We start from the raw sequence: 72089 nt of genomic DNA, 5'->3' as shown, positions 1-72089 counted from the left end.
GAATTGATTTGTGGACCTATTAGATGATTTAAAAAATAAATTTCCATGAATTAATTCAAGTATTTTTAAATTTTACTTGATTTATTTAGACTTTAAATGAATAAAATCAAAATAAATAAATAAATTTATAAAAACAAGTGAATTTCATTATGGGCCTTTATTTAAGTTACATTCATGTTTGAAGTCCAATACATGGGCCCATTAGTCCAAAAATGCCAAATTCTTCAATTAGGTTTTCATGCGTTTCTTGAAACTTGCTCAACTTCAGCCATGTATATCTCTCTCAATTTTAACCCTATAAAGGTGCTCTTGACCATTTTAGAAAGCTCAAGATGTCTTCTAAAACCTCCTTTTAGTCTCAACTCAATTGAGTTTACCATGTTCAAGTTATGAGCTTTGACCCAAAAGGTGTTTTTGTTGACTTTTTGGAGGACCTATAATCTCTTTGACCATATCTCTCAAATGAAGCATTTTTGGCCTTGGCTTGTGAGAGACAAAGTTGTATATAATTCAATTTCCTTCAAATTGAGCTTTGGATGGGAAATTTCTGATGTTCCATGTGAAAGTTATGGCTGGTCAAAGTTGGGTTGACTTTCTCCTTAAAAACCCTAATTTAGAAACTTAGGTTTTTGATGATTTTGGAGCTTTTCTTGATGAGTCGTGATCAACCCTTGATCAGATGATTAATGATACTTCAAAATAAGGATGTTGACCAAAATCAGAAGTTTTGACTGTGATGCTTTGAATCATATGAGATGCTTTGAATCTTTTGAATCAGGGCTTGAAACTTGGCATGAGGATGCTTTGAATCATATGAGAGACCATGGAATCCGCTTGAGGTATCAAAAGCTCGAATTCCTTGATTAAATCAGAAACCCTCATTTGGATCTTGTGCTTAGGAGAAGAGTGAGCTTGCACTGTCTTAAGCAATTTGCAAGTCAGGTGAGTAAAAACATCTTGGGCAAATTTTGGGGTATGACAGCTGCCTCTCTTCAATCTTCTTATATCTGAGGATGTAGATTGGCATGTGTGCCTGTTGGAATCTGAAGGTAGAAGAGGATTGAACACTAGAATACCTAGGAATTTGCCCTAGCTGAAGTAGGGACTTTTGTCGGAGATGGGCTTGAAGATGCCATCCAGGTGTTTGGAAAAGATGTATGATTGAGATGGGCTTAAAGATGCCATCCAGCTTGATAGACTTGAGATCCAAAATACGTCGTACGTTAGATCGTATCTGAAAGATATACTTAGGATGAGTCGTACGTTAGACTGAAAGATGGGTCGTGCGTTGTACCGGATCCAATTTTGCATTTGATAAATGTCTGGAAAGCCGTGCGTTAGGCTGGAGGATGGGTCGTGCGTTAGAATGGATCCCATTTGCATCGGTAGATGTCTAGAAAGTCGTGTGTTAGGCTGAAGGATGGGTCGTGCGTTAGACCGGATCCAATTTGCATTTGATAAATGTCTGGAAAGCCGTGCGTTAGGCTGAAGGATGGGTCATATGTTAGACCGTATCCGATTTTGCATTTGATAAATGTCTGGAAAGCCGTGCGTTAGGTTGAAGGATGGGTCGTGCGTTACACCGGATCTAATTTGCATTTGATAAATGTCTGGAAAGCCGTGCGCTAGGCCGAAGGATGGGTCGTGCGTTAGACCGGATCCAATTTGCATTTGATAAATGTTCGGAAAGCCGTGCGTTAGGCTGAAGGATGGGTCGTACGTTAGACCGGATCCTTTGTATTGAGAAGTTTTTGTTGGATATTGATCGTGTCAGCACCGTTCGTAGTAACTAAATTAGATCTTGGAAAGATGATCGTGTCTACACTGTTCGTAGTAATAGAATTAGATCTTGGAATATTGATCGTGTCAGCACCGTTCGTAGTAACTGAATTAGATCTTTGAAGGATGATCGTGTCTACACCGTTCGTGATGATAGAATTAGATCTTTGAATGTTGATCGTGTCAGCACTGTTCGTAGTAACCGAATTAGATCTTGGGAAGACGATCGTGTCTACACCATTCGTGATGATAGAATTAGATCCTTGTCGGTTGATCGTGTCAGCACCGTTCGTAGTAACTGAATTAGATCTTTGAAGATTGATCGTGTCTACACCATTCGTGATGATACAATTAGATCTTTGAGAGTTGACTTTGTCAGTACCGTTCGTAGTAACTGAATTAGATCTTTGAAGATTGGAGATTTGTTTATTTGTTTGTACCTGTATTCTGAAAAAGGTAAAGTTAATCTTTATGCATTGTCATGATGCATGTATTATGTGATAAGTTTCTCAAAATAATTGAGAGACTTGTATGTATGAGTTTATCATGAAGTAATGTATGCAATGTATGAATATGTTTATGATATATAATGTATGAATATGATTTATCCTGTCTTGATTGAGAAAATAAATCTCTGTGTCATTGTGATTTTGTTGTCTAATTTCGTTTTGAAGATGCTCAGCTGGGGATTTATAATTTCTGCTTGGGGATGAGAGCCATTTGAATGACTGATCTTGATGTACCCTGACTGAGGATAAGAGAGATGAATAACCCTGTTTGGAGAAGAGAATAATGTCGGGAAATCGGCAGTGTTAAAGATGCAAATACTGTTGAGGAACTAAGTCTTTCTTGGGACGAGAGCATTTGAAGATATCTTCTTAATGATTGCTCTGTGGGGATATGTTCCTGTGAAACCGGCTTTGTGGGAAGGCATGGATGTCTCAAACGTTGCCCCCAGTATTATATTAACTATCATTCCTGGATTTGTATTGATTGGGACACACCGACGAGTATTGGATGAAGTGTTCAACATGCCTAGCATAGCTTTGCCCCATCTATTAGGGAATTTGAAGAGATTCGCCTCGCGAGGAATTTATGAGGTGTTTACTATGGGTGACATGCCCCCAGTTATCATAGACTTAAGATGATGCCCCATGTTGATTGGGAAGTAGCTGCAGATCCACTTGGGTGTATGCCCCTGATTGTTTGGAATCTTGAGGGAATCTTAGAATCTTGACCTGATTGCCCTGATTGATTGGATAAAGCATGTCATGCCCCTTGTATTCATTGACTTCTAGTCAACTGAGTCAGTTATAAGGGATGTTTCTGTTGAAATAGTTTCGTCCTGTCGGGATGACTTTTAGTCATTAGTTGTACCCTGTGCAACTTCTTTCTGATGCTAACATTTGAAATTATGTAGCAAAATATGTTTAATAATGGATTCATGAGATGCAATGCATATGTCTGTCTTGAGTTTTTTTGAAAAAAATAAAATAGGAGATGTAAAAGCATGATATTTGTAAAAACGCGATGTTTGTAAAAATGAAATATCAACTCAGCATTTTTAGTAAACCTTAAGAAGTCAGGATACCTTTTTGGTGACAGTACGCTTTCGAAGAAAATGGTATTTCCCATGATTTCTCTTGCTCTAACTCCACAGCAAAATGGAGTTGTAGAGCGAAAGAATAGGACTCTACAAGAAATGGCCAGAACCATGATCAATGAAACCAATATGGCTAAGCATTTATGGGCAGAAGCAATAAATACTGCATGTCATATTCAGAATAGAATTTCTATCAGACCTATTCTTAATAAGACTCCTTATGAATTGTGGAAGAACAAAAAGCCCAACATTTCTTATTTCCATCCTTTTGGATGCATATGTTATATTCTGAACAATAAAGATCATTTGAATAAGTTTGATTCTAAGGCTCAGAAGTGTTTCCTTCTTGGATATTCTGAACGCTCAAAAGGCTACAGCGTATACAATACTGAAACATTGGTTGTTGAAGAATCAATCAATATCAGATTTGATGATAAGCTTGGTCTTGAAAAGCCAAAGCAGTTTGAGAATTTTGCAGATATTGAAATCTCTAACTCAGAAGCTGAAGAACCCATAAGCAAAGTGTCAGAAGATCAATTTGCTGCTTCATTAGAAAATCTCAGAATTTCTGAAGAGCCAACTATCAGAGGATCTTCTAGACTCAACTCTGCTCACTCAGAAGATGTTATCATTGGGAAGAAAGAAGATCCTATCAAAACAAGAGCATTCCTTAAGAACAATGCAGAATGTCAATTTGGTCTTGTATCTCTTATTGAGCCAACTTCTATTGATCAAGCTCTGAAGGATGCTGACTGGAAAATTGCAATGCAAGAAGAACCAAATCAGTTTACAAGGAATGATGTGTGGGATCTTGTTCCAAGACCAAAAGGATTTAACATCATTGGAACTAAGTGGGTCTTCAGAAACAAGCTAAGCGAAAAAGGAGAATTTGTAAGAAACAAAGCCAGACTGGTTGCTCAGGGCTATAGTCAGCAAGAAGCTATTGACTATACAGAAACCTTTGCACCAGTGGCCAGGTTAGAATCTATTCGCTTATTGATTTCTTTTGCCACTCAACATAACATCACTCTGTATCAGATGGATGTTAAGAGTGCCTTCTTAAATGGTTATATAGATGAGGAAGTTTATGTCCACCAACCTCCTGGGTTTGAAGACTCTAAGTCTCCAGAACATGTTTTTAAACTAAAGAAGTCATTATACGGATTGAAGCAAGCTCCTAGAGCTTGGTATGAAAGATTAAGTTCTTTCCTTCTGGATAATGGTTTCACTAGAGGAAAAGTGGATACTACTCTCTTTTGTAAAACCTTTAAAAAGGACATTTTAATTTTCCAAATTTATGTTGATGATATTATCTTTGGGACCTCTAATGCTACACTTGGAAAGGAGTTTGCTAAGTCTATGCAGGCTGAGTTTGAAATGAGCATGATGGGAGAACTCAAGTACTTCCTTGGGATCCAAATCAATCAAACTTCTGAAGGAACTTATGTTTATCAGACCAAGTATGTGAAAGAACTTCTGAAGAAGTTTAATCTTTCAGAAAGCAAAGAAGCAAAAACTCCTATGCATCCAACGTGTGTTCTAGGTAAGGATGAGGTAAGTAAGAAGGTAAATCAGAAGCTCTACAGAGGTATGATTGGATCTCTTCTATATCTTACTGCTTCTAGACCTGATATTTTATTCAGTGTTTGTCTGTGTGTAAGATTCCAATCAGATCCTAGAGAATCTCACTTAACAGTTGTTAAGAGAATTCTAAAGTATCTGAAAGATACTACTTATGTTGGTTTAGTCTACAGAAGATGTGAAGAATACAACTTAGTAGGATTTTGTGATGCTGATTACGCTGGAGATAGAGTTGAAAGGAAAAGTACTTCTGGAAGTTGTCAATTTCTTGGAAGTCACCTGATCTCCTGATACAGCAAGAAGCAAGCTACAATTGCCCTCTCTACAACAGAAGCAGAATATGTTGTTGTTGCTGGATGTAGTACACAGGTGCTCTAGATGAAGAGTCAGCTAGAAGATTATCAGATATATGAGAGTAACATTCCTATCTTCTATGATAGTACTTTTGCTATTTGTTTATCTAAGAATCCAATCTTACATTCCAAATCTAAACATATTAAGATTAAACATCATTTCATCAGGGACTATGTTCAGAAGGGTGTTCTTTCTTTTAACTTCATTGATATAGACCATCAATGGGCTGATATCTTTACAAAACCCCTTGCTGAAGATAGGTTTAAGTTCATTATGAAGAATATCAGTATGGATTTATGCCCAGAATGAAAGGATGAAAAGTTCTGACATATGGATTAGATTTGAAATGATCAGCTTTATTTTCTTATAAGTTTTGATGTTGATCAGTTAGATATTCTGATTCTGTTATTGCTAACGTTTCATATGTCTAAGTTGATTCAGAATCTCTTTTAAAGCAAAACAGCTGTCACCAGCTATTCCAAAAGTTGAACACGTGTTCACTCTATTTGGACAAGCATGCGTGTAGTTGATGAGACGCCGCCCTAGGTAACTTTGCAAATCATTTCAAATATCATGTTTTACCCTAACGTCACTTAACATTAAATGCATTTGATTCTCTGCATTTCTGTAACCATGTTCATTCGGAAACATATTGCATTTCATTTCAAATCCGTGCCTATTTAAACTCATTCCCATAATATTTCATCTCTTTACATTCTCTCTCATTGTTCGCTGTCTTTATTTTGGTCATCTCTCTCTCATTTTGCATAAACCCTAGTTCTTAACCTGAATCTCAGTGTGAATCCATGGCTTCATCTTCGAATGTTCAACGCAAGGTATCATCACAACATCAAGTTCAACCAAAGAGATCTGCATTTACTCCTTTGAAGTCCTGTTCGATTCCTTTTAATGAACTGGAAGTTCTCTGCGAAACAATGGTGGATTTTGAAAATCTTATGGCACATGATTTCAAAACCAAAACTGCAATGCTGGTACAAGAATGGTCAAACTAGGGATGTCAACTTGCCTCCGTTAACAGGGATATCCGTGGGGATTCTCCGTTTGGGGCCCCAAAGATGGGGAATTTTTCCCCCGCGGGGATGGGGATGGGGATCAAAGTCTCCCCGAAGGCACTTCGGAGACGGGGGTGGCGTAAATATCCCCCGCCCCGTGGAGTCCCCGCCCCGAATAAAATAACATAATGTCCTTAATTTATAAATATAATTTTAAATTATTATGTAAGTTTATTTGAAATTTTATATAATTAATCTTATACACAAATTTAAAATATATATGTATTGTTAGGAAAAGAGTGATATAAATAATTTTTTCATTTTTTTTAGTTTAAAAATTTTGTTCGATATTATAGATTAAATATTGTAAAAACAATATATTTATTGGTTTGTTTTTGAAGCTTTTACTATTAATTTGGTTTAAAATAATATATTAAAAAATCATGTTTATAGATCTCCGCATGAACCGTGGGGATCCGTGGGGACCCGCGGGGATCCGCGGGGACGAGGATGGGGGACAAAATCCCCCCGAAGCGGGGATCCGAAGCGGGGATGGGGAATAGATTCAATGGCGGGGATTGTGATGGGAATGTATCCCCCGTCCCCGGCCCGCCCCATTGACATCCCTAGGTCAAACTACTTTGAAAGGTTGATTGGACCAGTTTATCCTTTATTGGTTAATGATTTCTGGACACATGCAACGGTTACGTCAACTGCCATCATCTCCTTCGTGCTAGGGCATGAAGTTGTTGTGAATGAGAAATTGTAAGGGAACTGTATGGTCTTGATGGTTTGGATTGAATCACTGGTGCTCTTCATGGAAGAACTGATTGGGATAAAGTTGATCGAGAGTTGTTTTCTTCTAGTATTGCCTCTCTGTTCAACACTGCATTGAATCCTTCCTACAGAGTATGGGCTGAGATCATTCTGGGATCTCTCTATCATAGAAAACAATCAAGCGCTGCTACCTATGTCAATCAGGATCAAAAGTACATATTATTCTGCATTGAAAAAGGAATGAGAGTCAATTTACCACACATTCTTTTTCAACATCTGAAGACTAACATTGAAGAATTAAGAGATGAAGAACGTTAGAAGAATCCCAACCTCAAGAGGAATACTATCCCTCTTGGAAGGATGATTTCATATATTCTGATTGAGAGTGGGTTGATAGATGTTCTGAAAACAGCTGGCTCATCTAAGAATTTGACTGTTATCCAAGGAGTCATTTTGAATGCTCATTCTCTAAAAAGGATGCAGCTGATTGAAGAAGTGACTACTCCTTCAACAATGTTTCCAGATATTCTGATAAGAAGAACTCCTGTTGTGAGTTTCTCTCTCATGTTAAAAGAGGAGCTTGACAAATCTGTCAAACGCTATCTGAAGTCCTGCGTTCTAGCTCAAACTTCTGTTGATTCTGCTTGGATTCGAGGGAAAACTCTTTCATCTCTGGATGAGTTAAGAAAGAAGGAAAAGAAGAAGAAAGAAAAGAAACTGAAGAGAAAGGCCACAGAAGAAGGCCCTGATTCTAAGCAAGCAAAGAAGCAGAAGAAACCTAAAGAATCTCTCAAACCTAAAAGAACTGATGAACAGCTTGAGAAGCTCATTCATAAAATTTACCATTCTTCTGACCGTCCCCCTCAGAAAAAGCCTCCTCTTTCTGTCACTCCATCTTCTTCCATAACCTCAAACAGAAACCAACCACTTCTTTCTACACCTGTTCTAAACCCTCAACCACAAAATGCTACCTCTCCCCATCTTCCTTCTGAAAATACTCTCTCCAACACCCCCACCACAGACTCTTCATCTTCTACCACTCCTGCTTTGTTCTCAAGAGAATCAAAACCATATATTATTCTTTACCCTGACTATTGTTTCACTTTCAATCCTCTTGAACCCTCTATTAATGCTTGCTATGACTTATTGATGAGTAAGGTCAAAACTGGTTTGGAGACTCTGAAAGCAGCCCATGAGTCCAAGATGGATCATGTTGCTACTCGCAGAGTGTGGAAATTTTTCACGAAGGATATTCAGACTGATTTTCTGAACATCCAGAAGAGATGTTTGGCTGAAAGTACTGGATCTTCTGGCTACTTTTTGGATTTAGATGATGGTAAGTACTATCACCCCATCAGAAGCTGGATACCACTTGAAGAGAAGAAATTTGTTGATGAACTCGAGGAAGTGCATCCACTTGTTATGGTTGTGTGGAAGCCTCATTACAATGTTCTGACTAGAGACTTTCAGTCAATATTCAACTGGTTAAGGGTGAATCCCTCTGAGAAAGCGCCAAATATAGTATATCCAGCAGTTGAATACCCATCAGAACCTGCTGCTCCTACACCTCCAAAGAATTTGGCTGAAATTCTTCTGGCTTTGGAGAATTCAGAAGTTGACATTCCTTCGCCTGTGTTTGCTGAAGATGCTTCTGAATCAGAAGCTGATGCTGGGAACCAAGATTCTGAAACTCAAGATGCTGAGAATCATCCTGCTATGCAACCTCCTCTTAAGGAAAATGAAGCTGATGTTCTCATGGTCGATGATGCTGCTGAAACTCCTCTTCTGGACAATAACTTTGATGCTTCTTCTGCTGGACCTTCTGTTCTAATGAACACCATGAAGGCTCTTCAACAGAATCAAGCTAATCTTGCTTCTCGTCTGGACAAGCATGAGGAAACCCACAATGAGTTCAGATCGTTTATGAAGGCGCAGATAGAAAGCACTGCTGAGATTCAAAACCTTCTGGCCAAGATAGCTTCCAAGCTAGGCTAGTCGTAGTGTGTCTTTGTCTTAGATGTTTTATTGTTTCTTGCATCTGTTTCTTGCATCTGCTTCTATCCCTCTTGTACCTCTGATATATTTTGTTAAACAATGAAATATTATCTTCTTCACTTTATGTTGTTTTATCATCTGAATCTTTTTGATGTTATGACAAAAAGGGGGAGAAACATGATAATTGAGATTTTTGAAGCAAGTTCTATGTCTTTGAGATTTTTTTCAGGATTGAAGATATTCTGAAAAAGCTCAACATGAGAAGAAAATACATGGGAAAAGCAATTCTATAAAGAAGCATGTTCTTGGAAAATTGAAGCAAGCTTAGTGCTGTGAAGCTTCAAGATCAGAAGCAAGAAGAATGTTCTGATGTTCCCGTAGCAGAATATGCTCTGATACATTTTCGTCTCTCATATGCTCTGATACATACTACTTATTAAGAATCTATCAAGAATGCTCTTTTACATGCTATTCTTTTTAAGAATCTATCAAAGTTTGCTCTGATACATGTTCTTTCTTAAAAGAATGTTTTGATCCATTCATGCTCTGGCTATTTTCGTCGAGTTTGTTCTGAAACATTTCAGGATGTAAAGATGCTCCGATGATGCTCTGATACATTCAAGAATGTTCTGATACAATCAAGCATGTTATGATTCTAGAAGAAATTCAAAGCTCTGAAGCTGTCCTATGGAAGCAAGAAGCAGAAGCTCTGAATGTTCTTAAGTTCTAGGCAAAGTGAACGTCACTACCGAAATGGAAAATACTCAGGGAAGTCTTTTATTTATAAATTCTTCTAGTATTTATTTCAGGGGGGAGATTGTTAATCTCAGGGGGAGACATATTCACACACTCTGATTATATGCTTATGCTATATCTGTGTAATTGTCTTTTGTCATCTAATATTCTGATTGCAAATTCATATCAATTATATATGTTTTTGTCATCATCAAAAAGGGGGAGATTGTTAGAACAAGATTTGTTTTGATCAATATTCTTGTTTTGATGATAAGAATGTATATGAATTTTGTATAAGACAATGTGGTACTCTAATCCCTTACATTTTCCATTTCAGGAATTATATAAGGAGTACGCACAATTCAGCGCCAAAAGCACTGACTTAGAAGGTTCAAGATTACAACATCAGAACATGCTCTCGCAAGACATCAGAAGATGGTCAAGCAGAATCAGAACAAGGTCTATGAAGCATCAGAAGAACATGAGATCAGAAGCAGAAGCACTGAAGTTCTTATGGTATCACGCTCAAGAACTTCAAAGTCAGAAGACAAGAAGATGCTCTGCACCAAGCTGTTTGACTCTGATTATTCAAACGTTGTATCTACAAACATCAGATCAGAAGTAAGTACAAGATGACAGGCTACGCTGACTGACAAAAGGAACGTTAGAAGCTACAAAAGGAAAAGTCAGTAGAAGCAGCAAAAGCAAGGCTCGAGGTAGTTGACAAAAGAGTGAAACATTAAATGCAGAGCTGTACGAAACACGCAACGCATTAAATGCTCCCAACGGCCATCTTCTCATGACGCCTATAAATATGAAGTTCTGATCAGAAGCAAAAATGAACAACTCTTGCAATATACTGAAACGCTGCTGAATTCATTACTTACGAACTTCATCTTCAACCTCACTTCACTTGTAATATCTTAGTGAGAGTTAAGCTTAGAACTTAAGAGAAATATCACAGTTGTGATTATAGCTTTCTAAGAAGCATTTGAATACTCTTGTAAACTTTTATTTTACATTGATTTGTAAAAGGTTCCTAGAGTGATCAGTGAGATCAGTAGACTCTAGAAGACTTAGAAGTTTCTAAGTGGTGTATTCCTAGAGTGATCAAGTTTTGATCAGAATACTCTAGAAGACTTAGAGGGTATCTAAGTGGAAAACCATTGTAATCAAGGTTGATTGGTGGAATAAATCCTCAGTTGAGGTAAATCACTCTAAGGGGGTGGACTGGAGTAGTTTCGTTTACAACGAACCAGGATAAAAATAATTGTGTTAATTGTTTTTGTCTTAAGAGTTTTTAAAGTCACACTTATTCAAACCCCCCTTTCTAAGTGTTTTTCTATCCTTTAGTATCGATCCTAATACTCATGACCATTACGATGATGAGTCTAATAATGAGTCAGTGGATCTAGAGGAAACGAGTGATGAATGTTGAGTCATATGCATTGTCTTTTTCTTAGTTTTAGAACTTGTTCAAATATTGTGGATTTTCACAAGTTTGATATTTTGTGTTGGTATTTTAAGTTTGATGTAAGTTTGACATCTATATTAATGTAGCAATATTGTGGATTTACACAAGTTTGTTATCTTGTGGTGAAATTTTGATGCGATAATAATACATTAATGAATAGTTTGAAATTATAAACAGGTTTTGGAAAATTTCATGTACCAAATAAATTTGGGTTTAAACATGTTTCACTAAAAAAATAATAAAAAAAGAAACTAGTGTCGGCTATTAGTTAAGCTACAACACACAGTTATAGGTTATAGCATTTTTTAAAATTGACGCTAAAATGAAAAATAGAAAAATTATGAAATCATTAGCGTCGGTTATTAGCATCGCTACAATACACAGTTATAGATATGTAGTTTTTAACAACGCTGACACTACCTCAATAAAGCCAACATTAATGTCTCTCATAACCGACACTAACTGGCCATAGCTATACTGGACTGTCGCTCTTCACTGACGCTAACACATTGAAGAGAGTGTCTAAATGCTGCTTTTAACGCAAGTATATAAATGTTATCATTGATAATAGCCGACGCTACATTGAAATAGTACTATAACATCAGTTTTGTATTTTAGCGTTGCTCTTGCGTTTCCTAAACCGACACTAACTGTAGCAACGACTCGTCTTTATGCTTTGCATCCACCTTTAGGGTGTCTGCCACTAAACCGATGCTAAGTCGCCGCTAACACGGTGTAGTGTCGGCTTTTGGCCTTTTAGCGAAGGCTTTTGACCGACCCTAAAACACAGTTTTTTGTAGTGACTTCATTTATTCACGTTATGACATTTAGAGAACCTCATGGTTTGAAAGTTCATACTATTATTATTTTTTTTGTGTTTTTCCAATGACATTGCTGATCATTTAATGCATTACAACCTATATCCTTTGCTTTTGCATGTTCCAAACGACTACCACCATTTTATAGTATTATTTTATCATCTTTCCAACAGACATGTCTACTAAAGTCATATATTGTGAGTTGTTCAGGACCAAAATTGTTCATTTGGGTTAGATTCAACAAACGCAACTTCTTCCATAACACAACCTTCTTCCTTTTTTCCTCCCTTCAACTCAAACTTCCTCCGTCTTTTCGTCATGGTCGGACCATTTGAGAAGATTAGCGACATCAACGACATGAAAGAGCTATGGAAGGTTGTTGTTAAGGTAAACCACAAATGGTTGATTGTTTCCAGTAACAAGGAGCACTTTGGTTGTTGTTAAGGTAAACCACAAATGGTTGATTGTTTCCAGTAACAAGGAGCACTTTGAAATGATGATCATAAACAAATATGTAACTTTTTTTACTTAGTATGCTCCATTTATTGTTCTGAATAGATTTATTTTTATATCATTTTTTAGGTGTTTTGTCTATTTGATCTTTTTGCTAAAGAAAGATTCAACATTTATATACTAATTGGTTTCTTGTGTTTCACATATATGTAACCTTTGTGTTCATTAATGACTCACACCACTTATGAATGTAACAATGCTTGTGTTAGATCATTTTCAATTCCTTTTTGTTGTCCAACATTCGACCTGGTACATATATAAATCTTTTGCAACATATGATGTGCATTATTTTTGGTGTTCTTTTACTGCATCTGATGTGCGATTGTGTGTTTGCAAGCTGAATTTTGTTATCACACCATTGAATGCAACTGTATTATTTCAATGTTTGAACATTCATTTTGGTGTTAATAGTTTGATTTTTTTATAGGCTATTTAATTTCCTTTCTTTGTCAAGGGAGTAATATACATGTCATTGTGCCAACAACATATATGTCGGCATTCAATGACAAGTTAACGATAGCCCATACTTACACTATATCAAACTTCAAGGTTCAGGCTAATGATTTGGTCTTCAAACATTCGTCCCACAAGTATATAGTGAAGTTCAGCGGAGGGACATTCGTGAATGATGTTAACATACATTTTATTCTAGCCAAACAAACAACTTTACAAGTTTTACTGATATCATGACCGAACATTTTAAGAAGGATGTACTCATAGGTGAGAGATGTTATTTATGCCCTTATCCTTTAATCTTTTTTGACATTTCTGTTATGCCTTTTAATTCCTATAATTTTTTCGAGACATCATAGAAATGAGTGATGGTATAGGTTTCACACACACCCAATCGGGGGAAAATAACAAGTCAATTTTATACCGAGGGACCTTAGGTATTTTACTTGTCGCACAAGACCATACTGAACTGCCTCCAAGTTTACTTCCTCTTATGTCACAATGTAATATACATTCTTGCACTATTTGAAGCAAAAACATCATCAATTGTAATCTTCGGGAATCATATGCCTCCCAATTCATCAAATTCAACCAAGGGCGGATCAATACGTCTGGCCCAACTGTCATTTTGCTTCAGTACACAAAAGTCAAGGAAGAATGTTATTTTAATTATGTAGCTATTAACATATATCCTCAATTAGTGTGAAACTTTAAATATTCAAACTGGCCTATGTCTTATATAATGTAGGAAAATATCCACTTCTTGTTGATTTTCCTTAAATCAAGGAGTTTATTGACAGGTGCCATCGCCATAATATGTTTTGTTTCATTGGTGCAGAAAATTGCTTTATAATTTTTATTGACTTTTTTGTGTGACCTTTTGATGCATCACCCCTAAAGACTCTTTGGTTAACATTTAGGGCCAACTAAGCTCTCATTCTCAAATCTATTCACAAAACATCCAAAATTCTCACCAATCTCCTATTCAAAAGTTACTTTCAAAGGCTATTGTGCTAGCTTTCAATAAAATTATTAAAATTCGTGACATATACACCCTATGACTCTTTATATTTTCCAGTCTTGAGCCCATCCAAACTTAAAATAAAGATGGTCCATGTTAAATGGGAAACTAAAACGTTATAGAAAAGTTATCTTTCCACTAAAGGTTGACCTTCAATATTGCTTATTTTTATATGAGAATTTCTCATTGCACCTATATAAGGTGAAGAAAACCCATAAAAAGCCAAAAATACCCTTTGAATATGCATATCCGAAGGCACTCAAAATTTTTGGGAGTTGTCATACCCTAATTTTTGACCCCCCCTGAGATGTCACATCTCCAGACATTTCATCAACTCAAGACAAGTACCCAGAACAATCATTTGTTTGTCTAGTACTCAATCGAGGGTGTGCAAAACAAAGAAGCTCAGACAATGGATCAATCAATAAGAAAATGACCTCTAATACAATCATGGGACTCAAGTGATTCATTTATCCACCTATGTTGATTAGGCACCAGTCATCAGGGCTCAGGTTTACTCAGGACACCAGACTAGGGTTTTGAGCCTATCAAGGACTAAAATCAGGGACCATATTTGGGAAACCCTAAAAAGCTCTAGAACATCACACAAAGAGTTAAATTACTTTAAAATGATCCCTATGTAAATATCCACTAGGCATTGTACCTCAATTCAAGATCTACAATCATCAATTTCATCTGGTCTACAATTAGGGTTTTAGACCTAATTCACCTAGATAGTTGACTTTTAATCAGGACATGGATCCGTAACTCAAAACATGGCTCAAGAACTTCTATTACCTCAATATAATCCATTCATATCACTCATTTGAGAAGGAGAACTTGATTCATCACCAAAGTCCAAGATTTCACTTCATTTGGAAAAAGTCAACTGTACAAGATCCCCTTTGACTTTTAGGGTTTTGGATCAAACCATGACTTTTAAGGACCAATATCATCAATATTTGATTATTGAAGTCATTTTACCAAGAAAAATCAATAAAATTCATCAAGGATCAAAAAGTCAACAAAAAGTCAAACTAGTGGATTTTGACCTAGTTCATGGATCTCAAAATTTCACCTACACAACTCAAAAAACTTCCAACATGAAAGTTGTAGATCTCAAAAAATAAAACAACTTATCAAATTGGAACTTTTTTCAAGAGATCAATCATTTAAGAGATATGAGCTTTGGAAGTTATAGGTCATAAAAACTTTGAAAAATTCTAAGTGTTTTTAACCTAGTTTTCTTCAAACTTTTGGCCTATTTTACACAATTTTCCCAAGTGGTTTTGAAGAAACTCCAAACTAATGAATTGAAGTACATGTTAAGGGCTTTCCAAATTGTTCTCAACCTTCTCCAAATTCATTTTGAGCTAGGAGTTATGATGGTTCAAAGTTGGGCTCATGAAGTAAAATTATAGGTCATGTACAATTTTGAAACTTTGCAAATTTGTGCAAATGACTCTACTAATTAATGCTACATGACCCATAACATATCAGTAGAGATACCATACATTCATTTTTACCATGGCATAAGGATTAGAGAATATTCCCAAAACAAGAACATGTGATTATGTAATGATTACATTTGGGAAATTTATGGCCAAGTGGTGAATCATCAAAGGCATCTCTTCCCAACCAATTAGGACTCTTCTCTGCATCTTAATTGTCCCCTAAGATCATAAGAGATCAATGGATGGGAGCTAGCTCGAATCTGCAATCATTGCATTTTGAAGATTCCTTGAATTTCTTCATGGCCAAGAAACCAAGTGACTTCATTAAGCAAGCTCACTCCTCCAATTTGTACTGAGATCTTTGCCTATAAATAGAAGTGTCTTCCTCAGTATTCAACACACCAAAGCAACTCCAATTCTTGCTTTCTCATTCTCTCCCTCATGCTTATGGTTTTCAAAAGTTCTTTGGCAAGAAGAATCAAATTTTTAAACCAGGGCTTTTATTTTGAAAGTAAGCCTTATAACATCTCAAGGAGGTTTATTAGAAGTGATCCAAACACCTGGAACACTTCTGAAAGTGCAAGAACACCATCTTCACTTTTATTTTGGAGCAAAGTCAGTTGGAGGTTTGTAGATCAATTCAGAGGGTGTCAAACAAATCTAAGCATTCATACACATTCCTTAGGGTGTAGTGAAGCTATCCAGATGGTCGCAGCTTATCTGTAAGTGCAGAATCACCATCTTCCATTTCTACTTGAAGCTCAAGCAAGAGGGGTCGAGTAGATCAATTTAGAAGCTTTCAATACAATCTAAGTGCCCAGATAGCATCAACAAGGTCCCAGGAAGCTTTTGCAATCATCCATTCAAAGCCAGAAGCTCTCCACCATCACCAGGACCTTCAGTTTCAGAGGTAAGTTTCTCAACTTTACCTCTTTAATTTGTGTACTCTTTGTGTTAAAACTCAATACCATTTCATTCAACATCATCAGAGGATTAAAAACCCTCTATCATCATCCATTTATCTTTCAGCATAGTCATTTAATTTAATTTTCAAATTTTAGGGTTCTTCACGTATTTTAGATAATTCAGTAGCTATAGTCAATAATAATTTGTGATAGTTATATATTTGAAATCGTGAGAGAAATTAGAGCAAGTTTGATGTTTACATCATCTGATTTGGTTGAGAAATGAGAGAGTTGGAATTTCAAATCCATGGAAGCTAGAGGTTGAAGACGAAGATGGTGTTTGGCGCGCCATTTTCAAACATTCATGGTTAAGTTTAAAATATATTTATTACAAGGTATTCATATAACGAATACATCGTTATAGCCCAATTGGTAAAGTGAGTTTGTGTGCTGCGTGTGCCCAAGGTCTAGGGTTCGAATCCCCCTCGCCCCAGACCTTTTGATTTTATTTTTTTCTTTACTCTATACACTTGACAATATACATATTGCCTTGGGGTCACTTATTTGAAACCAAACGCGCGTTGGCTGGTTGGTGAGTGTTTTGAGGGATGGCTTCAAGGCCATGTGTTCAAACCTTGGTGAGACCAAAGCATTTTTTATCACTATTTTCTTTAATTTTCTTCACAACTTCAACAAATTAATTCACCCTTCAAATTAAATCATTTTTGCTTGATTTTTCACACACTTGTCATTTAATGTACCTATTTCATAAATAATCAAAAAAATTATAAAAATATTATTTATTTGATATATTTTTTATTAGGTTTAAAATGGTGTATTTTTAAGTATTTTAAAATACTTTTAATACATGTTTTCATTGAATTTTCAAAACCTAATCTCTTATAAATATTTTAGTGAGAAAACCCTAATCATTTAGGTCTTAATTAGGTATAGACTTTGTCTTTACCCTAATTAAGTTGACTTTTGTCAATTTTCAAAACTGTTTCCAAATTTCGATTAAACAGACGATCAGGGTTTTCAAACAACAAAACCTTGTATCATTTCAAATCTCTTCAACTGTTTTTCATACCCAGTAAATTATTTTTACTGGGCCTCTAATAGAGTGTAAGTCCCAACCCTTTTTCTTTCTTTTTTTAACATTCAATTTATTCTTTTCAAACAACTGTTTTCATAACAGTCAACCAGTAAATTATTTTTACTGGGCCTCTAATAGAGTGTAAGACCCAACACCTCTTTCTTTTCATAGTTTGATTTTCGAAACTGTATTTACAAAATATTCTCATCTGTTTTCAAAACATTCTTCTGGTATTGGAACAACATTATTCTCGGTGAAACTCTTCAGATACCTATGTGACCTAGTGTCCATCTTCACTTCTTCTGTTTTAAATAAAATATTCAACTGTTTACATGCTCCTCTTTTTTGTTGTCAGACTCATGTTTAAATAGTATTTAATTTTTTGTTTCTGATTAATTATTAATATATTATCAATTTAATAAATTTACTAATTATTATATATATATATATATATATATATATATATATATATATAATTATAATTTCTATATATAATACTAATTTTAATAGTGGTAGTTGGATAGTGTTATTATTATTGTTATATTTTTATTCGTTTTTATTATTATTTATAGCTGAATATGTATTTATTTTTTATATTATTTTTATAGTTTTATTATTATAAGAAGTGGTAGCAGAATATTATAGTATTATTATATTTTATTAATTATTATTATAATTATTATTATTATTATTAATTTTTTATTAGTGGTAATTGATTATATTATTATTATTATTTTAAATAGTGGTAGTTGATTATATTATTTTTTTAACAGTGTTAGTTGAATATTATATGATTATTATTAATTATTAATTAATAATGTAGAATTAATTTAAGCAAATATAGAATTAGGGTTGATGTTAGAATAACTTTTAAGATGACATGTGTCTGGGTTAATATTAGAGTAGCTATTAAGTTGACATGTGTCTAGGGTTGCCATCATGACAACTTTGGATTTATATATACTAGATTACCGACCCGTGCTTCGCACGGGTATGTTAGAAATAATTTTTTATAATAATTGATATTTATTTGTTATTTGCATATAAAATTATTGTGTAGGTCATATAGACTATATTTGCAATTATACTTTTAATTATTTAATGTGAAATTTAATAAATTAAAAAATAAAATTTATGATAGTTTAAAATGTATAAATTTGAAGAAATAAAAATTAAGTAACTAAAGAATATTATTAAATATTTCTTTGTAAACTACATTTAATGTTGTATCTATATCTTCACATTCATCATTAGTCCCCAATATCTTCAATTTTTTTTGAAGTAACCCTTGATAAGACAATATATAGTTGTCCATGAGCGAACATTGGTTGTGGTAGATATACTCCAACATGTTTGAGTGACTGCCCTTGACTTTTATTGATAGTCATTGCAAATGAAACAGCTAAAGGAAATTGGTGCCGTTAGAATTTGAAAGGGATTCTTTTATGAGAAGGTGTCAATGATAAACTTGCGATATAATTTTTTTTTACCAATATTGCTTCCCAAAATAACATTTGCTTCAACAACGTATTTTCCCATTTTTTGTATTTATTAACTTTGTTACATTACACAAACCTAAAGACATGTCAATATTTCTCTATAACATTACTGGTACTCTAACTTTTAACCTTAACTTGTGATTTGGAAGTCCAGAAGAAATAATTGTGTTAATAATTATGTTTAAAAATTCAGGAGTGTGTACATCATCTGGGATGTCAACGTTTGAGTTTTTATAATACGGAGATTCAAAACTCAAATATATTATTTTTTCCACTTATTGGAAAATTTCTAAAATTAATAAATAATGGTTAGTTATATAGCTTTTCCACTAAAGGAAACATATTTATCTATATAAGTAATTCATATAAAATAAAATATTTATATTAACAAAAATACTATAACTACAAAAGTTTTAGGGACAAACAAATTTTAAAAAAATTAAATAAGTATGCTTTATCATTTTAATATTATTATTAATAAAATATTAATTTAAATTTTCTTTGTCACAATTGTAATACTTAACATTATTGCAATCATAATTCTTAAAATTCAAGATAACAATATGCTTAAAGCTATTTTTGATATGATTGTAATAAATAAATTACTATTTAAAATTTAAGAAAAAAATAATTAAACAAATAAATATATTTAATATATTAAATAGTTATGAAAAATTAATTAGTTATTATTGTGGAGATTTGATGTATAAAATTTCATTTTTCACAAAATATTATCAATAAAATAGCTTGGAATGTGATATATAAGAATTCTCTCTATAAATATTTTTAATATCATTTGATCACAAATTTGAACCTAAGATATATTTAATGTCATTTCATCTTTTTATCATATAAGATATATTTAGGTTAAAATATGCTCTGAGAGGGAGGATGGGACGAGGGAGGCCGAAAAAACTGGTTCCACCGCCGCCGGAATCTGCGAAGTTTTCTACGCCGGAGAAGACAACTACGCCGAGTACAGTTAACAAGAGTAAAGAGACCTAATTGCTAGCTCCAGTTCGGGGAGCGCCACTGTGAATGAGAACAATCCAACTGCTATTCTGCTTCCTAAACCTAAACCTAAAGAGGTGGCTGAACCCAAATCCGCCGATGATGGGAGAAAGCTTTGGGTTGACGTACTGAATGACAACCGTAACCCAGCCAAAGGGAGATCCATGAAGTTCATTGCGCCGAAACTAGTCAATGGAACAGTAGAAGTTGATATCACTGTTGATGACATTGCCTCGGAGGTAGATTTCTGGTCCTCAGCTTTAATTCTTTATGTTATTGAAGGTGACCTAAGCATGAATGGATTGAAGAACTTCATGACTAAAACCTGGAATTTTGTCAAATTGCCTGACATGTATTACAATGATGAGGGGTATTTTGTGCTTCGATTCCATTCATTCAGTGACAGAGACGATGTGATGATGAAGGGACCTTATTCCATCCGGAATATGCCTGTCTTGCTTCGAGAATGGAGTCCTGAGTTTAGACTGAAGGATGACTTTCTACGCACTTTACCAATTTGGGTCAAGCTACCGCAGCTTCCTCTCTACCTCTGGGGAGATATCAGCCTCAACAAAATTGGAAGTGCCTTGGGGATACCGCTGGTAACTGATGAATGTACAGCTAACCGCCTGCGTATATCGTATGCAAGGATTCTTGTGGAAATGGATATCACTCAAGATCTACCTACTAAGATTACAATACGTGACAATGAGGGGAACAAAATGCAGCAAGCTGTGGAGTATGAATGGAAGCCTCAATATTGCAAAAGATGCCAAAAACCGGGTCACAATTGTGAACAAGCCAAGCCAAAAGTGAAGCAATGGTTGCCCAAAACAACCATACCTGCAGATGAAAGGAAAGAGAAGAATGAACCTATTCCTGAAAAGCCCATAAAATCTGTGGACACCAAAGAGGTAGCAGGCAGTGAATCTGAATCTATGCGATGCTCTAAGAAAATTGTTGATGAGCAGAATTGGCAAGAAGTAAGCATCAGTGGGAGAGATAGAGGAAAAAGACCTATCACTGCTAACCCTGTAGATAACTTTACATGTACCAATGGTTTTGATGCCCTGCAGATTTTGAATGAATTGCAGGTCTTGCAAGACACTGGACAATGCTAGTAGCATGGAACATCAGGGGGCTAAATAATCAAGGCAAGCTCAGGGAGATTAACTCCCGTCTCCTGGAGCTTAGAGCTGACATCTGCATTCTGACTGAGACTCGAGTAAAACAAGGCCAAGCTTCATTAATCAGAAATAAACTCAATCTTGGAGGTAATTTTGCTGATAATTACCAAGCTCATTATAATGGTAGAATATGGGTCTATTGGAACCCTAATAATGTAGTTCTTCGTATGATGGCCTGCACTAGCCAATTGATTCACTTTGGAGTTTATGACACTCATGATAGCTTCAAGTTTTGGCTCACTGCCATATATGCACTGAATAAGCTAGAGCAGAGAAGAATTCTATGGCATGACTTGGACAAGTTGAAACCTCAGGGTCCTTGGTGTCTGGCTGGGGACTTCAACAATGTTCTAACTCATCAAGATAGAATTGGTGGTCAACGGGTCACTGAAGCTGAGTTCAGGGATCTGCAAGAGATGATGGATAATAATGACCTTGCTGAAATGCCTAGTGTTGGTGATCACTTTACTTGGTCCAATAAGCATTTGATTGGTACTATCTATTCTAGGATAGATAGAATTCTCGGTAACACTACTTGGTTCCAAGATCATAGTACATATTCCCTCAGAATCCTCCCACCTAATGTCTCTGATCATTCTCTTTTATTTCTGTATGATCAGCAATTCACTCTTAAGAGACATAAGAGATTCAGGTTCCTTAATTGCATTACTGGTTGTGACAATTATCAGCAAACTGTTCAGACTAACTGGGACATCCCTATTTCTGGAAGACCTAGTTATATTCTCTGGCAGAAACTGAGGAGGTTACAATATGAGTTATATAAGATGAATAAGACTCTACTCTTGGCCAGGCAGCATGTGGTTCAAGCTAGGGAGAATCTTTCTAAGGCTCAATATGACTTATCTGAGGATAGAATGAATCAAGAGAAAATAGCTAAGGTTAAGATTTGTACTGAGACCTTACTCAAGTGGAATGAGATTGAGAGTAGTACTCTGCAGCAAAGAGCTAAGATAAGATGGCTAAAAGATGGGGATGGCAACAACTCTTACTTTCATGCCTCTGTCAAAGCTAAGCAAGCCTCCAAATCTCTGCTCTGCTTGAGAATGACAATGGCCACCTTTTGACATCTCATGAGGATATTGAAGGAGAAATTCTGCATTTCTATGGAGGACTAATGGGTTACAGGGAGCAAACTCTTGATCAGGTTAATTTGGAAGCATTGAGGAATGGTAACCAACTTCAAGAGACTCAAAGAATCAGCCTTGTTCAGCCTATTTCTGATGATGAAATCTATAATGCTCTCAAGGGGATTGATGACAACTCTGCTCCTGGGTTGGATGGATACACAGCAAAATTTTTTAAAGCCAGCTGGGATATCATCAAAAGGGATGTTATTGCTGCTGTGAGAGAATATTTTGACAAAGGTAACCTTTATAAGGCTTTTAATTGTACTCTAGTAACCCTGCTCCCTAAGAGTAAATCTGCCAAAAGCATCAAGGATTTTAGGCCAATTTCTGTTTGTACCACTATATACAAAATCATTTCAAGAGTGATCACTGCTAGGCTGAGCACTGTTATTGGTAGCATTGTTAATATTAACCAGGCTGCTTTCATCCCTGGGCAGCAAATCCATAGTCATATACTGTTGGCTTATGAGTTGTTGAAAGGTTACAATAGGAAATATGGGACTCCTCGTTGTATGCTACAAATAGACTTGCAAAAGGCTTATGACATGATAGATTGGAAAGCCTTAGAAACTATTATGCTTGAAGTTGGGATACCTCCAAAGTTTGTTGGATGGATTATGAATGCTATGACTACAGTATCATACAGGTTTAATATCAATGGCTCCCTGTCCAAGGCCTTGCTTGCTAAAAGAGGGATTAGACAAGGAGATCCTGTCTCTCCCTATCTTTTTACTATTCTTATGGAATATCTACAGAGATGCCTCCACCACATGCAGATGACCACCACCTTTGCTCACCATGCCAAATGCAAGAAACTAAATTTGACCAACCTTATGTTTGCAGATGATGTATTGCTTTTCTCTAGAGGTGATCTGAATTCTGTAGGGCTGCTGACTAATACTTTTCAAAGGTTCTTAAGGGCAACGGGTATGAAGGTTAACAGGGCTAAGAGTAAGATCTTCTTTGGTGCTGTCAACACTGATATGAGAGACAGGATCCTGGAGCTTACTGAATTCAAGGAAGGCATTCTCCCCTTTAAATATCTTGGTGTTCCCATCACTCACAAAAAGCTGCCAATTGATCATTATAATGAGCTAATTGATAAACTTCTCTGCAGAATCAAACATTGGTCAGCCAAACTACTATCCTATGCTGGCAGATTGCAACTCATTAAGAGTGTCTCCTTTGCTTTGGCTAATTACTGGCTGACTTGCTTTCCACTTCCTAAAGCTGTCATTACCAAAATTGATGCTGTTTGTAGGTCTTTCTTTTGGACTGGTAAAGAGACTATTAGTCGCAAAAGTTTGGTAGCCTGGTCCAATGTTTGTAAACCTGTTAAAGAGGGTGGCCTGGGCATTATTGATCTGACCATTTGGAATGAGTGCACTATGTTGAAATTGCTTTGGAATATTTGCAACAAAACAGATAGCCTTTGGGTTAAATGGATACATGCATATTATTTAAGGAATCAAAGCATATTTGAAATACAACCAAAAACGACTAGCACCTGGATATTTAGAGAAATTCTGAGTTTGAGAACACTGTTGCATCAGGATCTTCAAAAAGAATGGGATGATGCTTGCCTCAAAAACAGATTTAAATGTGGTACCTTTTATAGTACTCTGGTCACTTCTGGCCCTGTCCAATGGTATAAGCTCTTATATAAAAATCCTGCAAGACCTCGATCCAACATGATCCTTTGGTTGCTTTGTCATCATAAACTAGCCACCAGAAGTAGATTGAAGAGATTTGGATTTTATGGTGATAGAAAATGCAGTCTTTGCAAAGAGGAGGAGACTTACAATCATCTCTTTTTCAACTGTCGAGAAACTAGAAATATTTGGAAAGCTGTTCTTGATTGGATACATGTTGATCATATCCCACAAGAATGGAATGCAGATCTGCCTTGGATGATGTGTAAAGGAAAAGGTAAAGGGTGGAAAGCCAAGTTGTTTAAGTTAGCTCTGGCTGAATCAGTGTATGGCGTATGGGAGCACCGGAACAAAGCCTGCTATGGCACATCTGTGGATCCTGTTGTCACCATTAACACTATCATCACTTGTATTAGCAATAGGGGTTGGTACTGCAAGGAGCTCAAGCCACACATTGCAACATTGATGACTACCTAGATCTGTTGGATTTAGCTTAGTTTGTGTGTTTGTCTTGTTTTTCTGAATTAAGGACCTTTGGGTCATTGTACTTCATGCTTATTTTGGTTAATAAAGTATCTTTATTCCAAAAAAAATAATAATTATTTCTTGAATACAATAAATTATTATTATTATTTATTAAATACAATAATAATAATTATAATAATAATAAATTTAATTTATATTAACTTAGTTATGAATAATAATAATAATTATTATTATTATTTAAATTATTTACATTTTAAAAACCTAAAAGATTTTATCTGAGTTTCTATTTTATTAATTTATAAAAAAATCCAAATAATTGTGATTAATTTTATTTTACCATTGGTGATAAATTGAAATAAAGAAAATTTTATAAGTGTATGATTGAAAATAGATTAAAATAAAGAAAAATTCATGCTAATTTTTATTATTAATTAATAAAGGTTATGTGATGGACAAATCTATCATATTTGAGCGTTATTATTACATATATTAAAAAAAACGTAAAACACATTAAATTAAAAAGACATTGAATCATTCAAATTCTTTAGTTTTCAAGCATGGAAATTTTGGGTCTTTAATGATTGATACATTGTCACCCTCAAGATTAATTGTTTAAATGTAAATTATATAAAAACCCGCGTGTTGCATGGGTTTGATTATAATCATTGCCTTAAATATTATTTAAAAAAATATTTTTTTGCAAATATAATTACATATAATCTTATAATTGAATGTATTTTAAAATTATATTTAATATAAAAAATATTTTATAATATAAATATCTTTATTAATTTATATTATAATTTTATTTTATTATTTTAGTTATATTCTTTAAATTTAAAAAATATATCATATTTACGTGAATAATTTTATCATTTGTGTATATTATTTTTAATTAATCATGAAATTCATAATACATATAAATGTATATTAGTGTATACTTGTATAATTTAAGGAACCTAACAAATACCTAAAATTATCAATGTCAAGTCCAAATAAATTCAAATGGAATAATTTTTAGATAGTTAAAAAAATCATACTAATCTGATCATATAAGATCAAACCTTCATATAATAATAAAATAATAATTAGAATTGACCTTAAATTTCAAGTAATTCGGCTAATAGTGGCCAACCTTCGATTTATTAATGGTCAAAAATTACCATACCCAAAAAAGAAAATAATGATAAAAGAAAAGAAAAAAAACTATCATAAACATATTTTAAACCATTTATTTGTAAGTCCTTTTATTTTTTTACATACGGCATAAAAAATATCATACGTATATTTCATTTTCTTGCAAATAAAATTTATTTTTATGGTATTGTTTAATTTTTGTACTATTCAATTTGTTTCTAAACATTGTTCCAATAATTTAATCCAAAATAAAATAAACAAAAAAATGGCTTATTTTTAATCTTAATTTTGTAAAATACATATTAAGATATGTATTTTTTAATTTTCTTTATATTTGTTGCAAAATCAACAACTAATGTATAGCTATGTTTTCAAAAGGTGTTATAATAATAAAAATATATGATCATTAATTTTATCGAAATAGAAAGGTTAAAAGGAATTTTAAAAATAGTTTTATGTCATTGTGGAAACCAAAACGATAAGAATGATTATTAAATAAATCAATAATATAAAATAAAAAGAATGTGACCTTTAATTCAGATGTGTGATATTTAATTATTGTAAATAAATTGATTGATATTTTCTTTTAAAACAATAATAATAATAATGTTGTTAATAAGAAAAATTAATATAATTCATCATCTCATTTTATATGGATGTGTGAAGGGAGATAAACTCAACTAAAAATAAAGTGATAAGAATGAGAGAAAAAACTATGAGAGAGAAACATATAAAGGTGTGGCGTGAAAGAGGGCTCAAAATGACACGTCAACCAATAATAATAATATAATAATAATAATAATAATAATAATAATAATAATAATAATAATAATAATAATAATAACTTTTTGTAAAATTTTACAAATTATAAGTTACAGTGAAAATCAATATAATTAACATTCATAGATATCTGGTCAAAGAGAAAATTAAACACAAATAACTTTAGAGGTGTTAACCCCTAATACTTTAGAGAGCAAAAGTAAAATATTAGTCGGACACTTCTTAATACAAATTAGTAATTTAGACTTCGTGATATTGATTAATCAAATATTTGATTGTTGAAGAAGACCCCAACTAACACCTAATCTTGGACTGCTGTATTTAATCATCGTCGTAATGAACAAAAATAAGTTAAGTATTATTTTAAACATACGTTATAAAATAAAAAAGTGAAATAAAAATTATAATACAAAATCAAAAAATATATAGCATATAAGAAGAGTAATATAAAATTAAAAAGTATATACGTATCATATATGAGATGTTAGGAGGCAAGCCAAATATGAAGACCTACAATCAAATCAAATTGTGTACAATAACTCTACAAAATCCATACAACAAATTATGTATTTATATATGTGAATCTACCTATTAATAGGATAATAAATCTGATTAGAAAGTGTAACCATAATTTTAGTAATTAAAAACTATAACGTTTTGTAACTACAATAAGAGTAATTATTGTTATAATAGTAACCGAAATATTCTAATAATTATTTTTAGTATAATATAATATAACCATTATGAAATATAATAATTGTTAATTATTTAATATTTAATAACTGCAATAAGAATAATAATTATTATGAATTATAATTTTCTATAAAGTGTAATTATTTTTTATGACTTTTTTAAATTTGTAGTAAATAATTATGTATAGAGAAATAATTATTAATAAAATATAATCATTGAATCTATTTTGAATTTTAAAAATAAAAAAATTTAACCATAAAATATATAACATTGTAAAATTCAATTTAAAAACGTAACAAAAAAAATCATAAATCTAAACATAAAATATTTAGGAAACAAATAATATTAGTTATAGTATATATTTTTTAATAGTTATAATTAATATCCTTTACTTTGAAGAAATAATTATCTTTATATTTTTGAATAATTATAATTTTTAACTACTTCATTATAATAATTTTATATATTGATATTTTATAATTAAATTAAAATGTGGAAATTAATATTCTTTATTTTAAGGAATTAATTATTATTATTATTGAATAAATATTTTCTATAAAATAAATATTTATTAAAGTGTAATTATTTATTTAAAAACGTAACAAAAAAAATCATAAATCTAAACATAAAATATTTAGGAAACAAATAATATTAATTATAATTTAATTTTTTGAATACTTGTAATAATATCCTTTACTTTGAAGAAATAATTATATTTATACTTTTGAATAGTTAAATTTTTTAACTACTTTATTATAATAATTTAATATATTTATATTTTATAATTAAATGAAAACAATATGTGGAAACTAATAGGATTTATTTTGAAGAATTAAATATTATTATTATTTAATATATCATTCTATTATTTCAAAAAAAAAAAATTATTATTTTTATTTTTATTTTTGAATAAATTTTTGCCATAAAATAACATTTTATTAAATTGTAATTATTTTTTAAAATTTATTTTATCTATAATAAATACTAAGTATAAAGAAATAGTTATTAAAAAATATAATCATTGAATCTATTTGAATCTATTGTGAATTTCAAAAATAAACAAATTAATCCATAAAATATATAACATTATAAAATGCCATTTTAAAAAATGTTACAAACAAATCATTAATTAATTAAAATAAGTTTATATTTTAAAATTAAATTAAATGATTTGTGGAAATTAATATCCTTTACTTTGAAGAATTAATTATATTTATATTTTTGAATAGTTTTAATTTTTAAATATTTTATAATAATAATTTAATATATTTATATTTTATAATTAAATTAAAATGATATGTGGAAATTAATATTCTATATTTTGGAGAAATTATTCTTATTACTATTATTGATTAGTTATTAATTTTTAACTACTTTATTATAATAATTTAATAAATTTATGTTTTATAATTAAATTAAATGTTTTATTATAATAATTTAATATATTTATATTTTAAATAATTAAATTAAAATGATATGTGGAAATAAGATGTGGAAATAATATTTTAGAAAAACTAAGTAATTCAAAGTTTATGTAAAAAAATATAATCTTAATATTAAACAGAATAATTAAAAGAGGATAATTAAAAAATAATAATTAAAAGAGAATTAGGATTATAAGATATAATAATGTTAGTTGAATATAATAGTGTTAATTAAAACAATTTGTATTATTATTATTATTATTATTATTTGATAATTAAAAATTGTTTTTGTATAAAAAAAATGAGAATTAGGATAATAAGATATAATAGTGTTAGTTGAATATATTATTTTATTATTATTATTATTATTATCATTATTATTAGAGTTTAAAGATAGTGCATTGTCAGTGTAAAACAATTTTACACATACAACCAATCAAAATGCTTTAATTTGCCACGTAATTTCAGTTTTTTAAAATTAAAAATGGGACTTATTCTGATGCATGTCTCTCATTGGTTGACAGTGTAAAATACTTTACACTGTCAGTGCATTTCCTTTTTTCCCTTATTATTATTATTATTATTATTATTATTAATTGTGGTAGTTAGTTATTATATTATATTATTGTTATTATTATTATTATTATTATTATTATTATTTTAATATTTAGTTAGATATTAATTATTATTATTATTATTATTTTTAATAGTGACGATTTAGTTTAGTATTATATTGTTATTTATTATTATAGAGTTTGTATAATTAGGATTCGTATTTAAAATTATTATTAAATGACAATTATCTACTTATTATTATTTTAATATTTTTATTACTTGGATATTATATTATTATTATTATTATTATTATTAATAATGATGGTTTAATTTAGTATTATATTATTATTATTTATTTTAATATATAGAGTTTATATAATTAGGGTTTTATTTAGAATTATTATTAATTGACATGTCGCGAGGATTATTACCAAGAAGACATGTGGCTAGGGTTGCCATCATGACTTCTTTACATTTATATTAAGTAGATTAATTAATATAAGATAATATAAGAAAATTTATGATTGTGGAAAAGTCTATAATTCCCTTATTTGATTTTTTGCCACCACATTAAAATTGTGGTTATTTGTTCTTTGCACAATAAAGTTCTTAATTTTTTTATTAAAATAATACGACCTCATATTTTATCAAACTTATCAAATCTCTCTTCATTCTCTATTTTTTTTCTCTTTTATCACTTTCTCACTCCTTTCTTCCACAAAAAAAATCTATTATTGATATATATATATATATATATATATATATATATATATATATATATATATATATATATACGAAAAATGATATTTATGATCGAAGTATTTTTTAGTAAAAAATGGTATACGGGGAAAAAGTATTCAAAAAATTTAATATTGATCTAAATATTTTTATATACAAAAATTTAATATTGATCCAAATATTTTTGTAAATAATACATAAATAAAAATAATATTTGTATACGAAAAAAATCTATTATTTACGAAAAATTGTATTTATGATCCAAATATTTTTTATTCAAAAATGGTATACGGGAAAAATTTACTATTGATCTAAATATTTTTGTAAATGATACCTAAAATAAAAATGAAGTCTGTATACCAGAAAAAACTCTATTATTGATCTAAATATTTTTATATACGAGGTATTTATGATCAAATGTTTTTTATCCAAAATTGGTATACGAGAAAAATCTATTATTGATTTAAATATTTTTATATACGAAAGTTTAATATGGATCCAAGTATTTTTGTAAATGATACCTAAACTAAAATAATATTTGTATACATAATTTTTTTTATTATTTACGAATAATGGTATTTATGATCCAAATATATTTATTCAAAATGGTATACGTGAAAAAAATCTACTATTGATCTAAATAATTTTATATACGAAATTCACTATTGATCCATATATTTTTGTAAATGATACTTAAACAAAAATGAAGTATGTATATGGGAAAAAAATCTATTATTGATCTAAATATTTTTATATACGAGAAATGATATTTATGATCAAATATTTTTCATCCAAAAATGGTATATGGGAAAAAATCTATTGTCGATCTAAATATTTTTATTTACGAAAATTTAATATTGATTCAAATATTTTTGTAAATGATACCTAAACAAAAATGAAGTCTGTATACGGGAAAAAACTCTATTATTGGTATAAATATTTTTATATACGAGAATGGTATTTATGATCAAATATTTTTTATTCAAAAATGGTATACGGGAAAAAATCTATTATTAATTTAGGTATTTTTGTATATGAAAATTTAATATTGATCCAAATATTTTTGTAAATGATACCTTAAACAAAAATAATATTTGTATACGAAAAAAATCTATTATTTACGAAAATTTGTATTTATGACACAAATATTTTTTATTCAAAAATGGTATACAGGAAAAAATCTACTATTGAATTAAATATTTGGGGAAAAATTTTATTATTGATCTAAATATTTTTATATACGAGAAATTGTATTTATGATCAAATATTTTTGATTCAAAAATGGTATATGGGAAAAAATCTATTATTGATCTAAATATTTTTATTTACGAAATAATCAATTATTTAACTAAATATTTTTTTTCTTTTTTAACATTTTATTTAAAATAAATGATGTATCCAAATGCGCGTAACCGAACAGAACCCGTGTGTATACACGAGTTTATTACTAGTTTAAATTTAAAGAATGAATATGTAAATTTATGATATTTTAAAATTTTATAGATACATATTATTTTTTTTATCAATTTAATAAATATATATTTTTGTACTAATGAAACGGTGGGTGTTGTATCATTTTCATTTGATGGGAGTATTAATAAATAAATGGCACTAGCAATGAGAATCACGTAACATATGGCTGTCTGCCATTATCTCTCACTGTTCCAATAGATAATACACTCACCAACCACATATTAAATAGTGTGAGACAGTGACCTAAGGTAGGAGCACAACGAAAGAAGCCATAAGAAGAGATTCTAGATCTAAGCTCTTCCATTTGCTTTTCTGCATAATTCACTCCTTCATTTATAAAGGTAAACTTTCATCTATGCTCTTCTCTATCACCTTCATATATATATAAAGACTGGTTTTCTTTTTCATTGTTGACACATTCACTAACATGTGTTGAAGATTTCAGGCGGTAGAAACTTGTAAGAGGATGGCATGTGATTATTTTGACCAGACTCAATCATTTTCAATTATACCAACTATGATTTCTTTGATTAAATATATAAGGTATGTTGTCTATAGTATAGCAAAGATTTTTAATTTTATTTTACCTTGTAATGTTATAATAGAAATCTTAATTTCTAATATTAGCTTAGCATTTCTATATTTATCATATAAAAAGATTTTATACTTTAGAAATTACTTCAACACTCTTTTAGCTTCTTAAGCTTACCCGTGAACATTTTATTGTTTTACAAGTTACTAAATCGTCTTGGAGTTTCGCTAAAATGGTATATGGGACTCGAGAGGAGTCGTATTCATTGTTTCCAAGACCTAACTGATGCTTTCATGAAGCAATATAAGTATAATTTGGACATGGCACCTGATCGCCGACAACTACAAAACATGTCCCAGAAAGAGAAAGAGTCTTTCAAGGAATACGCTCAATGCTGGAGAGAGCTTGCTTCTCAAGTAGAGCCACCTTTAGTTGAAAAGGAACTAACATGCATGTTTATGGATACTCTCTCACCTTTCTTCTGGGAGAAGATGATCGGTAGTGTGTCTTCCAACTTCACAGACTTGGTGACCATTGGTCAGAGACTTGAACAAGGAATCAAGAATGGGAAAGTTACTCATGTTATTGAATCCTCTAGTGGGGCGAGGAAGCCTTATGGAAACATCCAGAAGAGAAATGAGACGAATGTTGTGTCGGAAGACAGAAGATCTCGTCATAGACCTCATAATGGTGATCAACCTTATGTGGCTGCTGTTGCTCCTGTGCGAGTTCAAGCTCCTCGACCTGAGGTTGCTAACCAAAATCAGATTCGTAATAGGGTTGACTTTGACCCCATCCCTATGACTTATATTGAATTGTATCCTGCATTGGTTCATAAAGGGTTGATCACAACAAGATCTATGCCTCCTCCTCGGAATCCTCTTCCAGAAGGTTTTAGGTCTGATCTTCATTGTCCTTTCCATCAAGGGGCAGCGGGCCATGATTTAGAAAGATGTTTCCCTTTGAAGGCCAGAGTTCAAGAGTTGATTAGATCAAAGATGTTATCTTTTAACAATGTTGGTCCCAATGTTGTCACTAATCCTTTGCCGAATCAGAATGGCTGAAAACGGGTCAGAGACAATTATCTCCCTAAAGCCAGTGTATCAAGACAGGACAGCTCATCCTCGTCATTGATTAGTCACTAGGCCATGTTTCCTTATTGTTTGCATTTCCTTAGTTGTATTGTTTGCTTTTAAACTTTGTTTATTCCTGAATGTTAGTTTTAATGAAATGAGCATCGTATGTTTGAATTCATTTTCTTCTACTATGTCTATGTTTATGCTTCTTTTACAAAATAAAAAATAAAAAAATTTTTCTATTTTGCTTTCTCTATCAAACTTGTGTTTTATGCAAAGATTGGAGGGAGGATGATGACAACGAAATACCCAGGTTGTTGAATTGTATGCTTTCAAATAAAAACTTTGTTGACGATGTACATGCAATCCTTCAATTCCTAAACACTGGAGAAATAAGGAAGTTAATCCCTCGTCAACCCTTTGAGCCTAGAAGTTGGTGTTTCTTTCTATACGAAATAACCCACATTTTAACCCTGGGCAGGGTAGTTCCCAGTTAATTTGGTTGTGCATTCTATTTTAAGAGAATCATTCAATACACCTTACAACAAGTGTTTTAATCACAAGCTTTCCTCCGCATACATCAAAGAAATGTTGGAGACGCCAAGCAAAAGTCGATGATGGTTCATTATAATCATTAAGCAGGATAGTCACTATCTTTCAAAAAAAGTATCAAAAAATAAAATCAAAGAAAAGCCTGCTAAGTCAAAATCAAGAAATGGCTTAGGCAAAATTAAGGCATCCCGCTGACTGTAAGTTCAAAATAAACAGTTCAGGCAAAAGTTAGGGATATCAAAAGATGAAAAAATGAGAGACAAGTCAATAAATTCTTGAACCACAAAATGTTGTGACTATCAAAAGGAAAAAGTGACTGCCATCTCTATGTTTTCTTGGCTTGTGAACTATCATCATTACAACAGGTAAAATTCCAAAAGTCTCTTGGTACCTGAATGCATATTTTGAATTAACTGAGTTTAGGACTGAAGATCATCACGAAGATGGGGTGGGTTACAAAAATTTTGAGCCTTATACCTTTTGTTTTTTTAAACCATGAACCTGACCACGTTATAACCTTCAAAAGCCCTAATTTAAGCAAGGTTTATTTTGAAAGCATACTACAACAAGGTTGCGTAAGCTGACTCCCAAGAGATTTACCAATCATTTATGTTGATACCATATCTTTGCTTTATCTTTCACGTTGATTGTCTTAACCTTTATGTTTTGACCAGTGATTCCATTTGCTTTACACATATATAACATCATTCTAAAAGTGACTTTAATTTCAAAAATATGTTTTGAGCATTGCATTAAAATTACCATTCTCGAATGAACATTTTATTTGCAAGTAAGCACTCATCTTCTAGGAAGTTCAAACAGTTGAGAAACTTGTTCAGTGATCCTGTCAAGGGCACATTCCTTCAAGATCCTGTTGTTCAGATGTTTAATCAAGATTTGTTGATCAGAATATCCTCTGCAAGATGTATACTATGGCAAGTCTTCCCAACATTCATTTCTAGAGTTGAATCCGTGATCAGTTCATCCCCAACATAGTTCAACTGAAGCCATGATCAGTTAACTTGCAACAATTATTTTATCAGGGGCAATCTTCTTCAGCAATCCCCAAGCACAGTTTATCAATCCTTCTCACAGGATCATTTGTTTAATACAGTTATTAGTGTGACAAGAAGTTTGTTCAAGCATCTTCTTTCCAAGTAGAGTTTTCAGAGTTCCCGTGTTAAGGAATCAAAGCTCCAATCTTGCCTCACAAAAGAGTCAATCCCAGTTGTCATAAATAACTACATTGCATTGAGCATTCATCATGCATAGAAAAATTTAACATCATGCATAGAAACAAACTCGTGCTCATTTATATTTTTCCAAGTCTTGTTGTTATCAACATCTTACCTTGAGATCAAAGTCCAACTTACTTGGCATTGACCTTTAATATTATTCAATCACGCTTTACTCTTGATTGATCTTTATTTATATTCAATCATGTTTTACTCTTGATGTTGTTTGATCGTGCTTTACTCTCGGTTGGTGTCTCAATCATGTTTTACTCTTGATGTTGTTTGATCGTGCTTTACTCTCGGTTGGTGTCTCAATCATGTTTTACCCTTGATGTTGTTCAATCATGTTTTACTCTTGATGACCTTTGATGTTATCCAATCATGGTTTACTCTTGATTGCTTTTGATACTATTCAATCATGTTTTACTCTTGATTGCCTATGATGTTATCCAATCATGGTTTACTCTTGATTGCTTTTGACACTATTCAATCATGTTTTAGTCTTGATTGCCTGTGATGATGTTCAATCATGTTTTACTCTTGAATGCCTTTGTCAATTTATACTCCTTTCCAAATTCATTCATGTTTTACTCTTGAATTATTTCTGATGTGGGTTCCAGAGATTTTTCTTTCTGAACGTCTCTATTGATTTCTTGTCCAAAGTTCCTTTCACGTTTTACTCTTGAAAGCTTCTATTGACTGTTTCTTTCTTTTGTGAAGTCCGATTCTATTCCTGGATGACGCATACTTTTCCCCAACGGAGTCTGTTTACTTCTCCCCTGTGGTGTCCTGTTTCCATCTCGTGGAAATCATATGCATTCATAATCATAAGCATTACATTGCATCTCAAGTTCAAAAATTGTGTTTTGATATATATTTAAGTCTCTTCAATCATGTCGAAACGAAGAGTTCTAATCTTCACATCTCCTGATAAAAGAAACTTAATTAGGGGCATCTGTTGCACCCCAATTTTTGACCTCTGAGATCCCATCATTTTTCTAAGTATCATGATCATTATCATTATCATTTATCATCATGCATATTTTTATTTACTAACAAAAATATAAAAAAAAAGTTTGTTGCTTGTGTGTCAAAAACAGGAGAATGATCAAAAGAAAGTTGAAGAAATTAGGGTTTTGAGGCCCACAAGAGGTTCAACATTCTCTCAAGACTCAAAGGTTCCTTCAATCAATATTCAAGCCCAAGGATGGCTCAGTTTAAGGCAGACAACTCTCCAGATCGCCTGAAGCGCCAAATTAGGGTTGTGACCTAATTTCACCAGAGGATTGACTTTTAATCAGGAGATGATTCCAAGACTCAAAATATGATTCAAAGGCCTTCATATCAACATTATATTCCATTCATGTCATTCAACGGAGGAGAAGACCGCAAAAAAGTTGTTCATCTGAAAAAAGTCAACTACAGTAAAAAATCAAGATTTTTGGTCAACATCAATTATTTGAAGTAATATTCATCATTTGATCAAGTATTGATCATAATTCATCAAGAAAATTTCAGAAATTAACAAAACTCAAAATTGCAAAATTAGAGTTTTTTACCTAAAAGTTAACTGAACTTTGACCAACCATAACTTTCTCCTCGTTCATCAGAAAAATTCCAACCAAAGCTCATTCCCAAGGAAATTCAATTCTGTACAACTTTTATATTGGGTCCGAGGTCAAGAAATGCTTCCACCTAAGAGATATAAGCCAAAACATTACATGTCATTTTCAAAGTCAACAAAAAGCAGTTTTTTGTCAAAGCCCATATCATCAAGATAACTTCTCCAAATGCAAAAACGCTTTCAAGGTGGCTTGTAGAGGACATCTTGGGCTTTCCAAAAAGTACAAGAACACTTTCATAGGATCAAAATTGACGGAGATATGCCTTGATGAAGTTCGTCTTTTTTTTGGAAAATGCATGAAACAAGTAATGACTAAAACTTGTTTTTTTTTTCAAAAAGGCCAAATCTTTTGTGATTCAATCTTGATTCTCATATGTTTAAAGACATTCACAATCTATCCATGGTTCATGACATTTTATTTCATTTTTTGATTAAATTTTATTCATTTAAAATTTAATTAAAGTGAGATAATTCATAGATATTATCAAAGATTCTCATGTGATGCAAGCAATGACATATTCCAAGCATCTAAGATATTATTGCAAGATTGAAGAGAATAATACTTGAGTGACTAAACCATGGTTAAGTTTTTTAACCTAGCATAAAAGAATATTCCATTCTTTTTCCACAAAATTAATCATGACAATTTCCACTTGCTTGGCCTCCAAGATCAAACTCTTTGCCTATAAATAGAGCTTCATTTTCTTCATTCAAGAGGAAAAAAAGAGGAGGAACACAACAACAACAACAATCACCACAAAGTCATAGCTTAAGTTTATATTTTTCAAAAGTTTCAAGAAACTTGTAAAAAATCAAGGCTCATTCAAATAGCCACCTTCAATCAATTTCAATCACTCTATTCCACTCTTGGGACATCATAGAGTAAGTACAATGTAATTTTTAATATGTAGTAGTGTTAGGAGTTCATGAATTAAAAACTCCATATTTATGCATATTTTCAATTTCTCAAAAAAAAATGTTTTAATTTTAGTTTTAAGTTGATAAAATGTTTATTTAATTTTTAACATAAAAATATTTTATTTCTTTTCATAATTAATTTATTTTGCTTAATTAATTAGTAATTATGTAAATATAGCTTTTTAATTATTTTCAACCAATCAAAAAACTCCAGAAATATTTTCCTTTTAGATTTAGGTTTATATTTTTATAATCTAATTTTTGACATAAAAAATAATATTTTTCTTGTTAAGTTTAATTATTTGTATAATTATTTGTTTAATTAGCTTGTTAATTAACTTAAAATCAATTCCAAAAAAATCACAAAAAAAATTAATTAAGTTTAATTTGTTTTATATTTATTTTTGTATATTATTTGATATTATTTCTTATCTTTTTCTTTGTCCCGAATTGGAATAAAAGATCAAATATGGCAGAGATTGTATGCAGTTGATTTAAGACTTTTGGAAATTTATCGTGTAGTCGCTATGATTCTATCAAGCATCTGATAAATTTTCATTAACTTTAAATCCGAGATCATCATTCACTAACCATCGATCTTCACTAACATCGTGGATATACTTGACTAGCTTCAAGATGATTCGCGTGCTAACATACTAACAATTGACTTTAATTTCCGCATTTTATTATATTGTTCTTTATATTTCTTGTTTTATGCTTTATTTTATCATTCGTATTATTTATGTTTATGTTATTTTCTCTTGGTCCATTTGGACATATTATTTATGTTTCTGTTATTTTCTCTTTGTCCATTTGGACGTATTATTTATGTTTCTGTTATTTTCTTTTTGTCCATTTAGACGTATTATTTATGTTTCTGTTATTTTCTCTTTGTCCATTTGGACGTATTATTTATGTTTATGTCATTTTCTCTTTGTCCATTTGGACATATTATTTATGTTTCCGCTATTTTTTTTCTTTGTCCATTTGGACATATTATTTATGTTTCCGCTATTTTTTCTTTGTCCATTTGGACATATTATTTATGTTTCCGCTATTTTTCTTTGTCCATTTGGACATATTATTTATGTTTCCGCTATTTTCTCTTTGTCCATTTGGACATATTATTTATGCTTCCGCTATTTTTTCTTTTTTCATTTGGACGCATTATTTATGTTTCCGTCATCTTCCTTTTGTCCACTTGGACCATATTTTTACCTTTGAGCTAAAACATTAATAATCAAGATAAAACTTAAAAAAAGCACTTTGCACATTTGCACCTCTATGGTTTTCCCTCTTATTACTTTTTTTTAATCATACCATCATTTAAGAAAAGTATTAAATGCGTAGGAAAGATCTTATAAATTGAGAGTAGGTAACTCCTAATTGCTTGCTCAAACACCTTTCATTTATAAACAACGTATTTTCAAAACTTCTCATCTATTTTCAAAACTTTCATCTGGTATTTGAAGGGCATTATTCCCGGTGAAACTCTTCAGACCTATGTGACCGAGTGTCCATCTTCACTTCTTCTGTTTTCAAATCAATTTCAAAACTGTTTTCAATCAAAACTTTCAATCACTGTTTTCACAAAAAACAAATTTCAAAAGATAAAACTTTGTAGGCATCCGCCAAGGATTATTACAAAGTCAAACCATTCAAAAAATGATATTTGTATACATCCGCCAAGGATTATTACAAAGTCAAAACATTTTCCAACACACACCCACACCCACTTTTCAAGCAAACAAAATCAAACAAGGCAAAAAGTCATCTAAGCAAAATTAAGAGCCCATGGATAACCATGGATACAAAGGGTGCTTAAAACCTTCCCTTTGTATAACCAACCCCCCGAACCCAAAATCTGTCAAAAGGTCTTTCCTGTTCTTTTATGCCTTTCCTATTTGGATAAAATAAAAGTCGGTGGCGACTCTTGCAAAAATATAAAAAAATCAATAAAAAAAGAGTAAGGAGTCAGTTCGCCTAAAAAAACCGAGTTTACAAAACTGGCAACTCTGCTGGGGACTGAAAAATATTTTTCAAAGAGGGGTTACCTTAGAGTTTTTGATCACTTTAATATTTGCTTATACTTATTTATTTTGTTATTTTTTGCTATTTTGGATATATGTGTGGTTCCGTCACTTGAGATACATTATGGACAAATCCTAACCCGGATTAAGTACACATAAAAATTAGGTGGAGGGTATAGTCATGTATGGCATACAAGGAGTTCAGTCCTTAACAAGCTGTCATGAGAATCCTTCTGCTCAGTGGAGGTTCCTTGCTGGTAGTATATGTTTAGCAAGTTCAGTTGCGAAAACATTATTGCTTTCATTGAGCTGTAGAAGCTGAGTTGGCCGTAGAACCCATTATCCCATCCTGGCCTTATTAGGTTGTGATGCAGAAACTATTCAGGTGTAGGCTTGGATTAGTTGTCATGCGGGTAATCACACACAGATGAGTTGTTCTTGAGAATATTATTGGCTCACAAGTTCAGTTGTGCAAGCCGGTAATATCCGAAAGAAGAATGTGGACTCTGACGTATCAGTAGAACATGTTGTGCTGGTGATTAACCCCTAGTACTATCCCATGTTTGGTTCTTTGACCTCATGCTCGTGACGTTGAACTTTTGAACCTATCTTATGTGCACCATGTTTATGCTACCATGTCTGTATATGTGGCATTCATGCATTATGCATACATACATCCAGGTTACCCATGAAACTTATCCTTGTCTGTCTCCATCTTCATAGATTGTCTGTCTACCGTCAAGCTGATTCCCTCACACAAGTACGGAACTAGAGCCAACGTCAGGTAAAGAATGGAGTATCAAGAGCAACATAACGTAGAGGTCAGAATGTAAATAGAGGATTTGAAGTCAAGTATGACCAAGCTCACTGAAATGCTGCAAGTTTTGATTGCTAGAGGGGAACCGCCTCAGAAGACTGTCATTGTTGAAGTCCCAAGTGCTGATGTTGACCCTCAACCCACTCAAACACCACCTTCAACATGGCCTGAGTTTGGTTTGCCACCTGATTTTACTCCTCCCTATGAGAAGACTCCTGGTATTGGTCAATCATCACGACCTGTGATGGGTCAAACTTCAAACCCAGTTATTTGTGCTCCTATCATGACTGAATCTCAGCCCATTGTGCATACTGTTGCTCAGCATGCTTATGAGAATCCTCTATTTGAATACCAAGCTGCCAATTCCCAAAATGGAAGCCAAGGGGATGCTGGAGATATTGAAGATGTCAAAGAATAGTATCAGACTTTGGAGAAGCGATTGAGAGCCATGGAAGGCAATAATTACTTTGGGGTTGCTGCTAAGAATATGTGTTTGGTTTCTGATTTTGTCATGCCTGCAAAATTCAAGACTCCTGAATTTGAGAAATACAAAGGGAACACCTGTCTAAAAAGCCATTTGATCATGTACTATCGGAAAATGGCTGCTTATACTCAAAATGACAAACTGCTCATCCATTTTTTTCAAGATAGTTTCAGCGGAGTTTCGCTAAAATGGTATATGGGACTCGAGAGGAGTCGTATTCATTGTTTCCAAGACCTAACTGATGCTTTCATGAAGCAATATAAGTATAATTTGGACATGGCACCTGATCGCCGACAACTACAAAGCATGTCCCAGAAAGAGAAAGAGTCTTTCAAGGAATACACTCAACGCTGGAGAGAGCTTGCTTCTCAAGTAGAGCCACCTTTAGTTGAAAAGGAACTAACAGGCATGTTTATGGATACTCTCTCACCTTTCTTCTGGGAGAAGATGATCGGTAGTGTGTCTTCCAACTTCACAGACTTGGTGACCATTGGTCAGAGACTTGAACAAGGAATCAAGAATGGGAAAGTTACTCATGTTATTGAATCCTCTAGTGGGGCGAGAAAGCCTTATGGAAACTTCCAGAAGAGAAATGAGACGAATGCTGTGTTGGAAGACAGAAGATCTCGTCATAGACCTCATAATGGTGATCAATCTTATGTGGCTGCTGTTGCTCCTGTGCGAGTTCAAGCTCCTCGACATGAGGTTGCTAACCAAAATCAGATTCGTAATAGGGTTGACTTTGACCCCATCCCTATGACTTATACTGAATTATATCCTGCATTGGTTCATAAAGGGTTGATCACAACAAGATCTATGCCTCCTCCTCGGAATCCTCTTCCAGAAGGTTTTAGGTCTGATCTTTATTGTCCTTTCCATCAAGGGGCAGCGGGCCATGATTTAGAAAGATGTTTCCCTTTGAAGGCCAGAGTTCAAGAGTTGATTACATCAAAGATGTAATCTTTTAACAATGTTGGTCCCAATGTTGTCACTAATCCTTTGCCGAATCAGAATGGCTGAAAACGGGTCAGAGACAATTATCTCCCTAAAGCCAGTGTATCAAGACAGGACAGCTCATCCTCGTCATTGATTAGTCACTAGGCCATGTTTCCTTACTGTTTGCATTTCCTCAGTTGTATTGTTTGCTTTAAACTTTGTTTATTCCTGAATGTTAGTTTTAATGAAATGAGCATCGTATGTTTGAATTCATTTTCATCTACTATGTCTGTGTTTATGCTTCTTTTACAAAAAAAATTCTATTTTGCTTTCTCTATCAAACTTGTGTTTTATGCAAAGATTGGAGGGAGGATGATGACAACGAAATACCCAGGTTGTTGAATTGTATGCTTTCAAATAAAAACTTTGTTGACGATGTACAAGCATTCCTTCAATTCCTAAACACTGGAGAAATAAGGAAGTTAATCCCTCGTCAACCCTTTGAGCCTAGAAGTTGGTGTTTCTTTCTATACGAAATAACCCACATTTTAACCCGGGGCAGGGTAGTTCCCAGTTAATTTGGTTGTGCATTCTATTTTAAGAGAATCATTCAATACACCTTTCAACAAGTGTTTTAATCACAAGCTTTCCTCCGCATACATCAAAGAAATGTTGGAGACGCCAAGCAAAAGTCGATGATGGTTCATTATAATCATTAAGCAGGATAGTCACTATCTTTCAAAAAAAGTATAAAAAAATAAAATAAAATAAAAAGCCTGCTAAGTCAAAATCAAGAAATGACTTAGGCAAAATTAAGGCATCCCACTGACTGTAAGTTCAAAATAAACAGTTCAGGCAAAAGTTAGGGATATCAAAAGATGAAAAAATGAGAGACAAGTCAATAAATTCTTGAACCACAAAATGTTGTGACTATCAAAAGGAAAAAGTGACTGCCATCTCTAAGTTTTCTTGGCTTGTGAACTATCATCATTACAACAGGTAAAATTCCAAAAGTCTCTTGGTACCTGAATGCATATTTTTAATTAACTGAGTTAAGGACAGAAGATCATCACGAAGATGGGGTGGGTTACAAAAATTTTGAGCCTTATACCTTTTGTTTTTTTAAACCATGAACCTGACCACATTACAACCTTCAAAAGTCCTAATTGAAGCAAGGTTTATTTTGAAAGCATACTACAACAAGGTTGCGTAAGCTGACTCCCAAGAGATTTACCAATCATTTATGTTGATACCATATCTTTGCTTTATCTTTCACGTTGATTGTCTTAACCTTTATGTTTTGACCAGTGATTCCATTTGCTTTACACATATATAACATCATTCTAAAAGTGACTTTAATTTCAAAAATATGTTTTGAGCATTGCATTAAAATTACCATTCTTGAATGAACATTTTATTTGCAAGTAAGCACTCATCTTCAAGGAAGTTCAAACAGTTGAGAAACTTGATCAGTGATCCTGTCAAGGGCACATTCCTTCAAGATTCTGTTGTTCAGATGTTTAATCAAGATTTGTTGATCCGAATATCCTCTGCAAGATGTATACTATGGCAAGTCTTCCCAACATTCATTTCAAGAGTTGAATCTGTGATCAGTTCATCCCCAACATAGTTCAACTGAAGCCATGATCAGTTAACATGCAACAATTATTCAATCAGGGGCAATCTTCTTCAGCAATCCCCAAGCACAGTTTATCAATCCTTCTCACAGGATCATTTGTTTAATACAGTTGTCAGTGTGACAAGAAGTTTGTTCAAGCATCTTCTTTCCAAGCAGAGTTTTCAGAGTTCCCGTGTTAAGGAATCAAAGCTCCAATCTTGCCTCACAAAAGAGTAAATCCCAGTTGTCATAAATAACTACATTGCATTGAGCATTCATCATGCATAGAAAAATTTAACATCATGTATAGAAACAAACTCGTGCTCATTTATATTTTTCCAAGTCTTGTTGTTATCAACATCTTACCTTGAGATCAAAGTCCAACTTACTTGGCATTGACCTTTAATATTATTCAATCACGCTTTACTCTTGATTGATCTTTATTTATATTCAATCATGTTTTACTCTTGATGTTGTTTGATCGTGCTTTACTCTCGGTTGGTGTCTCAATCATGTTTTACTCTTGATGTTGTTTGATCGTGCTTTACTCTCGGTTGGTGTCTCAATCATGTTTTACCCTTGATGTTGTTCAATCATGTTTTACTCTTGATGACCTTTGATGTTATCCAATCATGGTTTACTCTTGATTTCTTTTGATACTATTCAATCATGTTTTACTCTTGATTGCCTATGATGTTATCCAATCATGGTTTACTCTTGATTGCTTTTGACACTATTCAATCATGTTTTAGTCTTGATTGCCTGTGATGACGTTCAATCATGTTTTACTCTTGAATGCCTCTGTCAATTTATACTCCTTTCCAAATTCATTCATATTTTACTCTTGAATTATTTCTGATGTGGGTTCCAGAGATTTTTCTTTCTGAACGTCTCTGTTGATTTCTTGTCCAAAGTTCCTTTCACGTTTTACTCTTGAAAGCTTCTGTTGACTGTTTCTTTCTTTTGTGAAGTCGGATTCTATTACTGGATGACGCATACCTTTTCCCCAGCGGAGTCTGTTTACTTCTCCCCTGTGGTGTCCTGTTTCCATCTTGTGGAAAACATATGCATTCATAATCATAAGCATTACATTGCATCTCAGGTTCAAAAATTGTGTTTTATATATATATATATATATATATATTTAAGTCTCTTCAATCACATCGAAACGAAGATTTCCAATCTTACAATCTCCGGATAGAAGAAACTTAAATAGGGGCATCTGTTGCAACCCAATTTTAGACCTCTGAGATCCCATCATTTTTCTAAGTATCATGATCATTATCATTATCATTTATCATCATGCATATTTTTATTTACTAACAAAAATATATAAAAAAAAAAGTTTGTTGCTTGTGTGTCAAAAATAGGAGAATGATCAAAAGAAAGCTGAAGAAATTAGGGTTTTGAGGCCCACAATAGGTTCAACATTCTCCCAAGACTCAAAGGTTCCTTCAATCAATATTCAAGTCCAATGATGGCTCAGTTTAAGGCAGACAACTCTCCAGATCGCCTGAAGCGCCAAATTAGGGTTTTGACCTAATTTCACCAGAGGATTGACTTTTAATCAGGAGATGATTCCAAGACTCAAAATATGATTCAAAGGCCTTCATATCAACATTATATTCCATTCATGTCATTCAACGGAGGAGAAGACCTTGATTCATTGAAAGATCGCAAAACCGTTGTTCATCTGAAAAAAGTCAACTGCAGTCAAAAATCAAGATTTTTGGTCAACATCAATTATTTGAAGTAATATTCATCATTTGATCAAGTATTGATCATAATTCATCAAGAAAAGTTCAGAAATCAACAAAACTCAAAATTGCAAAATTAGAGTTTTTTACCTAAAAGTCAACTGAACTTTGACCAGCCATAACTCTCTCCTCGTTCATCAGAAAAATTCCAACCAAAGCTCATTCTCAAGGAAATTCAATTCTCTACAACTTTGATGTTGGTTCCGAGGTCAAGAAATGCTTCCGCCTAAGAGATATAAGCCAAAACATTACAGGTCATTTTCAAAGTCAACAAAAGGATTTTTTGTCAAAGCCCATATCATCAAGATAACTTCTCCAAATGCAAAAACGTTTCCAAGGTGGCTTGTAGAGGACATCTTGGGCTTTCCAAAAAGTACAAGAACACTTTCATAGGATCAAAATTGAGGGAGATATGCCTTGATGAAGTTCGTCTTTTTTTTGGAAAATGCATGAAACAAGTAATGACTAAAACATGTTTTTTTTTTCAAAAAGGCCAAATCTTTTGTGATTCAATCTTGATTCTCATATGTTTAAAGACATTCACAATCTATTCATGGTTCATGACATTTTATTTCATTTTTTGATTAAATTTTATTCATTTAAAATTTACTTAAAGTGAGATAATTCAAAGATATTATCAAAGTTCTCATGTGATGCAAGCAATGACATATTCCAAGCATCTAAGATATTATTGCAAGATTGAAGAGAATAATACTTGAGTGATTAAACCATGGTTAAGTTTTTTAACCTAGCATAAAAGAATATTCCATTCTTTTTCCACAAAATTAATCATGACAATTTCCACTTGCTTGGCCTCCAAGATCAAACTCTTTGCCTATAAATAGAGCTTCATTTGCTTCATTCAAGAGGAAAAAAAAGAGGAGGAACACAACAACAACAACAATCACCACAAAGTCATAGCTTAAGTTTATATTTTTCAAAAGTTTCAAGAAACTTGTAAAAAATCAAGGCTCATTCAAATAGCCACCTTCAATCAATTTCAATCACTCTATTCCACTCTTGGGACATCATAGAGTAAGTACAGTGTAATTTTTAATATGTAGTAGTGTTAGGAGTTCATGAATTAAAAACTCCATATTTATGCATATTTTCAATTTCTCAAAAAAAAGTTTTAATTTTAGTTTTAAGTTGATAAAATGTTTATTTAATTTTTAACATAAAAATATTTTATTTCTTTTCATAATTAATTTATTTTGCTTAATTAATTAGTAATTATGTAAATATAGCTTTTTAATTATTTTCAACCGATCAAAAAACTCCAAAAATATTTTCCTTTTGAGATTTAGGTTTATATTTTTATAATCTAATTTTTGACATAAAAAATAATATTTTTCTTGTTAAGTTTAATTATTTGTATAATTATTTATTTAATTAGCTTGTTAATTAACTTAAAATCAATTCCAAAAAAATCACAAAAAAAAATGAATTAAGTTTAATTTGTTTTATATTTATTTTGGTATATTATTTGATATTATTTCTTATCTTTTTCTTTGTCCCGAATTGGAATAAAAGATCAAATATGGCAGAGATTGTATGCAGTTGATTTAAGACTTTTGGAAATTTATCGTGTAGTCGCTATGATTCTATCAAGTTTCTGATAAATTTTCATTAACTTTAAATCCGAGATCATCATTCACTCACCATCGATCTTCACTAACATCGTGGATATACTTGACTAGCTTCAAGATGATTCGCGTGCTAACATACTAACAATTGACTTTAATTTCCGCATTTTATTATATTGTTCTTTATATTTCTTGTTTTATGCTTTATTTTATCATTCGTATTATTTATGTTTATGTTATTTTTTCTTTGTCCATTTTGACATATTATTTATGTTTCTGTTATTTTCTCTTTGTCCATTTGGACGTATTATTTATGTTTCTGTTATTTTCTTTTTGTCCATTTGGACGTATTATTTATGTTTCTGTTATTTTCTCTTTGTCCATTTGGACGTATTATTTATGTTTATGTCATTTTCTCTTTGTCCATTTGGACATATTATTTATGTTTCCGCTATTTTTTTTCTTTGTCCATTTGGACATATTATTTATGTTTCCGCTATTTTTTCTTTGTCCATTTGGACATATTATTTATGTTTCCGCTATTTTTCTTTGTCCATTTGGACATATTATTTATGTTTCCGCTATTTTCTCTTTGTCCATTTGGACATATTATTTATGCTTCCGCTATTTTTTCTTTGTCCATTTGGACGCATTGTTTATGTTTCCGTCATCTTCCTTTTGTCCACTTGGACCATATTTTTACCTTTGAGCTAAAACATTAATAATCAAGATAAAACTTAAAAAAAAAAGCACTTTGCACACTTGCACCTCTATGGTTTTCCCTCTTATTACTTTTTTTTTTAATCATACCATCATTTAAGAAAAGTATTAAATGTGTAGGAAAGATCTTATAAATTGAGAGTAGGTAACTCCTAATTGCTTGCTCAAACACCTTTCATTTATAAACAACGTATTTTCAAAACTTCTCATCTATTTTCAAAACTTTCATCTGGTATTTGAAGGGCATTATTCCCGGTGAAACTCTTCAGACCTATGTGACCGAGTGTCCATCTTCACTTCTTCTGTTTTCAAATCAATTTCAAAACTGTTTTCAATCAAAACTTTCAATCACTGTTTTCACAAAAAACAAATTTCAAAAGATAAAACTTTGTAGGCATCCGCCAAGGATTATTACAAAGTCAAACCATTCAAAAAATGATATTTGTATACATCTGCCAAGGATTATTACGAAGTCAAAACATTTTCCAACACACACCCACACCCACTTTTCAAGCAAACAAAATCAAACAAGGAAAAAGTGATCTAAGCAAAATTAAGAGCCTATGGATAACCATGGATACAAAGGGTGCTTAAAACCTTCCCTTTGTATAACCAACCCCCCGAACCCAAAATCTGTCAAAAGGTCTTTCCTGTTCTTTTATGTCTTTCCTATTTGGATAAAATAAAAGTCGGTGGCGACTTTTGCAAAAATATAAAAAATCAAATAAAAAAGAGTAAGGAGTCAGTTCGCCTCAAAAAACCGAGATGATGAACTGGAGAAGTGTGTATGGCACACACTAGATGATGAACTGGTTGAGATTATCTATATTGCAGGAGAAGTGTGTATGGCACACACTAGATGATGAACTGGTTGAGATTATCTTTAGGAAAAGAGCATCAACACGACTTTCAGACATGCTTAGGCGTGCCAGGCTTGGATATGAAGAAAGAGGTATCAGACCTTCATGGATGGATGAAAATGTGTTTAATGAAATGCTTGTTTATTTGAAATCAGATGAGTTTAAGAAAAAATCTGAAAAAGCAAAGCAGCGTAGAGCATCAGAAAAGGGAGCTGCTAATCATAGAGTCGGAAGCATTAGTATTACTGATCATGTTGATCGGATGGTAATATATTTTCATGTCACTACTTTTTTAAATTATATTCTTGATTTTGTTATATTTTTATTGGAGTTCTATGTGTATTAGGTTGTGGCTAAGAGAAGAACTCCATTAATGCAAGAGCTTCCAAGAGGACTTACCGGGGAAGAGATGGAGAGAATTGCGACGACCGTGCTAGAGATACTCAAGTAAGATGATATTATTATTTCTTCTCTTTGGTTTAATTTTGACCTCTCGTTAATTTTACTTCTCTTTTTTTTTTGTTTATCACTACCGGTATAGTCCGGTTCGGGGGTCAGTTCTGACATCAAGTGGTTCTAGTCCCCTTTTGATCGTAGTTGCGTGGATCGAACCATAGTCCTCCCTACCAAATTCAGCGTCAATCACCACTGAACCAATTAACGATTGGTTAATTTTACTTCTCATTAGAGATAAAAACAATTAATTATAGGGTTTTTAGGGTACTTAGCATTAAAAACTATACACTACTCAACTCCCCTTATTATGATTTATACCATTGTACAAGTCTTATATTTTAACAGATACATAAAAGTCTTTATATTTTGTTAATAAAAATAAACATAGTCCATTTGTATGTATCAACTTTTGTATATGCAAAGTGCTTTAAATGAGAAAGTGTAGTATATATATTTAGAGGTGGCAAAACGGTTCGTGGCGCGCTGGGCCAGCCCAGGCACCCACCAAAAAGTGACGGCTTGGATTGACATTTTAGGCCCGCCGTCCGCCATAGCCCGCCACGCAAAAACCCGCCGCCCGTCAAAGTCCCCTGCCCGCCAAAACTCGCCGCTCTGTCAAAATCAGCTATTTTTTAAGTTAATTCTACTCATTGTAATTTTTGATGGTTTTATTTTATACATTTATTTGTGAATATATGCAATATTTTTAAGTAAAATTTATAAAAAATGCTTTATAAAAAATTGTTCTTAAAACCATGTGAAAAATCTAATTAAAATGTAAAAAATCTATTAAAAAATGATAAAATAATAAATAAACAAATAGGCGGGCAAGCCCGCCGCCCGCCAACCCACCACCTTGGCGTGGTGGGCTTGACTTTTATGCCCATTTCAATTTACGGGCTTGTCCGTCCCACCTTTTTTTTGGCGGCGCTTTGTATATTGTGTTAATAGCTGTTCTATTTTTATATGACTATTTTAGTGTTCATAACGAGCTAAGGGGAACTTGGATAATGTTAGGTTACCAAAAATTCTTATAACATAAATAAATTTGTTGTTCATCAAACTCTTATAACATTTAGTTAGAATAAATTAAAGTTAATACCATAAATTTCCAAATGATAGGAATTCAAAAGTTTGACAAAATATATACCATAAATTCAATTTTAGAAATGAAGACATTTTAAGTTAATAGCTTTAGTGTCCGTATATTCAAATGTGTAAATTTTTTGTTTATCAGATTTGAAGAATAACTAATAGTATTAATTAATAATTACTCTGTCATAAATGAAATAAAAAAAACCACGCATTAACTTGCAATAGTTTTGAATTATGGTTGGTGGATTGATTATATATGCAAACTTGTAGCATTACATGTTAATACTGATTATTATCTTGTGTTGTACAAGAAGATTATGTGAATCATTTGATACAAGCCACACAAAATAATAATAATGTGGATGGGTCACAAAAGCTACAATTATGAAAAGAAGTTGTCGGCGGTAAGTCACGAGACCGGTGTTACGAAACTGCCCGAATGACGGTTAACGTACAATATGGAGTATCTTACTTGAAATAAGTGACCGTTTCAAACCCAAATAGAGAAGCGGATAGCGAAACCATTGAGACGGCTAAAGCCAAGGCTTCTAAAACACATGAAGAGGCTGCATTAGCTAATGCTCGTGCAGATAAAGTTATAGTTGAGACAACAGATTTAAAAAGACAATTTGAAGAATTTATGTAGACGCAACCCAAAGGGTCCTGCAAAGAGCTACCACAAAAACCATGTATCTCATAAGTAAATGAGCAACATGCTCCCTTGCTTCATTATTATAGAACTATTTTCTCCATGGCACTTGCTTCCGGCTGTTGCTCCAAAAGGCTTTTCAAAAATCTCACAAGCTTCTTTTGCATATTCAACATAACTAAGCTTTTCAAAATTATCTCGACTCAGACATTGATGAATTATAAAGAGAGCCATATAATTCATCTTCTTCAATTCTTTATGTGTAGCTTTTTGTTCATCCATTGTATTTTCTGCAAGCGGTGCTACCACTTCTTTCACAACATCCCAAAGATCTTGATAACAAAAAACAGTCTTCATTTACTTGTATCAACTCTCATAATTACCAACTTTCATAATTGAAATACTCGCTGGAAAGTGCCAGATTGTTAGATCAATTTACAATAATAAATTGACAATATATGCCAATTTAGTATTAAATTTTAGCTATGAAACTTCAATTGATATTGTTAATATTTCATCTCAAATAATAATTGTAAAATAGTCATTAGTTTTACTATTATTAATATTAAAATTTTATTTTTCTTATTTATTTTTGGAATTTTGGAATTTTAGTTTGAAGTCCAATTTATTTTGATTAAATCTCTCAAACTTATAATCTTTAATTAATTAAAAATTTGGGTCAATTCAAGTTTGGCTAAATTACAGTTTTGGTCCCTCTGTTTTGGGTTTTCCACGATTTTGGTCCCTCTATTTTCTTTTTAAACAGTTTTGGTCCCCCATCCCAATTTTGATGCAATTGTTCATGCACTGTTGATGTACGGACATGTACTGTTCATGTACGGACATGTACTGTTCATGGGATGAGGGACCAAAACTGTCTAAAAAGAAAATAGGGGGACCAAAATCGTGAAAAACCTAAAACAGGGGGACCAAAACTGTAATTTGATTTAATTTTATAACAAATAAAATGAGGATCTAAATTATAGAAAAGAAGGTGAAAGAGTAACTGTTAGATTGAATTAAGAACCTACATTTAATATTTTTGGGGCAAATGTTGCAATTATATAAATACACTCTCACCAACCAAATATTAAAGTGAATGAGAGAGTTAACCAAGGAAACACAATTAAAATCAGCCAGAGAAGCTAGTTATATAGCACTCTCACCAACCACTTATTAAATAGTGTGAGTGAGTAACCGAAGGAAGCAACACAACCAAATAAACCCGAGAATAGATTCTAGATCTAAGATTTTCCACTTGCTTCTCTGCATAATTCATTCCTTCATTTGTTTCCATAAAAAGGTAAACTTTCATATATGCTCTATGCTTTCTCTTCTAATGTTTTATTTATAAGAATTTGATCTACAACTCCCTGTGATGTTAAGTATTTGTAGGGTTGATTTTAGCTATTTTTCTGCTTTTGAATTGGAATACAAATATCTTTATGGTGAGTTGATTTTTAGTTTGTTCTTTAAAGACTATTTTCTTTTTCATATTGACACATTCACTAACATGATGTGATTACTTTTCCCCTTTTTAGTGCAAGTGTTGAAGATTTCAGACTGTAGAAACTTATAAGAGAATGGCATGTGATTATTTTGACAAGATTCAAGAAATCACAATTATACCAACTATGATTTTCTTGATTAAACATATAGGGTATGTTGTCTATAGTATAGAAAAGACTTTTGAGGAGTTTGTTTTATTTGACCTCGAATGTTATAATAGGAATCATAATTCTCTAATATTAGCTTAGCAGTTCTATATTTATCATATAATAACATTTTATACTCTAAAAATTACTTTAACACTCTTTTGGCTTCCTAAGCTAGTCTGTCTATATATTGTACTTGACCATAATGTTTCTAAGATAATTTTGGTGTTGACAATCTAAACAGTAGTTTATATTTTATTATAGCGTTCTACAAACTTTTCAACCACTAAGAGATATTCAAGTACCAAAGAGTAGAGCCAACAACATTACATGGATCAGAGTGCAGGTATATTTTCACAATTTTAATTATATTAGTGATGATACTTGATAAAACAAGTTAAGGGATAAATCATGATATATATTTGTATTTTCTTTCCATGTGTAGTGTCATCGTCAGCGTAATGGTATAGATTGCGGTTATTTCATCTTGAGGTTTATGAAAGAAACTCTTCTTTTGGATCGAATAGAGATTCCATCCACGGTATGGATTTCTAACCTAGGAATTATTTTAATATTTCTCATAAAATGACATAGTGTTTTACTTAAATCACATACTATGTTATATTATTATGTAGTACTTTGACGAATTCAAGTGTGCTCATTACTCAAAAGATCAATTGGATGAACTTATGGAGGAATGTTGTCAATTCATTATGGAGTTGAGAATTTTATAAGGTATATTGTCTTTCTTTCATTGATGAGAATTTTGAATATAACTTTCGAGTTTCGAGTATAAATTTGAATAAAGTTTTGTTGTATCATGGTATGAATTTCGATCTTTTGGTTTTGTTTCAGGTTATAGGTGCAGCTGTAGAAGATAGAGCTAACAAGTTTATTGTTATTGTTTTTTAGAAACTCTCAAAGATAGTAATATGTAGATTTAACATCAATTTAGCATTTTAGAATTTTCTAGTTGTATCATCAATTTTCAAGTTGTTGTTGTATATATCATCAATTATATATATGTAGATTTTTTGTATATGTAACTTTGGTGAATAATTATTGGATTGAAGCTACCAAATCTGGTGCAAAATGGGGTTAAAACTTGGTGCAAAATCTGGTGAAAATTTATTGTATATATTGGATAGCGCTTTCTGTAAGTGAAAATAAGTTATATTTAAAAAATTTAGTGAACATTTGGCAGTGCTTAAAGAGAAAAGCACTGTCTGAAGTGGGGAAAACGCTGCCTAAAGTGGGAAAGCGCTGCTAAAGGGGTACTTTCTAAAGCGCTGTCTAAAGTGGTTCATAAGAAAGCTCTTTTAAAGTCAAAGCGCTACATAAAGGGGACACATAACAGCGCTTTTACATATAGTATAGAAAAGATTCTTAAGGAGTTTGTTTTATTTGACCTTGAATGCTATAATAGGAATCAAAATTCTCTAATATCAACTTAGTAGTTCTATATCTATCATATAATACCATTTTATACTTTGAAAATTACTTCAACGCTCTTTTGGCTTCCTAAGCTAGTAGGTCTATAGATTGTACTTGAGCATAGTGTATCTAAGATAATTTTGGTGTTGACAATTTAAAGTTTCTCATGTACCAAGAGAAAAATGTAACATAACCAGCATCTACATTTCATTTATATAATTGCAAATCACAAATTTGGTTTTTATTTTAGAGTATCACTTCTTGTACTTTTAGTAGTGTTCTTGCACTCTTGGTTTTAATTTATAACCATTGCTGAGGCACAATAAATATGGCTGCTGCCTAGCTAAGTCAGTGGTTGAGTCTCCGGCTCCTGTAGTTGCTGTCCAACTGTGATAGTGGCTGTCCAACTGTGATAGATGTTGTCCAATAATTATGTGACCTTCCTAAAGAATCTTACACATAGTTGGATCATAACTTTCATGTTTGAAGAACTTTGAATTGGCATTGTTGTATCTGTTATTTGAACATGAGTGGTCATTTAGTGAGTTGTTTAGAATTATGAATACACTTTAGTTGATGTAATGTTCGAATTAGGAACTAGTTCATGTTATAGCAGCCTTAGGTAAATGGATGGCTTATTTGAACTAGGGCTGGTAGATTGGTTATATATGCAAACTTGTAGCATGCCATGTTTGTACTGATTATTATCTTTTGTATAATTGACAAAAAGATTTTATTTTTTATATCCAACCTGTATCAATGCACGGTTAATCGATCAAGATCTAAATCCAACCAAAGAGTATTTAGTCGGTGCATTTGTGGCCAACAAAGATACATAAAAGTTATTTCTTTTACCATGTAATACTGGTACTGGGTTAGATTTTCATTCTAACTTCATTTGTTATAATTTTTTCATTTTTGGACGTTGTGTGGAAAATTTTCATCTAAACTTTTGTTTTATGTAACAGTGGACACTGGTTGTTGGTTGCGATTAATCCTATAAGAAAAATAGTATATTATATGAATTCATTAGATGGTGATCAAACAAAATACACAAATACAAAGAAGATGGTTGACACATAAGTGAGATTATTCTAAATATTCGTGTGTATATTTATTTATTTATTTATGTCAGATTGTTCTAAATATCCATTTATATTTTTTAAAGTTATACAAATATTCTGATCACAAAGACAAGCTCAAGTACTAAAGAGTAAAGCAAACAACATTACATAGATCAGAGTGCAGGTATATTTTTTATAATATGATTATAATAGTGATGCTACTTAATAAATCAAATTAAACTATATATCCTGATATATATTCGTTTCAGATAGGTGCCATATATTTAAGAATTTCCTTTTCAAACCTTAATCTTCTGAATAGATAACAACCTCCCATAACAAAGTTTCTTAGTTCAAAGCCCATATCATTACAACATCAATTGCGTATTTAAGATAACAATAAGTCTTGTATAAATGAGCTATATAAACAAATCATATTTATAAAATATTCAATGAGATTTCAAAGCAGTGTTTTAACAATCGAACCGGACATTAAACTGGTGAGGGTATTGGGTCACTGGTTTATTGGTCGAACCACTTGGTCACTGGTCGAACCGCATGACTAAACCGGGTTAAACAGGATAACCCGGTTGAATAGACCGGTCGTTATAACAAAATTATATAGGTATAAAATCTGTCAAACCGTATGATTCAGTCCTTACAAAATATAACTAGTACTTATATTTTTTGAAAATATCATATTATAAAAGAATTCACAAGTTTATAATTTAAATTCAAATTTTATACATGGTATCACACCACACACAATCAAATAGTACATAATTATAAAATATAAACAAAAGTTTAATCGCAACATAATTTAATTGAATAATTTATAACAAAATAATTCCATTGTCTACTAAATTTAATTTCAATAAAAGAAAAATTGTTTCAATGTTGGATCTCCTTCTTCAATATCAAAATCATCTCTAACAAAATCAACCGCATCTACAATCATTTTTTTATATTTTATTTTATTTATTTATTTTAATTTTTAATTAAAATAGTCAAAATGACATTGTTTTAATTTTTTAAAATAAAAAAATGCATTTAAATCACCGGCTCATAAAAATCGCCGGTTTTCCCAGTTTTAGAGGTTACACCGGTTTGGACCGGTTCACACCAGTTCAATAACATTCCCGATCCAGCTATTGAACCAAACCGGTTACCTGGCCGGTTCCCGGTTCAACCGGTCCGACTGGCCGGTCCGGTCCGGTTTTTAAAACACTGCTTCAAAGAGAAACAAAACCAATAAATAATGGTTCTTGCACCTATATAGCTACATGTATGCTTTCTAACCTTCTCATCATTTTTCTTGCACGGGGAATCCTTACTACACGGTGTTTTTGATCTTACCATCGTGTTTGCTTATCAAAACCTTTTGATGCAGTTGTGGTTGACCAAATTTAATTTAAAATTGATATTACTTCTACCAACAACAAATGTCATGTATAAAAAATTAACTATTTCTAATTTCTCATTGTAATGCTATTAATAAGAAAGAAAATTTTTTTGGCCACCTCCCAACCTTCTAGTCCACCTCTGGTGAAAAACCCAGACTACCCCTAACTTCGGAAATGCATTTCCGAAATGCAAGAAAAAGGTGTTTTCGGAGATGCATCTCCGAAAGCGCCTTTTTTTTGAAATAATTGTCTTATTTCGGAAGTTCATTTCCGAAAACAGCATTTCGGAAATGAACTTCCGAAATAATGCGCGTTTTGCAGATTAAGCAAAACACTCCCCCTCCCCCATTCATTTACCCTAATTCAACATCAAACACAACCAAAGGAGAAATTTTGTGCAAACACACTTCCAAGGCTGCATCAAAGCTCCAATCACATTGCTATACTACATTCAAAAGCCCTCAAATCACTCAATTTGTAAGTTTTGAATTTGTTAGATCCATTATTCAAATGCATGTTATTTAGGTTTTCAATTGCATAAATGATATATGGGTAGGTTGTTTGTCGTATTTAGGTTGTTTAGAAGCATTTTGAGTTGTTTTTAAGTCTGGTTTTGGGGTCTGCCATGGAAGTTGCAGAAAACTTCATCGCAGGGGTGTTTCGGAAGTTCATTTCCGAAAACACCTCCATCCCAGTTTCGGAAATGAACTTCCGAATTGTATCAGAAGTTCAATTTTTTTAGTTTTTACTTTTGTGTGGCATATTAATTGATTTCAATTGTTTACAGGAACATGTCAGGCAACCAACCAGCACGCATCAGACAGGGTAGGGAGACCCAGACTGCGTCGGCTAGACGCGAGCGGGCGGCGGCGCAGCTGGCGTCGACACAGGGACGGGGGCAGGGCCATGGACAACGTGTGCGAGTTCCCGTGGGCGAAGGAGAGGGTACATCTGCTTCAGGATCTAGGAGTCGACAGGCTCGGGTATCTTCTTCCAGCCAGCGAGAGGAGGAGGAGGAGGAGGATGAGGAGGAGGTGGCGGCAGTGCCCTACCACGAGCCGGAGGGGGTACCGGATGTTGACCCTCCAACCGGGGAGGAGGATGAGCAGGAGGACAGCTATCCGGGAGGGCCCTTTGACACTTCCGTGCTGATTAACTACCACGATCACGTCGCTCGGTGTATCTGGGAGGGAGAGGTATTTTTTATAATTTAACCGTTTATTTGTCACCATTTTTTATAATTTAACCGTTTATTTGTCGCTTATTTAATATATGTCGCTTATTTGTTTTTTTTGTAACAGGAGAGAGAGCCGTTGAAAATGGTGAACCACGCCCGGAAGATTTTCAGTCTGTTTAAACCAGCAGCTGAGTGGTTTAACAACCATGTGCGAGGTTCAGGACTTAGCGGGCTCTGCATGACGGGGTACACCACCATCAGCACCGGCATGCAGGGGGCATTTGTGGAGCGCTGGCACAAGGAGACGTCCTCTTTCCACTTGCCGGTTGGGAAGATGACGATCACCTTGCATGATGTGCAGTGTCTTCTCCACCTGCCGATTAGGGGGCCGCTGTTGCACCACTCCCGGATCCAGAGGGTCGAGGCCATTGAGTGGATGACGCTCTATTTGGGCATGGAGCACGAGGTTGCTCACTTTGAGTGCGTTACGACATCTGGGCCTCATGTCCGGTTCACCACACTGAGCTGCTATTTTGAGCACCACCTGGACGCGGCGGCCGAGGCTGAGGAGGCGGGTGACGAGCTATTCACACACTATCACCGCGGCTGCGCTCTCCGGTGTTGGTACATGCATGTGGTAGGCGCTGCATGCTTTGTGGATAAGAGTGCAAGGTACGTCGACGTGACCTACCTCCGCTACTTCATGGACCTGGATACCGTTCACCAGTGGAACTGGGGGGCAGCTACTCTGGCATACCTCTACCAGAAGCTGAATGAGGCCTCCAACTGGAGGACGAGGCAGTTGGTCGGATCCTGCACACTACTTACGGTACATTTTATTTTAATACATTATCGTATTTATTTATTTATTTATGTTTCGTATTTATTTTTAATACATTATCGTGTTTCTGTTTCAGAGCTGGATCATCTCCTACTTCTCCCGCATCCACGGCTTTCACATCGATCCTGCGTACGTGGACGCCATGCCCAGGGCCGCCAGATACGTTCTCCAGAGGGGGAACGATGCGATGGGACCATACCGTGTATACCTGGACCGCACGATGCACGACGACGTCACCTGGAGGCTGTTCAGCGACTACGCTCAGATTGTCCCCTTTGTCGGCATTGCTCTATATTCAGGCTGGCAGGCATGCGGGACCGGCATCATGGTCCGGTATCTCCATGAGCGGTGCATGCGTCAGTTCGGATTCGTGCAGCGGATACCCAGGTCACCCTTTGAGGCTGCTCCCGACACAGTGACCAGAGTGCAGCTCACTGCCATATGGGAGGACTGGCAGCATCATGTGGTACCGCAGGAGTACCGTCTCACTCGGGTCACACAGGACTGGCACAGTGAGGAGGGATACGTCACATGGTTCTATCGGGTGTCACATCCTCTGCTGAGACCCGACGTTCCCGGCGCTCCTAGGCCAGCACACGAGGAGATCCTGGAGAACCAGCAGGCCGAGGATGACCACGCCATTGATCTCATGCCGATCTGCCAGCGGATAGAGATGCTTGGGCGGGACGCGTTGGATCGAGGTGTCGTTCAGCAGGGCGGTCCAGAGGCAGTCGCCGTGATGGAGATGATCGTCACTGATGCGGGCCGTGCGGCGACATACAGGCGGCAGAGGAGGTCCCAGGAAGAGAGGGTTAGGCACACCCAGTAGTTGTCGGGTTTATTTATTTTTTGTTTTCGGATTGTATCTTTCGCACAGATTTATTATTATTTTCTTCTTGTATATATTATTTGGATTTGATTTATCATATTAGTATTTTCAGTTTATCTGTTGCTTATTTTATTTGGCGTTTGCGTTTAATTAAAAATGCGAGACTGTTAAGAAAAAACATAAAAAAAAAACACAGTTTCTGCATAATTCGGAAGTTCATTTCCGAAACCCCCCAAAATCTGAATAAATGTGTTTTCGGAAGTACATCTCCGAACACACCCCCCATGAGGTGTTTTCGCAAGTTCATCTCCGAAGACACCCCCCATGAGGTGTTTTCGGAGATGCACTTCCGAATTGTGAAAATTTTTTTAAAAAAAATCAATACTTCGGAAGTTCATTTCCGAAGCAGGGGTATTTTGGGTTTTTCCCTGGGGTGACCCCATAGGGAGGTGTGGCTAAAGAAAAAACCATAATAAATTTGTTTAATGGATCTTCATTATCATTTTCCCGGCTAATGATCACTACAACATCGCAATATGTAAAATGTATCTCAACAAATTAAATTCCAATGTTTTCTTAGTTAATTTTCTCATTATAGAATAACAACTTTATTGAAACCAATAATTTTTATATCATTATTTTTTGATAATCATTATTATTTGATAATGTATTTAACATTTTTTTAATAAAATATCCTTTTAATTGTCAATTATTATTTTAAATGCATTTAACTGTAATTAATTTTGAGTTTTTTGTTACATTTTTTTAAAACTTTATGTTTAATACATTTCTTTTATTTTTATCTCTATTGATCAATACGAGATTAAATTTTTTTTCCATATATTCATTTGTCTTCTTTACTAAAACTTTTAATTTAATTATTCATTTTATTTTTCTAATTTACAAATAATTAATCACAATTCAACATGCTACACCACACCAGTATGCGTGAGAACGCGCGAGGATTTCACTAGTTTGATGGAGCGAAATTGCATTATTAAAAAAAAAGGAACAAGCTAGAAAAGAGGAAATTTCACTCTTAATGCAAATGCAAAATTCTAGTGAAAGACATATTTATTATTTTCTTATGCATTTAATCTTAATAAATTTTGACACATTGTAAATCATACTTCAATTTTTTTTAAAAAAATGAGTACAATTTTTATGAGTATATTTTAATACATATTTTATTTTCTTTCATGGATCATACTTAAAATCACTCGAAGATGGTAGATCTTTATCTGAGCCTAGTTGCAAGATTAAAGAAAATAGAACATAACAAATGACTAATTAAACTTAGCTATAATCTATTTAGAGTATGAACTTTGCTATATAATAAGATAAAATTAGAATTTGATATGTTTTTGATTTATTGTATTATAGACATTATGACTATGAAACTTGTATTTTATTGATATTATGATGCTTATTTGATAGTATATATTTGTGGTTACAATTTCATTTTGTTAAACAGTTATAAATATTTCTGAACATATTTATGTCAATTTATCAATGGTTAAAAACAAAATAAAAATTTATAGAAAAAAGATAAAAAATATTATTACAAATAAAAATAATAAGTTAAAGAAAAAAGATTAAAATTATTACCAAAACTAAAATAAAAAGTTAACAAAAAATTACCAAAAATAAAAAATTAGAATAATAAAAATTATTTCTTTATAATAAACGATAGTTAATAATAGTTTAAATTGTTGCTAAAAGTATAAAATTAAATTATTAGTATCTTTATAATCTGTTACGAAATATATTATGTTCAGGATTTTAAAAAAACATGTGAATAATATCTTTATAATCTATCACAATTTCACATTTCTGAATGTAATACCCCGTATAATATAAATATAGAATAATATCATAAAAATGTAAATTGGTATTGATATACGATAAGTGTCTAACGACATCATTTATATACATGTCAAAGATATTCAAAATACATCATAGCACATGGTATACATTAGTGCCTAACATAAAACTAAGATATATACATCAAAAACTATCTCGAAACATCAAAATCTTCAAAACATCTTAATACGACTTTACCTTTGCCTTCATCCTGTCTTGAGTTATCTGAAAATTCAACAATATAACGGGGTGAGTTAATTAATAATCTCAATGGATTCTCCTATCTTATGGGTCCACTCAACTCTAAAGGGACTATCAAATGATGTCTTAATAGAATTATTAAAAAAGTGTTACTATTTTTTCTTGTACATTCCAATGATAGTATTTACCTATTGTTTCCATGACAAGGATATAACTAGTAAATATGTGAAGAATGAGAACGATTATGATATTTGTCACACTTGCAATATCATTTATGTTTTGAATAATTGACATAAAACCTACATCTATCTTGAATATACTTGGAATGAATTCAAGAGAGAATTCACCCTCCAACTTGATTATGAACTTGGTATTAGGGTTTATGATTCATGCTTATAACAATGGAAAAGGGAAGAGAAGAGAGTGCAATAGAATCTCTCATACTTGTATTGATGATAGTAGTACAGTATATATACAAGAAGAAGAGATGGTAGTTACACTAAGAGACTAACTGAAATAACTAACATTATGCTCAAGTGTAACTACCTAACTAACTAACTAATCATCTATTTATCATCTATTAGGCCCCCACAAGTTGGAATTTGGTAAATGTTCAACAAATTCAACTTGGATTTCAGAGATTGAAAGGGCTTAGGGAGGAGAGATTTGGTAAAAAAATCAGCAAGCTGATTGTGAGAAGCAACGGGAAGCAACTTCATAACACCAACAAGGTATTTTTCTCGAACTATATGACAATCATTGTCAAGGTGCTTAGTTCGTTCGTGAAACACTGGATTGATTGCAATATGAAGGGCACTTTGGTTGTCAAAGAATAAGACAGGAATTTGTGTGCAAGTGATGGACATATCTCTAAGAAGATAGAGTATCCATTGAAGCTCACACGTGGCTGCAGCTAGAGCTCGATATTCTGCCTCGGAAGATGAACGGGAAACTGTTGTTTATTTCTTGGTGCGTCATTGTAGCGGGGAAAATCTGATATCGAAGCCATAGGATGACTCGAATCAATATTTCAGTGAAAGTCGCCACCGCGCTGTTATTATTTCCAAAGGAAAAGGGAAAAGAACAAGAAAAACCAAAGTTTGTTTTTAAAACAAAAAGAAGAGATCTTAGGTACGGGTGTTGTTTATACAAGGGGAAGGTTTTAAGCACCCCTCATATCTGTGGTATTCCACAGGAACCTTTTTGAAAATCTGTGTTGTGTGTGTGCTAAAAAAGGGTTTATTTTATTTTTTAAAATAAGCTCGGCAAGACGTTAAGCCTTGGGCCTACATACCTCCTCAGTGCAATGCAGAAGTCAGAGCTAATGTAGTTCCGCTTTTTTGGGAAAAACGTTTTGAAAAAAACAAATAAACACTTTATCATTGTCGGAGAGAAATACTCAGCCGTGGATTTTGAGCATGAGAACAAATAAGTTCTTTGCATCGCAAATGAAAGAAGGGCTCCAACTCGGATAAAATCAACGAGTATGCCACTAGCTCTCTCACGCGGAAAAGATCTCATTATATCAATCAATTTCAAAATCGTAGGGGTATCGCTACTCGTTTTGACAATTCGTCGTGTCTAAACTTTTGAAGAAAAGGCCACTAAGGGCAAAAGATGTTTTTAAGAAAGATTTTGAAAAGATTTGCAAACATAAGAATATTTTGGAAAAAGGGAGAAGATTTTGAAAATTAAAGAAGGGGAGGAGATGAAGAGGCTATCCTATTGCGTAAAATAAAAGCTAAGGAAAGAAACGATCTAACCGAAGAAGAAGCCAACACTTGACATTATGAGTCAAGGTAGATTTCCCATCCTTTGGATTTATCAATACCAAACCAACATATTATCACTTGGGGATCCAGATGAACTTATTATTTAGCACCATTTTGCATTAAGCACATTAGAATTCTGACGAAAATCGGGCAGAGTAACGGCTGTTTTCGGGTAAAATCCTTATGTCAATGCCTTGGAATTAACCATCAAGGGCTTTCAAGGAAATACCTGCACATACAAACAGACAACAATCCAATGCCAGACAGACAGAATAACAACAGAGTAACAATATCATAAGGGTCCAGAGGTACTAAGTCCATAAGTCCGAATCTCCAAAATGCTCGGGATAGTAACCAATAGTCCAAAAGAGAGCCTTAAACGTTTTTTAGATTTTTTGTTATTTTATTAGTGTTTTAGCATAAAAGTAAAGTATGGTCCAAGTGGACAAAAGAAAAATAGCGGAAGCATAAACATATGTCCAAATGGACAAAGGGAAAATAGCGGAATATAAACGTCCAAATGGACAAAGAGAAAATAGCGGAATGTAAATATGATGAAATGATAAAATAAAGCGATAAAGCGAAAAATATAAAGAGCAATATAATAAAGTGCGGAAATTAAAGTTAGTTGTTAGATGTTAAAGATAACCATCTTGAAACTTGTCAAGTATGTTATCAAAGTTAGTAATGGAGATCGATGGTGAGTGAAGGATGTTCTCGGATTTAAATTCAATGGAAATTTATCAGAAGCTTGATAAAATCATAGCGACTACACGATAAACTTCCACAAGTCTTAAATCAACCGCATACAATTCTCTTCCATATTCGATCTTTTATTCGGGACACGAAATGTTGCGCTATGTTAAGCAGATCGCCAAGTGACTTATGTAGAAGTCACCCTACAACGAGGCCGGTCAACAATCTTTGTGCTAATGCATGCTAGAAAACGATATGTAGATCGTTCTCCGAAAGCAATACCGCACGAAAAGAAAATAGGTAGCGGTCTCGTCTTCATCTAGAATCCAAAAGAATTCCAAAGATGTTGAAGATTTTCATCGACCAAAATAAAAAGAAATAAAAGATGGAATCACATTAAAGGTTCCTTCAATCTTTAAGTTCAATCACTTAATATTGCGGATTAGGATTTTCATCCCATCAACGCCCTAAGTCTATTGAATTTAAAGAGGAAATAGACCTCTAAATTTGTGATTCAAAGAAAAATAAGAATGGAGTAGAAGAAGAGATATATTGAAAAATCATCACCAAAAACTCTCACCAAAATGGATCATCAAGTATTAAATCAAAAAGAACATTTAAAACTATATATATATTTTTTGATATAAAAACTAATACTAACATATTTTTTTGATTTTTGAAAATTAAGAAGAAATCTATTTAACTAGAAAATATTCTTGTATTTTTTGTATTAAACAAATAGAAACTAAAAAATAAAATAAAAAATAAAAAGCATAGAAAGCTCCAAAAAGATGTTGGACCTTGAATAGTTTGTAAGGCCCAAAACAAAGATTGAATCCAGTACGGGGTGTAATCCGCAAGACAGGTGGTGTGCATAGAGTAAATTCGTTGGGCTGATCCTCATTTTAGCCCAAGCTGAGATCCAAACAAATCAAACCCTAAAGAAAAAGGTTGATCTGCCTCACACTTCTTCAAACGGCCCTTTTCCTTCGTCTCTCTTCCTTGTTCACATTTTCACCGCAAAAACAAATCTCCCCTCTCTCTGACATTACCTTCTCTGTTTCCGTGGCTCCTTCTCATCTCACGAAATCAACTGCCAAAAGGACGTCATCGCGCGGTTCAGTGAAGGAGATTCAATCTGCTGTTGCAATGAAGCCGTTGAAGGGAGTTGCTCGTTCGTGGAATCAGTCACCGTTTGCGAATGCTGATGAATACGAGTTGACTGGAGTTGTATCGGAAGTTGAGTCGATGATGGTTTCAGTTTGTAGGTGAGGATTCATTGTTCTAGAAATTGAATTGCGGATGAATTTTTGTAGGTGATGAATTGAAGGTATCGTATTATGAGCTTTGAAGCTGAAGGTTATGTTGAGTTTGTTGAAGAATCTGTGATTCTGAGTTTGCTAGGTTGTGGGTTGTGGAGCTGATGAAGGTTGGATTTGATGAAGTTATGAAGTTTGTGAAGGCTTATTGATGAGTGAATATTGGTGGTAGATTGAAGGTTTGATGGATATGAACAAAATTGGTGGTGAACGAAGATGATATGAGTGAAGTTTTCAGTGGATTTTGGAGGAGAGTTTGGCTTCAGATTTTTGCAGCATAACGATACTTATTTTCTCCTCCCTTTTTCTGTGTGTATGCCTCTATATTTATAGGAGATATTGAGTGAGGGTAGAATAGAGATTTGAGTGAGGATCAAGGGAAACTCGTGGGAAGCAAACGTGAAGAATGATGAGCTGGTAATATGGTTATGAAAGCGTGAGAGGCGGTGAGGATATTTTTGTGAGCTGAGTTTTTCGTCGACTTCATTTGTGAATCAATTCGAACGAAACTCCACCCTTGATTATTTGGTGTATTTTGTATCAATGGCTGAGATTGATTGTAATATTTTTTGGAATTTTGAATTGAAATTTTGATGAAATTTGGATGTGAACTTATGTCAGATGTTGAAATTTTTGCTTTGCAGTGAACTGAAGCATAAACCGTGTGCCTTTTTGTGGACCCAACTCAACAATTCTCTTGGCTTGAATTTCTTCAAAAATCTTAAGGAATCTTGGATCAAATACGGTATTGGGTCAATTCTCATGGGCCCTCAATTGAATTCACTTGGGCTTTCCAAAAGACTTGTATTCAATGGACGTTTTTGCAATTGGTCCTTCCTTTGCACCTAAAATAAAATGACAATAAAATAATAACAAAAACAAAAATGTAACAAAGATATTTGATTTTAAAAATTAATAAGATTCAATCTAAAACTAAATTGAATTCAAATTAATTTCAAACCAAAAGTTAGTAAAAATGAGCAAGACAAAGTTATTAAACAAAAAATCTAATAAAACTTGCAAAATGAACACACATATATTTTTTGATTTTTTTAGATGAAATGCGAATGGACACACAAAATGCGGGTCAAAAATTGGGGTATGACAGTCATGAAATGAGAGAGTTTCCTAGATAGAAGAAAGATCCAGAAACTGATCACCTTGTCTCAAAGCAACCGGCCCAGTCTGCATCAGAGAAACCGGTGACATGGAGAGAAGAGTTGCGAGGGTAGAATAAACCTTGGCCTGGACAATGTTTCAAATATCTAAGGACACGACAAGCAGCATTGTAGTGTTGTGTGGATGGTTTGGAGAGAAACTGACTGAGTTATTGGGTGATAAAGGTTATGTTTGGTCGTGTAGTATTGAGATATATTAGTCTACCAACAAGTCTTCTGTAAGAAGGAATGTATGTAAACTCGTGACTATTATCATGGCACAACTTGGTTGAAGAATCAGATGGTGTGGTAGCAGGTTTAGAACCTAGAAAACCTGAATCACTGAGGAGATCGAGGCAATATTTGCGTTGACATATGAATATACCTTGTTTGGAGTGAGCCACTTCCAATCCCAATAAATATTTAAGGATCCCAAGATCCTTTATCTTGAAATGTTGATGCATATGTCTTTGATGGATTGAAATTCATGTAAGGAATCACCAGCTAAGAAAACGTCATTAACGTACACAAGTAGAATCGTGAATGTAGATGATGTTTTCTTGACAAACAATGAGTGATCAGATGTGGCTTGTATGTATCCATGACGAATAAGAAGGGAAGTAAGTTTTTCAAACCATTGTCTACTTGCTTGTTTCAATCCATATAAGGATTTGATGAGTTTGCATACTTGGTTAGGTTTAGATGTATGAACTCCTGGTGGTATAACCATGTATACATCCTCATGCAAGTTACCATGCAGGAATGTGTTGTTTACGTCCAATTGGTGGAGATACCAGTTCTGAGCTGAAGCCAAAGCAAGAACAAGTCTAACTGTGGTGAGTTTAGCCACTGGTGAGAAAGTATCGGAGTAGTCAAACCCTTCAATTTGGATGTATCCTTTTGCAACAAGACATGCCTTAAATCTCTCAATGCTTCCATCAGATTTATGATTCACCTTATATACCCAACGATAACCAATAGGTTTCACATTGGGTGGAAGATCTACAATCGACCAGGTGCCAATTTGTTCAAGAGAATCTAACTCTAACTTCATATCTTGATTCTAACATTCATATTTGCAAGCCTCTTTGTAGGTTTTAGGTTCATGGTTAGTGGAAACAGATAGGCTAAAACGATAATGTGAAGGAGAAAGATTAGAATAAGAAATAAAGTTTGAAAGAGAATAAGGAGTACCTGAGGATGATTGTGTTGGTGTGTCATTGAAGGTAGTACATACATAGTCCTTTAGATGGGATGGATGATTTTTGACTCTAGAAGAAACACGATTATTAGGTTGGAGTGGAATGTTAGGTGAGGCTGAGGTGAGGTAGGTGATTGTGGTTGAGGATCATCATGGTAAACAAAAGGATCAGGATTGGCATTGAGGGGTTGAGTAGAATCTGGAATGATAAGAGAATGAAGATCAAGTAGGATAGATCCTTTATAGCCAACAACATAACCAATGAAAAGAGATTTTCTGGCTCTAGTGTCTAATTTGGTGCGATGGCTGGTTAGGGTTGAAGCATAACAAAGGGATCCAAAAACCTTAATTTGAGTTATATCAAGAGGTTTATTGTGGAGTATGTGATTAGGATATTGATGATTTAGTAAAGGTGTGTTGACTCTATTTATGATGAATGCTCCATAGCTAACAGCATAAGACCAATATTGTTAGGGTATGTTGGAATGGTAGAGTAAGGCACAACCTACATTAATAAGATTTTGGTGTTTTCTCTCTACTCTAGCATTTGGTTGAGGGGACTCAACACAAGATCTTTGTGAACAATACCTTTAGAGGCATAAAATTGAGGTAACAAAAATGCAGGACCATTATCAGTCCTATTATACTTAGGACAAATGTGAAACTAATTTTCAATGAGGCTGATAAACTGTTTGACATGGGTGGAAACTTCAGATTTGTCTTTGAGTAAAATGATCCAAGTGAATCTACTAAAATCATCAACTACTGTCAAAAAATATTTGTGATTATGAATTGAATTGATTGATATGGGACCCCATATGTCAAATTGGAGTAACTCAAATTTTTGTGATGCTTTAGAAGAACTCAATGAATATGGAAGTTTCTTATGTCTAGAAAAATGACATACATCACACACAATTTTATTGTCATTGGTGATATATGGATACATTTGTGACATTTTTGAGAGTCTAGCATGGGATAAATGACCCAACCTAAAGTTCCATAAAAGCTTATGGAGGGATCACCTTACAATTATTAGTAAAAATAGAAGGTACAGTGTTGTTGGATAGAGAAACATTGGAAATGGTAGTGGTAGCTTCTGTTGCAAGGCATCTATGGTCTGTCACAAGTCTGTACAAACCTTCAATTTGATTAGCCAAACCAATCATCCTCTTGGTGTTCACATCATGAATAAAACATTTAGTGTCAGAAAAATGAAAGAAATAATTTATGGATTGGCATAGTTTAGAAACAGAAAAGAGATTTAATGAGAATTCAGGAGTGTACAACACATTGGACAAGTGTAGAGAAGGGGAAAATTTGGTTGTGCCTGAAAGTTTAGCTACAATAACAGAACCATTGGGTAGACACACATTAATGGGTTCAATTTCATGATAGGAACTAAACATGTAATGAGGAGCAAACATGATCATTTTCCCCTGAGTCAAGTATCCAAAATTCAGGTTTGGTAAGAGTAGAATAAGAGACAGTTGAGACAAAGGCTTTACCTGAGACCTCATGTGGTGGCATACCAGTATGAGTGGAAATGTGGTTGGTGCTAGTGTTTGAGCTAGGGTTAGGAGGCAACAAATTTGTTTGTTGGATCAAGCTAATCAATTGAGCCATCTGATCTTAAGTAATACTAGCATTTGAATTGGTTGCAGAAGCTTCTTCACCAACACGAGCCACTGATTGTGTATCACCAGATGCATAATTGGACGCATTTGCTTGTCTTTTGGTAAAGTTTTGGGGAAATCCATGCTTACAATAGCACGCAACAATGGTGTGTCCAGTCCTGTGGCAGAATGTACAAACTTTACTATCTTTCCTATAATTAGAAGAACTGCCATAAGAGTTGGAAATTTTACCACGATCATTGAATTTCCTTGGATCAAGTGCATTAACAAGAGTGTTGGCTTCATCCACATTAGTTGTGACTTCAGGACTAGGAAGCAAAGAAACACTGTGACTATCTTCTTGGTTCACCATTGAGTAAACTTTGTTAATAGATGGAAAAGGATCCATCAACAAAACTTGTATTTTGATAACAGAGAATTTCTCATTCAAACCAGTGAGAAATTGATTAATTTGTTCCTCAAGACGAAAATCCCTTGCACTTCACATAGCAGCACAACGACATTGTTGAGCACATGTGCAATTGGAATTGGTCTGTGGGAGTTCAATTCTTTCCATAATCCACGTAATTCTGTGAAATAGTCATGGACAGATTTGTTACCTTGTTTGAGATTATTGATCTTAGTGTGTAGATTGGATACACGAATGCGATCAACTTTTGCGAAACGTTCTTTGAGATATTTCCATGCATCAAGAGAATTCTCCAAGAAAACGATTTTTTGAGCGATCACAGGACTAACAGAATTAAGAATCCATTAATGCACGAGGCAATTGCATCGCTCTCATGCAGAACGATTAATATCGTTAGGTACAGGAACCATAATCGATCCATTGATGAAGGAAAGCTTATTCTTGGCGCCAAGAGCTCGTTCCATCAATCGTGACCAAGATATATAGTTGGAGCCATTCAATTGAGGAGTAATGATGACAGAGTTAGGGCCTTCACTAGGATGAACATAATACACTGAATCAACATCACCGTTGGCGATGCGGTGTGCGGTGGTATCAATGCGTGGAGGCATGATCGAAGCGGCAAGAGATAGAAGAAGAAGAAAGGAAGAAGATGAGCACTATCAAAAAATGAAAGATACTCAACAAAGAAGAAGAAAGAAGATATGCAAAAGAGTGTGGATCGAAGACGATGATACCATATTTGGGGTTTATGATTCATGCTAATAACAATGGAAATGGGAAGAGAAGAGAGTGCAACAGAATCTCTCATACTTGTATTAATGATAGTAGTACAGTATATATACAAGAAGAAGAGATGGTAGTTACACTAAGAGACTAACTAAAATAACTAACATTATGCTCAATTGTAACTACCTACCTAACTAACTAACTAATCATCTATTTATCATCTATTACTTGGTTTCACTATAAAAAAAACCTTGAATCACATATTTATGTCAAAATAGATCGTAAAAAATTATGCTATGTTACTGAATTTCGATTTACATTTTATCTCATACTTGTATTTGTTTTTAAATTGAATTTAACTCTTTTTCTTAAGTTGTTTATTTTTTAATCTATTTTTTATTATATTTTGTGAAAAAATGCGTGTACCATATAAGTACTCGTGGTAGGAAAAAATTCTTGAACTAAACAAGTAACCATGTTCAACCTCTTGAGCTTTAATCTATCTCTGACATGATTTGTCATTTCCTTCTTTTCTCTACCTCTTTTGTCTTTTCCATTTTATTGAGCTCTCTTACATTCCATGAAAGAATCATGGGACTTTGTTTTGAAACACTAGAGAATCATTCAAAATACCTAGTAGTCCTAATTCATTTTGACATTGGATTTGAGACGACGCGCCTTCACTCACAACCACTTTGCCTTTGTCTCTCCTATTAGCACTTACCTTAGTGCAATCCTCAACCTTATCTTCCATATGTTTAGTCTTTGTCAGATCAGGAGGTATGCCAATCACTATTCAGTAGTGTTTCTTTTTGTTGGGTCTTCATGGCACAATTACATCCTACCACCTGGCATGTCGCACAAAACAATGGCTTCCATTCATATTCAACATATTATTTCATATGTTTACCTTCCGAATCTTTAACTGAGATGTACTTTTGCCAGTGTTTGTGTAATATCAACCTCATCCAGTGTTTGAGCATACGATACCCTAAGGTTTTTTGTCGTACATCCATTAGTAACCAAAGGAGTCCTTAACATGCTTCTAATCTTACTCAAACTTCATGCTCCCCAAATATGTAAGGACAACTAGGGCAACTCGACTTACATGGGAAGAGTTCTGAGCATATCCCTTTTAAGGCTAAAATTAAGCTTTCGTTCCCGCAATAACATTGGCATGTTATGTATCGTACAAAGCCCCTTCATCAACACAAGGAAGGATTAAAATTTCAAGATAAAATAGTCATATTCGTTGTAGAACATGTCCGACAACTTCGCGAAATTCCATAATTCATCATATATTGTTTGACATTATTCATACTCATGTCTCCTTATAGGACATACATAATGCAAAAGGATTCCCAAAATTTCACCTCGAATTCTATGTCAACTGCTTTAATTTGAATCTCAATTTCTCCATTAACCATCTTTGGAGCCACGAATTCCATGGCCATTCCTTTAGCTGGGTTTTGGTTGCCATTAATAACATCAACCCACAATTTCTTCAGCTCAGTTTGTTGATCTCCAATTTTGTTAACATTCTCTTCCTCTAGGGTTTCCAGATTTCGTACTTTCCCTTCCACACCCTCCTTTAATTCAGATCCCTTTTTTGAGTAGTGTAGAGAGAACCCTCGTCTACATGTTGATCCTTCTCTTCAACTTGCTTGCAAGATCCCGTGACATTCAGTGGAGTTACCGCTGGCGATAGCACCTTACGACGCGCCAGCCCTCTCCACTGACTCATCTCTCAAGATCCTTTAAATGCACTTTTGATTTTCCTATTTAGGTGTTTTTAACTTTTTGGTTCCCTATTTCAAAACTCAGATTTTTATCCCTTTTGAAATTTTTTGGTCCCCTCCATTTTTGGAGACGTGACAATGATGACTAGCATACAAGTTTTTTTTTAAGGACTAGAACAATATATCAATTACTTGTTTTTACAGAGTAAATTAATAATTAATAATTTTAATTAGATTTTCTTAAAAATTAGTTAATTAACTTACTTTTATGAAATATCACTGATGAATAGGATACTTTATTAATTAATATTTTTAATCAAGTTTTATAAAAGATTAATTAAGTAAAAATTTTAAATGGAGTTTCTTAGTCCAAAGCCCATGTCATTACAACATCAATCGGGTATCTAAGATAACAATAAGTTTTATATGATTATGAATGAGTGAGATATATATAAACACTAATCATATTTATTAAATGATCAATGTGAGACTTCAAAGAGAAACAAAGCCAACAAAGAATCGTTCTTGCATCATTTTTCATGCACGGGGAATCCTTATTTTCACCCTAAAGTCTCTGTCTTCAAAGCTTGAGAAGCTAGAATTTTTGTGATAAAATAAGTCTTCGGCCTTTCTAAGGTAGTTATTGAATCTAGCAGTAGAAAGC

The 72089-nt window shown here is 33.2% G+C and overlaps 3 protein-coding genes across 12 annotated transcripts; all 3 read left to right on the top strand.

Moving 5' to 3' along the window:
• The first annotated feature begins 31487 nt into the window (after positions 1-31487).
• On the top strand, positions 31488-46195 carry LOC131645007 (uncharacterized). Of its 4 annotated transcripts, none has more exons than XM_058915660.1 (3): positions 31488-31695; positions 31800-31897; positions 35850-46195. In XM_058915660.1, the coding sequence occupies exon 3, from the start codon at positions 40587-40589 to the stop codon at positions 41580-41582; it is 996 nt and encodes a 331-aa protein (XP_058771643.1). In that variant the 5' UTR covers positions 31488-31695; positions 31800-31897; positions 35850-40586; the 3' UTR covers positions 41583-46195. The 4 variants fall into 4 exon arrangements, with proteins under 4 accessions (XP_058771643.1, XP_058771644.1, XP_058771645.1 ...); XM_058915661.1 differs by having other exon boundaries at positions 31793-31897; XM_058915662.1 differs by lacking the exon at positions 35850-46195 and adding an exon at positions 32090-35843.
• A 1167-nt stretch (positions 46196-47362) lies between these two features.
• On the top strand, positions 47363-49174 carry LOC131624218 (uncharacterized). Its single transcript, XM_058895180.1, has 2 exons — positions 47363-48364; positions 48446-49174. Exons 1-2 carry the CDS (start codon positions 48041-48043, stop codon positions 48548-48550), a joined length of 429 nt encoding a protein of 142 aa, XP_058751163.1. The 5' UTR covers positions 47363-48040; the 3' UTR covers positions 48551-49174.
• A 2229-nt stretch (positions 49175-51403) lies between these two features.
• Positions 51404-53398, top strand: LOC131624195 (uncharacterized). Of its 7 annotated transcripts, none has more exons than XR_009290531.1 (7): positions 51404-51602; positions 51686-51747; positions 51841-51959; positions 52219-52300; positions 52400-52495; positions 52590-52689; positions 52810-53398. XR_009290531.1 is itself a non-coding variant. In XM_058895159.1 (5 exons), exons 1-4 carry the CDS (start codon positions 51883-51885, stop codon positions 52686-52688), a joined length of 354 nt encoding a protein of 117 aa, XP_058751142.1. In that variant the 5' UTR covers positions 51771-51882; the 3' UTR covers position 52689; positions 52810-53395. The 7 variants fall into 7 exon arrangements, 1 of the variants encoding a protein (XP_058751142.1); XR_009290530.1 differs by having other exon boundaries at positions 51405-51602; positions 51695-51747; XR_009290533.1 differs by lacking the exon at positions 51686-51747 and having other exon boundaries at positions 51409-51602; positions 51862-51959; positions 52810-53397.
• Positions 53399-72089: the final 18691 nt, after the last annotated feature.

This window comes from Vicia villosa, linkage group LG1, assembly GCF_029867415.1.
Source record: "Vicia villosa cultivar HV-30 ecotype Madison, WI linkage group LG1, Vvil1.0, whole genome shotgun sequence".
NCBI lineage: Eukaryota > Viridiplantae > Streptophyta > Magnoliopsida > Fabales > Fabaceae > Vicia > Vicia villosa.
This window is presented reverse-complemented; position numbering and strand designations above follow the sequence as displayed.

What these genes read in the sequence shown, in the direction of transcription:
- LOC131624195 (XM_058895159.1), top strand. Translation starts at nt 51,883, where the DNA reads ATGGCATGTGATTATTTTGACAAGATTCAAGAAATCACAATTATACCA. An exon ending in TTACATGGATCAGAGTGCAG is followed by an intron (nt 52,301 to 52,399) that starts GTATATTTTCAC and finishes TTCCATGTGTAG; the next exon opens with TGTCATCGTCAGCGTAATGG. An exon ending in GAATAGAGATTCCATCCACG is followed by an intron (nt 52,496 to 52,589) that starts GTATGGATTTCT and finishes ATTATTATGTAG; the next exon opens with TACTTTGACGAATTCAAGTG.
- LOC131645007 (XM_058915660.1), top strand. Translation starts at nt 40,587, where the DNA reads ATGGAAGGCAATAATTACTTTGGGGTTGCTGCTAAGAATATGTGTTTG.
- LOC131624218 (XM_058895180.1), top strand. Translation starts at nt 48,041, where the DNA reads ATGATGAACTGGTTGAGATTATCTATATTGCAGGAGAAGTGTGTATGG. An exon ending in CTGATCATGTTGATCGGATG is followed by an intron (nt 48,365 to 48,445) that starts GTAATATATTTT and finishes TATGTGTATTAG; the next exon opens with GTTGTGGCTAAGAGAAGAAC.